Genomic DNA, 72,089 nt, shown 5'->3' on the forward strand with positions numbered 1-72,089 from the left:
CGAATCCTCTGTTTCAGATCCAGTCGTCGGATGCTTAATCCACTCCGGATCCAAGCATTCCGAACCCAACAATCCACAACATCCACTCCATAACTTCCGATTTCAATAGATCTGCCCCGATCAACACAAGTTTCCAATAATTCCACTCAAACTCAGTAAACCAATGCAAAAATCAAACATTCAACTTATCAACGACATCAAACTCCAAACAATTGAATCCATAATCAAAATCAACAGCAGCTCAAATACGGAAAAGAGAAATTGCATAAACCAACGGAAATTCAACAGAAAATAAGGCCGAGCTTCGAACAACGAAGTTTGGTGAAATTCACGACAGCAAATTAAAACGAAAGCGATTAAATTGTATCTTCGTCCTCCACAAGGACGGTGTTACCCAACTACTGACTACCAGTGAAATGAACCGAATCCCTACAAATTCCCGAACATTCCCCCCAAGTGTGTAAAAGTGAGCTACGAGCTATATTCTGGTCACAAGTCCTCTACCGCACCGTCTCCTTTAGATAGCATGCTCTCCTCTTTATATAGGCGCGGAGTTGATCTTCTAGAAGCCTTCGCAGAAATCTCCATTCTACCCTTCAACTTCGTTGTCTCCCCCGTCCAGTCATTTTCTCCAAATTGCTCACTTATTCGCCAGTTTCCTTGGACCATGCAAATGTCCTATTCTTTTCCTGGACCTGACGAAAATCTTCTACACATCTCGCTTAAAACATGTGTTAGACCCTGCAAATGCATGAATTTAACTCTTTAATCAATGCACGAAATTAGCCTTATCAACGGCCAAACTTAAATTCAACTGGTCAGTGAAAAGATGCATTACAGATCACAAATTATGCATTATAAAACCTACAAACAACCATTATATCGTAGAATATGTACAATACGTGTATCATTTAAGAACTACTACCTAGCCGATATGCTTTGTAAACCCTCGTTGAATGACTGATATGTTAGGGTTTTGTATACTAGAAATAATCTTTCGAGTGATTGGATACTGTAAAACTCTAATTGTTATTTTCCAATAAATGCAACAGATTATTTTTTGTCACAGTGTTGTTATGTTTTACATTTAATGGTTTTTTATTGCATATTTAAATGTATAAGCAAACGTAACAAAGTCTAAGTCTTTGTTTTAGTAGACCGGTTGTGAGCGTCGTCCAATTTAAGGTAACACGGTCAGTTCTAAACAAAGAAAAATAAGAATTTCACAATCTAGATAGCCCTAGACTACCTATCGCGAAAGGTTGCAATGTCAGTCCGATTATTTCTAAGCCTTATTGAAATATGATGACGTTGGTGTGGTATAGCACTGAATGGATCTAACAGCAAGACGAGTCTTTATGCTATCTACTGAAAGACGAGGTCTTGATAATTAATTTCTTAATCAATGTACGTTAGCATTGAGCATACGATATTGAGTATCTACTACTTTGACTTACCAAAGGTGCGGGTTTTTCGTCACCCAACGATCCAGGTATATTGGGTAGTGGTGATCATTATCTAGCGGTGCTAGGATCGCTAATACGTTGAATCGTGCGCGAGGAGAGTCTCGTTTGATAACGTCCACAAGAGGAGCTCGAAACAAGGTTTTATTATTCGGAACCTAGCTAGTTAGAGTTTAATTACTCTATGAATAATAAATAAGAGTTTCTTGCTAAGTCCACTCTTGGAGATTAAAATATGTTAATTAATTAAGTCCATAGCAGACAATAATTAATTAATGGATGTTTCTATCTTAAGCGCGGGAAATAAATTAAATGCAATTAAAGGAAACCCGAAATACTTGTAATTTTGGATTTGGAAGGCAGTGCAATATTACTTCTGTAGTGGCTGCTTGTAATATTCCAATATAAGCTTATATTAAATTGTGGGTTCAATTTAATTAGTAAAAAGCTAATTGGGTGAGGCCTGATCTAAATTCTTCCTTAGATCCCTGACTGGGCCCAATATGCGACTTATATAAATAGGAGAATAAAGGAGACAGAAAACACAATAATTTTTATCAAAATTTTCGTCCCCTCTAGAGAGAGAGTTCGAAATTTGTGCTTCCTCCGTGATCAGTTTCTGTCTTCGTTATTCAAGTCCTAGTACGTTGGTGAGATTTGCCCACACAAATATCAGCGTATAGTCCGGGACACCAGTCAGAAGGTCCGAGGTCGAGTACTGAAGATCTTCACGTGGAGAAGACGCAAGCTATCTTCGATTCTTGATCGAATCAACGAGGTAATTTGGCTAACTCCGTAGTATGCATGTTTTAGGGATTTTATATTCCAAAGCATGATTTTAATTCAAGTTATGAGCATGATACATGTGATAATTACGCGAATAGAATTTGTCTAAATAATCTGCTAAATAGATCAAATTTATGTGATCGGTGATTTATGCACGCTTCCGCTGCCAACCCCTTCATGATACCCATCTACTTAGACGCGGGTTTAAAAACTTATTACATACTACACCCTAGCCTCAAGGATTGCTAAACCCTTTGGTAAAACAAGAAACGTACGACGAACAATAACACACTCCCACAGTTAAATTAAACTGGTCAGTGAAAATATACATTATAGATCACAAATCATGCATTACATTATCTAAAACAACCATTACATACTTGTAACACCCGTACTTTTTAAAGTATTAATTTAATGTATATCACGAAATAATTAATAAGATTATTTCGAATTATGATGCTTCTCGATAAATGTGCTCTCGGAGAATTATGGTTATTGTGGTTAATGTGAAAAGAAGCGTGCATGTTTATATTTAATTGTGAACGTTGGAGACACGTTTAAGGTCTCGTTGAAAGATCGATGATGAAATTGCTATTCTTGAGCAAACGAAGGAATGTAGTGGGAAGGAATATATGTTTTTATGGATAACGATGCGCGTAAATCGAGGAATGGTTGAAGGAATATTATATTTGGAATAACACCAAATATAAGTTATGCCGGTAAACGTACATTAATTTTGGTTGTGAAGAACGAGATAACAAAATAAATAAAAACCCGTGAATTTTAATTAACGAGGGAAAATGCGAAAAAAATAAACTATGAATTTATTTTGGACTTTTCAAAATAAATTTGAAGTCCAATTAAAAATAAGATAATTTGGATTTTAATTACTCTTTAAAATCCATCAAGTAGTAGTTTTTTTTTTCTTGGGCTTGCAACTTATTTATTTCTTTAGCCCAATGGAAATTAAATCATGGAAGCCCAAGTAGATTTTAATTTTAGTGGATCAAGCCCAAGTCTTTTTCCTTTTCTTTTCCTTTTTCTTTCTTTTTCTTCTTCTTTCCTCCTCATGGCCGACGGCCCTATTCTTCATGGGAGACTCTCCAAGTTCTCACCCTTCCATCTCCCACCATCCCAAGAGTCACCACCACTCCTTCATTACCCTCCTCACTAACTCCTCTCATCATTCACACTTCAAGAAAAAAAAAGAGAGAGAGAGAAGGGCCGAGAGAAGTCGACGGGAAGGAGAGGGGAGAAGAAGGAGTTGGTTTCATTTTTTTGTTCAACCACATCAAGTTTAAGCTCTTGAGGTATACCATTTCTTCCATCCTCAAAGCATGAATTGTTTACTAACTTTGCATGCATATAGCCTTGATTTTATTTTCATAACCAAGCTATGAATAATCCGTAAGAATCAACCAAACGATCGCCGCGCGTAACCGAAACTAAGAAAGAACGTAACTTTATAAACATAACGTATGTTGCGGGATGTTTCGGAGTCGTTTCGGAAGAGGAGAAGCCGCCGCCGGCGACGGGCAGCGGCGGACAGCCGTTTGACGTCTTCCCGACGGCAGGCATCTCAAGTTGCGACGGGAGGCAGCAGCGGCAGTGGCGCGACGGCGAGACAGCAGCTCCCGGAGTGGCGAGGCAGCAGCTCCAGCCGCACGGCAGCGGCGACGTGGACTCTCCTCCGCGGCAGCAGCTCCCGCCGGCGAGCAGCGAAGACAGCAGCCTCCTCGGCGGCTCCAGCTGCGGCGGCAGGCGGCTCCAGCCGCGACGGTGGCGAGCCGGAGGGAGAACGACGGCGACGGCAGCTCCACGGCTGTTGTGTGATTGCCGAGAGAGAGAAAGAAGGAAGAGAGAGAGAGTATGTTGGAGAGGGAGATGAGTTTGGGCCAACATTTTTTTTAAGTTTGGGCCATATATTCTTTTAATTGTTGGGCCTTTTACTAATTAATTGGAACTTTAATTAAATTGATGTTGGGCTTTTCTTTTAATTGATGGGCTCACTAATTGTTTTTTTTTGAGGAATAAGGTGGGCTAAGTTTAGTCTCTTGGGCCGATAATTAAAATTTAATCGGGGAAAATTATTTAATTAATTCCCGGAAGACTTTTGAAGAATGAATAATTTACCTAAGTATGAATTAATACTTTTTCAACGGTAAATAAATACAGAAATTAAAGTATGCGCTTAAATAATTTTTTTTAGAAATTATTTTCGACGATTATGGAAAAAATATGAGGAGCCAACGAAGGAAAGAACGAGCGTAAGCGGCCGACCGGCGTCGCACGCGACGCCTTGGGCGGCCGCCGAATAACCGAAAATACACGGAAATCGAGAAAGAAGATTTAAAAGAATTTAATTAGAGTGCATGCATTCTAATTATCATCGTTACCGAATTTTGATATGAATTTTATGTAATTTGCGAAAAGGTGGTTCGCACGCACGCTAAAAGTCGGAACGAGGATTGTTACGGAAAACCTAAGCTTTTGAGGTGGGCTTTATTCTTTAAAAGTTTATTCTTAAATTGATGTATTTATGGTGTGATAAGGATGATTTTACAAGTATGTCATGCCGTGTTTATGTTTTGAAACTGCCTATCTGATTGTCTACTAGAATAACACTCTACTAGACTTTGATGGTTAACGAATTCGGGTCTGACTAGGGAGTGAGTCCCTACTCGGACTAGTGCACTGATGGGGATCGTGAGCCGTCCCCTAGGTCGGCCGGTCCAGTGATCGAGTTTGTGGCCACACTCTCGTTTCACATGATGGTTCAGATATGGTATATGATGGAGGATGATGTTAGTCTGCGCGGACACTATTTTATGGAAATGGATTTATGTGCTTCTCGGTCTCTTTTAAAGAAAAACCCGGGATTCACACGATGATGGCTTGACATAACTTAAATGATAAATGTATTTCGGGCATGAGTTCACTGGGTGCATCAAGTACTCAGCCCCTGCATATGTTTTCCCTATGTGCAGGTTGAGCGAGGTCGGAAGGCGGAGGATGTTGAGTGATGTTATCAAGAATTGGTCCGGTTACTATTACGTCTTCATACGTAGTACTAACTACACTCTCAAATTGCTTCCGCTATTCAATGTCTTAAGAAACTCTGTTATTTCCGTTATTGTTGAACTCTGTTATCTTTCATTATGAGACTTGGGTTTTGAAACGTTGATTGATTTAAATGGAATTTCCTCTTTGATTGTTAAGTTGTATTGCCTTGAATTGTTTTCCCCCTTCTTCCCCGCTTCTTAAATCCCCCACGAGTCACGATTTCCCGTGCCTCCTATCCTTAGGAAGTGCGGTCGTGACAATACTAGAATATGCACATTACGTTTATCAATTAAGAACTACTACCTTGCCGCTATGTTCCCTAAACCCGATATGAATGACTGAAACTCGTGGACTTCGATGACGTTTTTAATTTGTACATAGTAAACCCTAGCCTCGAAGATTGCTAACCCATTGGGGGAAACAAGAACGGTGCGTCGAACAGTGAAACTAGACGAATAATATATTACTCGTGACTTTGGGTAACAAAACAAAACATCACATACGATCGACTAATCCACCAAATCTGAATTTCTGATAACAAGTAGGAGTACAAATTGTTGCAGGGAAAAAATATGTACCTTCTTCCATTGTTCAGTAAAACAAAAGCAACGACCGAGCCCTCCGACAAATCGGCGATATTATCGACAAATAAACACACGGTTTTCTTCAATAAACAAAAACAGAAGTGATCTTCAGACCTTAATGAGATCAATGGAGTATAGACGCATAACTTTTTGGGAGAGAAGAGAGATTGAACGTGATATCATTGAGAATAACGCTGAGATTTTGGAAGAGAAAATCATGGAAGTTACCATAACAAACACATTTGCATATACCAAATTTAGCCTTTTCGAATTTTTAAATGATTTAATTTAAATTCATGTGGCATTATTTTGGGCCATTAGATCTTCAAATAGAATGGTCGAGATTAAAAAGAACAATAGAATAAAAAATAGAAAAAGGATAAGAATACATCCCTATATATATATATATTGGTATCATGAATAATAATATAATACTAGTCCACGAAGGTTCAATTTGATTTAGCATGAATTTTAAAAATATAATAGAAAGTTAATGGAAAATGATAGTAAAAGATAAATCTTACTTTTATAATGTATTTGCCAAAAATTATCTTATTTTAATTTTTTTGAGTGTTCATAAAAATACTCCTTCTCATACATTATCCATTTTTTTCCGGTTTTTCCCACCAATAATATCATGGGTTTGTTATTTCCCACCAATGAAAAATTATGGCTATATTAATGGATTAAAGAACAAATTTAGAGGGTGTGCTTCAAGAAAAATTATTCTCAAATATTGAAAAACTTGAAGCTCTTGAAGTTGTTGTCGAGAAATTACGAAAAAAAATTCGTAACATGATATTATTTTCCGGAATTTTTTTATTGGTGGGAAATAACAAACTCGGGGTAAAGTTCATGATATTATTTGTCAATTTCTAAGTTTGTGGGAAAAATCCAACTTTTTAAAAGTTCCATAGACTCCATAGGTAAAAAAAACTGTGTTAATTAATAAAATCGGAAATTGTATTATGAAGTTATTACCATAATGGTCCATAGTCCAAAGACTCCATCTTGTAATTTAGTTTATTTTTATTTTATTATCTTTTCTCTTATGTTTTCTAAATTACCATCCAATTTTATCAAATAGTATTATAAAGTTATTTTTGCTGCAAAATTTTGTCCCACATTATTGTTTCCACGGATATTACCAAATCCAAAAATGAAAGTTACTTATAAAAGTATAAAACTAAAAAACCGGATCATTCAACAATGTTTTATTTAATGGAGTATAGTTTTAATATAAGGATTAACTATGTTTAAATTTATCATTGCATTGGCGGTTCGGAACCGTGAAACCGACGGTTCGGTCGTGGTTTCGGTTCGAAAAATTTGGAACCTGAACCGAACCACGGTTCTAAAATTCACGGTTTTGGTTCGGGATATTTCTCGCCGTTTCGGTTCGGAATCGTAACCGGCGGTTACGGTTACGGTTACGGTTTTAATCGCTGGTTCGGTAAAACCTTGGGCTGCTCTAAGATAAGCTTCTGACAACCAGTGGGTGGTTAGGCCTCCCTGTTAACGGGCTACTGCATACCCTGATTGAACCCCCTTAAATGATATTGGACCGGAGTGGGGGCACCAAAGCGACAAAATCGTCTTTTTTGCTGCAATGAATATGATATTTATAATTGTATTAATTGAAGAATTAATAAAATAAATACCCTGAAATTTCATTTTTCAACTGCTCACATCCCATATGATATTTATAATTGTATTAATTGAAGAATTAATAAAATAAATACCCTGAAATTTCATTTTTCAACTGCTCACATCCCAATTTTCTATCTGCTATTGTTTATTCAGTTACACAATCTTCAACTTCTGTATAGTTTAACCAGTTCACGAAATTTAAGTTAGTGTCGGATTCTGAATCTTCAGAAAAATTCACCCTGGATTTCAGATTCAAAATACAAATGAAGAAAAATTAACTCAAATTATAAAATAATCATAATTTAATCCACATAGAAATACACGTCATATACACACACCTCTGATCTGATCTGATCTGATCTACTCTCTGGTTTCGAGTAAACCATTGACCTCCGCATCTCCGCCACCACCGCCACCACCGGCACTGCTAATTCACCCCTCATTCTTCCAAGGATATGATGGGCTCTGACAATCAGGGCTACGAAGAAGCCCGTCTCTACCCAACCAAAGACCAAATCTCCGCTACCTTGCTCCATCACGAACCCTCGCCCTCCGACGGCTCCAATTCCTTCCACGATCCTCTCTCTTCCTCCTCCCACTTCGTCGACATCCCCACCTCCGATCACCTCCACTCAACCGAAACCCCCAATCCCACCCACAGCTCAATCAATTCCATCCTCGAGCCTCCCTCCTACGCCGATGCCGTCTTCCAATCCTTCGACCTAGACTCCGTCGATTCCCCCGCCACCACTGCTCCCGACCACTCCGCATCCGCCTCCCCCAAATCCTTCTCCACGATCCTCAAAATCTCCGTTTCCGATCCCAAAAAGGAGCCCGGAGCCACTACCTACTTCTCCTACTTAATCACCACTTTCACGAATATGCCTGAGTTCAGCGGCACCGAATTCAACGTCAGGAGAAGGTTTAGGGATGTTGTTGCGTTGTCCGATAGGTTGGGGGAGAGCTACCGAGGGTTTTTCATCCCCCTGAGGCCTGACAAGAGTGTGGTGGAGAGCCAGGTGATGCAGAAGAATGAATTTCTAGAGCAAAGGCGCGCGGCGTTGGAGAAGTACCTGAGGCGGCTTGCAGCGCACCCGGTGTTGAGGAACAGTGAGGAATTGAGGGTGTTTTTGGAGCCTTCGGAGGGATTGCAGCTGTCGAGGATCTCTGATTCGGCTTCGAGGATGATTGAAGGAGCGGATTCGAGCGAGGTGTCGCAGCCGGCCAAGGGTGGGAGGGATTTTTTGTGGATGTTTAAAGAGTTGAAGCAGTCTGTGGCAAATGACTGGAGTGGAGCAAAGCCGCCGTTGGTTGAGGACGATAAGGAATTTCTGGATAAGAAAGAGAAGATGCAGGATTTTGAACAGCAGCTCATAAATGTGTCTCAGCAGGTATATCTCTCTCAAGATAAGTTTTTTATTTTTCACTTCTATCCTGCTTTGCATGTTTATTATTCCTAATCTGAAAATTCCTATGAATTTATGGCGCTGATTGAGGATCGTTGACATTTCTAAGTAATTACTCCCATTAACCCGAGTAGTAATGGTCTTGAGCTTTGTTAGTAAACAATCGACACCTCTTTGGCTAGCAATGATATTCACTGGTAGCTTGAGATGCTATGAACTTTATCAAGAATTGTTTGTAAAAGCAACCTTTTCCTTTATCAGCTCTACAAATGGTTGAGTCCATTGTGTTAATTACCTACATCTGGAGTTTCCAATGAAAATCTGGTATTGCGGTTTAGAAGGGTGCAGCTGGTTGTACTTCCAGCATTTAGTATTTGATGTTACTGCTATTCATTTTTAGTATGGGTTCTCAGGAAGAAAGATCCTCTTCCCGTGGCACACTGTCAGTTTGTCTGTCCTATTATTGATTCGATTGAGTCTGGGGCAATCTTCCGGTCATAGAGGGGTTGAGAGAGAGAAAATGGTTGTGAAAAAGAAAGACTATACATCCTCAATGGTCAACTTTCACTAGATCTTGCTAGAATCCGTGATCAACTTCCTTTTGTAGTACCCTACCTCCACAATTGGCACATCTTTAGTTTTAGTGACCTGCGTTGGAATTAGAATGGTAAAGTAAACATGGCCCTCATGGCCTATTCCCGTGAGGAACCTTTCTCTTGGGTCACAAACTGATTGTTATCTGGCTCCTGCCTGCAGCCTGCCATACCAGAATGCCTGTTATCTAGTGCTCTGCTTCGTAGACGAGGCTCATTATCCATCTCTTGATCCCTCATTCCACCAATCTTCTGTCACTGATTCATTCAAGGAGTAGACTCTCAATTTCATTGTGTTATCTTATTAGCGCATGCATTAGCCCACTGTTCCTCCAAAAGAATGCACAATTTTGTAAATCTTCGTATTTTGTGGACAGAATAATGAATGATTCTAGAATCCAAACAACTCACTTAGTGCTAATAACTTTCACAATTCAGATGTAAATTTGCAGGACTCATCTTTGAGGATCTATACGAGTTTGTTGGCCTTGCCTTCATTGTGGCTTTGATATGATTTAAGTTTAGCTCTGGAATTTTCTTATAATCAAATGGAGTATTTTATTTTTCAAAAAGCTTCCTTTTAAACAACAAGATACTACTACTATTTTATCTATAAAATTTTTGAGTTCTCTGTTTTAATGTTAGTCGGGAAACTCTGACTAACTAACTACACCTTGTGGCTTCTATTCTATGTTTAGGCTGAATCACTTGTGAAAGCACAGCAAGACATTGGGGAGACCATGGGCCAACTAGGGTTAGCTTTTGTCAAATTAACCAAGTTTGAAACAGAGGAAGTTGCTCAGGATTCCCAAAGAGCCCATGCTGCAGACATGAAAAATGTGGCAACAGCTGCAGTAAAAGCAAGTAGATTATATCGAGAATTGAATGCCCAGACAGTTAAACATTTGGTAAGGGTATTATTTTACTTGGAAGTTGGAACTAAGAACAGTCTAACTCTTGTTCTTTCTGCATTTGCACTTTATGCTGCTGGTTAATACTAACATTAGTCGTACTAACATTTTGTTAATACAATTAAAGGCTACAGTAGTTTCTCTCTTATTGATGTATAGCCTATCTTAATTTATCGTAGGATAAACTTCATGAGTATCTTGGGGTGATGCTTGCTGTCAACAATGCATTTTCAGACAGAGCAAATGCTTTCTTGACCGTACAAACACTTTTATCAGAATTATCATCATTACATTCAAGAATTGAAAAGCTTGAAGCAGCTTCGTCGAAGATATTTGGTGGTGATAGATCGAGAATTAGGAAAATCGACGAGCTACGAGAAAACATAAGAATAACTGAGAATGCCAAAAGCAGTGCAGCCAGAGAATACGAACGAATAAAGGTAGGATATCTAGCTTTCTAGTCAAAAGAAATAAAATTTTTTCTTGAATATAACTATCCCACAGTGCTTCAATTTTCATGGTGGTTTTGTGTTTGCAATGTTCTGTTGTCACTTGTCTCATAATTTGCTTGTTTAAATTTGTCATTAATGTACATCTCTGAATCAAGTTGATACTCCTTTCCTTTTGGAAACCAGAACTTTGGTAGAAAATAGATTATTCCCCTTTCCATTGAGTCCATTGATAAAAACTGTTCTCTCTTTACACTTGTGCAGCTCTTTGGGTGCTTAGAAATTAAGTGGACCAAGTTTTCTTTCTGTGATTTTTTCTACACCAACCTGGTTTAAAATGCATTTTAATAGTTCCCCCATTGCTTATTATTTTTCAATCAATATATCATGTTCTGGTTTTAGTAACATAGGATACCAAAACAAACATTAACTGCTGAGGGTGTACACTTATCTCATTGCAGCATTTTTTATTGATAAGTTCCTAGACCAGAGTAGAGAATGTTGTACTGAGCTATCACGTAAAGCATCATTTATATATTTATGAAAAGATCATATAATTCGATACTTAATGAAGTTGGGGAAGAAGTCATGAACTCTCCTAGATTGCTGAAGCTGGTCTTTGAATAAATGAAGCTAAGGTGTGTTTCTTTGATAGGAGCTGATGTGTGTTTCTTAGCATAGATAATTGAAAAAACAAGTCATTTTTTCAGGCTGCAATATCCTCTCAACCTCTCTCATCACAACAAAAAAATGAATAAGAAGCATGTTTTTTCCTGCTATCAAATACTTCACTATAATGGTTCTTCAGGAAAATAATGCTGCGATTGGAACCACATTTTTATTTTATCATTTGTCAGTATCTGTAGTGATCGGTTCTCTGTCCGGATAAAAAAGGCTTGCAACATTTATATATGACCTTTAATCCTTGAACCCGTTGACTCTTTTTTCGTTCTGTGAGAATGTTCTGGTCCATCATATCACTTTCCCCTTTCGGAAGTCTACCAGATCAATTTCCTTCGTTATGCTCGTCTTATTTTTAGCATTTCTCTTCATGCTAATACTTGCAGAGTTACAAATGCATTGCAAAAATTATGTTGAGTGTAAAAATTTGATGTTTACAGTAGGAACTTCCTAGAACAACCAAACTATTAATCTATTTTTTATTAATTGTTAAATTAAGCCAAATGTGTTTTTCTAAACCCAGACCCAATGACATGTGTATTGGAGTTTTTGGTCTTTAAAATAAAGTATTGTTGAGGAAGATTGGTGCTTTACAACTGAAAAGAATTCTTTTTGATGAAGATTTTCTAAAATCAAATATGGTCTATAGGACAATTTGTTGTCTGCAGGTATAGTTGAAATACCTCCAGCAGCCCCTGGGGAGCTACTTCTAGATTTTATGCAGATTTCCATCAATCAGTAAAGTTCATTGTGAGGGGGTGAGGTTTTGGGAAGATGTATGCATGAGCGGCAGACTATTCTTTAGGCTATTCTATTGTGTTCATTATACTGTATCTCATCTTCCCCATAACAAACACATTCCTCTTTTGTATCCACAATCACTAACTCTTTTTTTCATTTTAAAATCTTTAAAAGATTGAATGAAATAAGTGTGTTCATTGCTGGTGGCCATTTGGAAGGAGGTAATCTTTTTGAGATGGAAGTGTTGGGCACAACTGGAAAATTCACTTGCAAATCCTTTCTAATTTTTTTTTTCATAATCACTTTTCCCTTTCCTTTGCATCCAAGGTTCAATTCTCTTGAGGCGTTTGGTTTTGGTGGGTGGGATAGATATGATTGATAGGATAGAGTAGGATTAAATTATTTGGATAACTTAATTTTGTGATTTTGATTGAGTGATTGTGTTGCAGGATAAATTGAAGGATTGTGACTAAACTGCAAAAATTAGAAAAATAAGATTCTTATTTTATAATTTATAGTCATGCAAAAATGCATAAGTTGAGGACAAAAAAAATCAATAATAATTTTCGTTATGATATTTTGAGAATTTTGTATTATAGACTGGAGAATGATTAAATAATCAACCCAACTTTGGGGTGATTAACCATCCAATTGAATGATTTGCTGTGTGCTGAGTTATCTATCACTAGCCTAATCAGGCAAACCAAACATTTGATTAGAATGCATTATTTTGTCAATCATGCCTTATCACTCAAACCAAACGTCCACATAATGACTGTTGTTGTTTGGTTATAAGCTGTTCAGTTATGATGTGCTATAGGGTTGCTTTCCAGTCAGTATTTTATCATCCAACTCATGTGGCTAGTGCATAAGTTATTGTGACAACCTTGATCACATATTAAGGCACAAGTCTTGAGTCAGGTGATTTCTGTCAATTTTGCGGTCTTCATTAGCAAAAGGGGTCAAGTTTTATTGTACCAACTGTATCAATCACTTTGGGTAGAGAGATACAGAAGAATATTTTAGGATAATGAAGATCCTTGGGAGATGCATGGTATAGCAGTATAGGGTTAAGATCCAACCTTGCCCCACCTTAGTTCAGAAAGTTAGTATACCTCTTACCCATTGAAACCCTGTAACTTCTGCATTCCTTTCCAAATCGGTTGTGTCTGGGTTGGGGTTCCGATTTGTTTGGACTTATTTTTATGTACTCTGTCTGAAACCATCATGTTAATTTGGGCATTATGTTTCATCATGTTCTTTCTTGTGCGCTCTAATCGATTCTAGATTTCCTTGTATTCATGTATTTCAAATGTTGCAAATGCCCCAAAACGGGAAAATGGAATTTAACAATAACTCATTTGTGACCATTCTGCTACTACAGATTCTGTGATCTATCTTCGCTTTTCTTCGATGATCTATCTCTCAACTCGTTATTCTCGGATGCAGGAAAATAATAAAACTGAGCTGGAGAGACTTGAGAAAGAGAAGCATGATGATTTTGTGAACATGCTGAAAGGATTCATTGTTAATCAGGTATTGAACAGCCTCCTTCACAATATTCTCTTGATCATCTTTCTTTTAGCAAAAAGATGTGGTAATTCTTTTGTGTACTTGTGAAATTGAGTAGCTGAATAGCTGGTGTCTTTTACACTAGAACTCAACTCATAGCAGTGCATGTGATCTGAAAAGAGAATCTGATAGCAAGTCTTGTCATCTCACTACTGTTATAAAGTTCCTTCTGTTATTATTCCCTTATTCAGTATGGAGATATCTTCTTCCCACATGAAAATGAACCCAGTAGAAAAGAGTTTTTGGTTGTTACACTGAAAAAAGAAGTGCTATTTGATTTCATTTATGGTATAACAGGCTGGATATGCGGAGAAGATGGCTAATGTTTGGGAGACAGTTGCTGAAGAAACAAGTGCATACATCAGAAAATCATAGAGCTCTTGTTAGTGTAAATATCAATCACCCACCTCTTTCTTTAATTTCCTTTCTTATATATTTCTTACTTTTAGTTTTTTTTTTCTTCCATTTCTTGTATCTTCTAGATTTTTCTGGAGAAAAGAAACAAATTCTACTTAACCATGTACCCATTGATCATCGCAGTATTTGCTGGATTTAGAACTTGATGTTGACATTTCATTAGTTAACCAATAAATCCTTGGCTGTTTTGTGATAAAATGCAAATCATATATATATATATATATATATATATATATATATATATATATATATATATATATATATTGTACAAAGTACAAACTCCAAACTTCTCGATGCCTATTGTAAAATTTCTAGATTTTGATGTCATTACAATGACACTGTGTTGACATTTTCTGTTACTGTTATTTTGTCATTCGTTGACCTTTTTTAATGGTCCAGATGATAGTTTAGAGTTGGTAGAATATTTAGAGTTTGTATTTTGATTTACTCCCTTTGTCCGCATTAAGACTTTAAGAGTCTTTATTTTATGTGCTCATTCATTTGTAAGTTTATCCTAAATATACTAAAATATCTACAAAACTATATTTTTCAAAAAGAACTGAAGAATATCTATAAAAACGAAACTGCAATCTAATTTAAAATTTGCTACTGCATGATATTGATAGGGGATGGAATTAAGATGGATTCACATCCAATCATGCCAAATCATTCCAAATCCATGAAAATATAGAGCAAAAACATCAAACTAAACTGAGAAGAATGAAAGAATAGTGGAAGAAGAAGTTTGTACTATCCTAATCCTGAGCAGGTGATGCCATTGCGCCACCATCATCCCCGGAGCTCGTCGTCCCCGTCTCCGGTCTAATCTCCTCCAGTTGCTAGAGGATCTGGTGCGCCTCCGGCCTCGTGGAGGGCGTGGGGTCGACGCAATGCAACGCCAGCTTGAGCGTGTTGAGCAGCTCGTCCCCAATGACTGACGCGTCCCTCATCAGCTCCAAGTCAAAAACCTCGTTGGTCCACTCCACGATGGACGCCACCCACTGCGGCAAGTCCACCCCCTCCCCGGACCCTGGCGACTTCCCCGTGAGGAGCTCCAGCACGATCACGCCAAGGCTGTACACGTCGCTCTTGGTGCTCGCCTTCTTCAGCTTTGAAAGCTCGGGCGCCCCGTACCCGAGCGCCCCTGCTGTCGCGATCACGTTTGCGTTCGCAGCTGCTGTCATCAGCCGGGCGAGGCTGTAGTCCGCGATCTTCGCGTTCGCGTGCTCGTCCAGTAGGACGTTGCTCGACGTCAGGTTCCCGTGGTTGATGCCGACGTTCGTGTGGAGGTACAGCAAGCCCCTCGTCATCCCCTTCGCGATATTCATCCTCGTGTCCGGTGCACGTGCTGCAAATTAATAAGATTATATGCTCAGCAAATTAATTAATTCGGATGTGCATCGACGAACCCGAGCGGTAGAATTTACCGTGGAGGAAAGTAGCAAGGCTGCCCTTAGGCATGTAGTAAAAAACAAGCAATTTCTCCCCCTTTGGGCCTAAGTAGTAAGCTCTGAGAGCTAATAAATTTGGGTGCCGAATCTTCACCAAAGCATTCACCTCAATTTCAAATTCCCTTTGCCCCTTTGTGATCTTCTGCCTGAGCCTCTTGACAGCGACTTGAATGCCATCTTCCATGGTAGCTTTGTATACTGTTCCGTAGGTGCTCTTGCCCATGATCTCCGCCGTGGCGCAGAGCAGATCATTGGCGCCGAACACCATCGGGCCGTCGAAGTGGACGAGCTTCCCTCCCGTCTCTCCGCCGCCGAAGACTCTTGTGTGGTCCTGAGGACCCCTCCGTATTATATCTGCAGGGACAACACGTCTCTAATAACATATGGGCAGAGTGCCATCAGAAGACGTACGCTGCAGAAGATACGAAGGAATCATATGGGATGTTCCCATACATCCTCGTGTTTTGGCGGTTATAGACGGGATGGGGTTCGGCGGAATGTTAAGGTGTGGTAAACCGAAAGACATTGACCACCATCTTATCACCGCATTGATTGAACGTTGGAGGCCAGAGACTCATACGTTTCACTTTCCAGTCGGTGAAGCGACTGTGACCTTAGAAGACGTGGAGGTCTTATAGGGCCTCAAAGCTGACGGTGATGCTCTGACGGGTTACATCCCCACTAAGGATGTCAACTATTGGAAGGACGTTTGACATGGAAGCAAACAAGCTTATCTAATCAACTGAGGATTGAGTTGGGTGGTGATGAACAAGACCATTACATATACAATCAACGTGCTCGTGTGTATTGTCTGTGTTACTTGGTGGTCTGTTGATCCCGAATGCCTCCGGTAATAAAATTCCATTCTTCTACCTTCAATTTTTGATGGATGTAGAACAATGTGGTAGATATAGCTGGGGTGGTGCGGCTGTTGTATGCTTGTACCACAATCTATGTGAAGCTGCACTTGGTATGAGTACTGATGTCGGGGGAGCTCTTACTTTGTTACAGTTGTGGGCTTGAGAGAGAATCCCAATTATTAGACCGAAGATGCTAAATCCCGTGCTCATAGACTACGTACCACGTGCAGTCGCGTAAGTTGATCACTAATTACTTTTTTTAACCATATTTTTTTATTAATTTCCGTGTTATTCGCTCATAATTTAATTTTTGTAGATGGACTGGTCCGGCCACTTATGTAAGAGCACCCGGACATTGCATTGAAACTTTTAGAGATCAGTTCTCCAGAATGCACGCCAATCAAGTAATTTACGTAACCTAAATTGTTGTTTGTTTGCTGTTTTGACTAAATTTGTTTCATATGTAGTTTATTTGGATGCCGTATGACACGCGAAATCTGCCGGATGTTTGTGTTGCCGGTCGTCCTATATGGACGTCGATCACAACACTTATTTGCTGGAATATGGTTGAGCCACATTGTCCACAGCGAGTGTTGCGACAATTTGGGATTGTCCAACCGTATATCCCGCTTGTCGACCGGTTCCATGGAACTGATTTTGTGAAACAGGATCGACGTGGCAAATCTGACTGGAATTGGGCATAGTGGCACGCCAATCATATACAGGCTTGGGATAATATGGAGAACATGGTGTGGAGTGATTTGGAGTACTCAATGGAGCCTACTGCAACCGATGAATATATGAATTGGTTTCGCCAAATAACTGTGGTGTATTTAACCAAACCTGGCGTCCATGCTGAAGAGGGCTTCCACGAAACGACATCTTCTCATAACTTCGCGGTAAGTTGCAAAAACTATTAATTATTTCAATTCATATTATGACATGTAATTAACTTTGAAAATTGTAGGTGGAGACGCTTCACAACATACGCCACTTTCTAAGTGGCCAAGATATGTCAGAACATCCGGCTTTGGAAACCATTTCGAGGATGGTTGAAGATGGACTGCAGATATCCGGTGAGGCTGAGCTGATGGACTACCGTCCTTCACAGCGCTCTGCAATGGACATGGACGTCCCCGTGAGGCAAAAGGGAAAACGACGAACCAAGAAGAAAACTGCCTGCAGAGAGTCGTCATCTCAGTTAGTACATGACTCCGATGACGATTTTGTGGATCCACCTCCACCTAAATCTGCAGTTCGAGGCCGACATTCTGTCAGCCACACCGGTGGTACAGGAGAAGATATTGGCCTCAGTGATGTCCACGCTTCTCCACCGCGGTCGTCTGTGCGAGATGATTTTTTTGGGGTGGATCTAGAGAACGTTGTTGTTCAAGATACTCCTCCCTCTAGGATCCCAAGATCTACATCCAGAATTGGGAAGGGGATACGGGGCGTGTTTATGCGGAAACGGCGAGATGATTAAACTAAACCTCAACTATTTGTATTTGATGATGCAATTGATATTCGTGTTTTTTCATTGAGTTGAACTCTTTATATTAGTAATTTGATACATCCTCTTTTTAAACTTATTTATGTTGATAATTTGATACATCCTCATACTTATTTATCGGGATGAAAAACGGAATCTTGCAATTTCATTGAACCAGTCTGACCAAAGACGCTGTCAAATTTGGCGTGTTATATAGTGTGACCAAAAAACGCCAATCTCAATGACGTGTATAACTTGGAGAATTCTTGTTCTTTTTTCCTGGAAGGCAACATTCTGTATAGACTCGCCGACGGAGTTGGCGTTTTATAAAACACGCCAAAATGGTTGGCGTTGTTTTGGAAAACACGCCAATCCCAATGGCGTGTATACCTTGGGAGAATTTTCCCACGACGGAATGCAACATTCTGTAAAGACTCGCCGGAGGAGTTGGCGTTTTATAAAACACGCCAACATGGTTGGCGTTTTTTAGGAAAACACGCCAATCGAAATGGCGTGTATACCTTGGAGAATTTTTGGCCTTTTTTCCCACGATGGAATGCAACATTCTGTAAAGACTCGCCGGCGGAGTTGGCGTTTTACAAAACACGCCAACATGGTTGGCGTTTTTAGGAAAACACGCCAATCGCAATGGCGTGTATAACTATTAAACACGCCAGCGCTGTTGGCGTTTTATCACGTAATACGCTAACCTAGTTGGCGTGTTTTAACTTAACTGTATTTGGAGAAAATACGAGCAAAATACGAAGGCAATGTAAAACGCCAACTGTGTTGGCGTCTTTACGTATAGACAAGCCAGTACCATTGGCGTTTTTAGTTATAGACACGCCAGTTTTATTGGTTTTTTTCCATATATGGAATAGATAACAAAATGGGTACATTTTGTCGCCTAGAAACCCGATTTTCTCTCCTTAACAAGCAACAGAGGAGAACGAAGCAGGTAATTTGCAGGATCACCAGCAACGCCCCTGCCGCGATCAGGATAATGTCTTTGTTACTTAACTTACGACGTCGTTTTTCAGAAGCAGGCGGCGGAGGAGCCTGGGAAGGCGGCGGCGCAACACAATCAGAGCCGGTGTAGCCGCAGAGCTCGAGATTGCCGACGAATGCAGATGAATTGAATTTCTGAGCGAGCTTCAGCGGAACGAAACCGGATAGATTGTTGTACGAGATATTGAAGGAATAAGGGATTTGGCCGGTGAAAGCGTTGTGAGACAAATCAAGCTCCTTCAACGAAGAGAGATTCCCAATCGCAGCCGGAATTTCTCCGGTGAATCGGTTGTAGCTCAAGCTCAGAACTGACAAGTTGCTGAAACGGAATAGATCGCTAGGCAAGGTGCCAGTGAAGAAATTGCGATCGAGCGTGAGCGATTGGAGCTGAAACGCAGAGAAATCGGGGATGGCTCCGGTGAGATTGTTGCCGTGGAGAGCGAGGAACACGAGCGATGGAGAGCGACTAAATGTGTTTGAGCCGAAAGAGCGGGATTGAGCCGAAAGAGCTTAGTTGAGTTGAGATTGTAGCTGAGATTGAGCCGAAAGAGCTTAGTTGAGTTGACGAGAGTTGGCGGCAAGGCGCCGGACAACGAATTGTTAGCTAAATCAATCGTCTGGAGAAGAGGGCAGAAGCCGAGGGAAGGCGGGATCGAGCCGGAGAATCTGTTGTTGAAGAGCTGGAGGCCTCTGAGATTGGGCAGGAAGCCGAGCGAGGGCGGGATCTGGCCGCCGATGAGGTTGTCGTGGAGGCTGAGCTTGCGGAGGGCTTGGAATTGGGAGATTTGGCCGAGCAGGCGCCGAAGGCGGGTAATACTCGAGTCATTTGTGATGAATCGAAAAGAATACGACTCTAGTAACTTGGAACAAATTACAGTTCAATTATCGGCTAAAGAGGTTTGGGCTGGGCCGACTATAGTTGATTTTTGAAAAAAAAAAATTTCTTTACATATTTAATATGCTTTCACGTGCTCCAAAGTAGGGTGATTATTCAATTTTATATCGGTTTTTTGCTTACGAAAAATTTGAATTTTGAGATAATATAAACATAATTTCTTTATATCGGCTCCGCCACTTTTCTACTCGGTGTTCTTCTTCTTATAATTATTAATATTTCATCATTAAATAATTGGTTGGGGACGAGGCCCCAACGGCTATCTTTTTCATGTGCCTGCTAACTTTAGCTCGATATGCTGACGTGGTTCTGTTATGAATGTGTGTATTCATCATAACTGTTAGTAATTGCGAAAAAATTAGTTAATATTAAATTTGGTGTTAGGGTAATTGTGTAAAAGTTAGTAAATATTAAATTTAGTTGTGTGACTGCTTATCTCTGTTTCATGTGTATACATTGTCATTACCGAATGAATCCATGGGAGTCTAGCTAAAATTGCGCTTTAAATTGTACTCCCTCCGTCCCCAAAGAATATGCACTTTGGGGACGACACGGGTTTTAATATAAATTTGATAAAGTAAGAGAGATGTAGAGAGAAAAAGTAATTAAAGTATTGTTAGCGGAGAATGAGTCTCACTTTATTAGAGAGAAAAGACTTTTCAAAATTAGAAAATGCAAATTCTTATAGGACGGACTAAAAATGAAATAGTGTATATTCTTTTGGGACAGAGAGAGTAACTTTAATTGACTTCTAATTTATCTCATAACTTGTAAAAGTAGCTAACTAAATCACAACTTATATATATTTCTCAATTATTTAAATTTGTTGTGATTTTTATATTTTTGGTCGTTATATCTTCACCAATTAGATAATAATCATCTAAAATCACCGAGGGAGTATAGTTCCTAGTATTCTTATTTGTCTCTAAGTTCGTACGTTACTAGTATATTTTATTTGAAAGGTTTTTGAACTGCTGTGGATTTTTTAATTCTAAAACATTCAAATTTATATGCCAGCTTGTTTTATTAAATTCTTCATTGGGTATTCTTTCGTGCATGTAGCATGGTGGTTCAAATTCTTGATATCACTAACGATAATATTTGGTGCAATTTTGATATTCTTTTTTCATTTCAGTTTCAAATTTTGTAGTATGGTTATTGAAGAAAATGAAGAAAAAATGGATGATCTAGTACTAGTATGTAACCCCGTTACGTTTCTATGGAGAATCATTCGACGTTGGTAAGACCTCACTATTTACATATTTGTAAAATTGATTTACTTTATTTGTGAATGAAAAACTATTAATGTATGCTAGATTATTATTGGAGTGGTGAATTTCATAGGTCTTGCAATTGAGCTTTAAAATTCATTTTAGGGCGAGAGTTTAAATTAAGTTACACTTTGCTTTGGGCGATATTAGTATTACTCCCTCCGTTAAAAAAATAGTCATATTTATGAACGACACGAGTTTTAATGAGAAATTGGTAAAATAAGAAAGATGTGAGAATAAGTAGATAAAGTAGGAGAGGAAAAGAGAAAGTAAGAGAGAAAGGAGAAAAGGTAAGAAAGAGAAAGAGTGAATAAAGTATGTGAGAAAATTTATCTAACGAGAAAGTATGTGAATAAGAAAGATGTGAGATTATTTTTCGTGGACATCCTAAAATGACAAAATGACACTATTTTTCGTGGATAGAGGACGAAATATTAAATAATGTGTGGACTGATTTGGGAGGACAACTTTACGGGTTTAGAGAAATGACAATTGTAGGGACCACCATGACACTAATTACTGAGACATCTTTTGATATTATACCGCGTACTGAGTTGGCTAAACTCAGAGTGACAAGCCAAATACAAAATAGATTACAAGATTACAGAGAAGCTAAGTACAAGAAACCCTAATCAGAACCCTAGCTATATTCAAGCATTCCACCAGACATGAATTCTCAAGCTCCACTGATTAGTACTTGCACACTAAGTAAACTAGTCAGCAACACAAGAAATGATCTTGGAGGATCTAAACCAGAACAGACTTAACACGGTCAGAAACAATAAGGATATGGCTCAGGTCATAATAGCGACTACACCAGGCCAAGAACCTCCTCACACGCTTCAACCAGTAAGTCACAAGGTGAGAAACCGTCGAACACAGGCGTCAAAAACCTCAGTCTCACCGACTACCACCAGTTCACAACCACGACCCTCAAACTTCACCAAAACTCACAGATCTTCCACGATCAACACAGGATCTCTCACACCGAACACCCAACCAAGTCAAATCTGAAACCCTAGGTCAGATCCAACACCAAAACTCTGAAGGACACCGAGAAAGTAACCTAACTCCAAATCTTCACCGAGATAGAATCAACTAAAACAGAGATTCATCGGAGGAAAAGAAGATCGGAGGAGAAGATCGACGTTAACCGCCGTGGATGTAGTGAGAGAAAGTAGAGAGAAGGAAGAGAGAAATCGCACTACAGAGTGAGAGAGAGAGAGAGGTGAATAGAATGAATGAGGAAAAGGAAGAGGCGCCTCACTTATCTCACAACACAAACACAGCTCTGGATCCAACGGCTGATGTTGGTGATCCGAGTGAGAGGAGACACGTGGCGGCCATCGAAGAGACAGGTAAGTAACAGGCTGGGCAAGCATTGGGCTGCCCACACTGATTTGTTGGGCTTCAACATTTAATACCACAGGGCCAGCCCAGTTCAAATAAATAATATATCAGCCCAAACCGTCCACAGATAATTCAACAGCAATAACAGACAATTTGTGAGTGAAATTGTAGAATTGATGTTCCTTTTTTATATTCATTGTCTACTGGAGTATTTTATTTGGTGTAAATGATATACAATTTGCCTAATGGTTAATGGGTTATGGAACTTTAAGACCATGTCCAACCATATATCAAAACTTATTTTTGATGTAGACAATCTCTCCAACCATACGTCAAACCCAAACTCATTTTTGGGTTTTCCAATGGAATAACACCATATTTGGTGTTACCGCAAAATTTGTGAGACAAATACCCAAAAACGATGTAAATTTTAACTATGGTGTAAATGATTGGAGTAAAACTACTTTTTGGTGTAATATATACAAAAATGAGTTTGAGTTTGACGTAAATGGTTAGAGATGGCCTTAATAGTGTTGCGTGAAGTACATAAGGCCACCCGCAACTCGTCACGCGGGTGGCCCGTATTCCGTCACTAAGGGACGGGACGGCGGTGTGACGCGTTGCAGCGCCCGGTCTCGTCCCCAGCTTGTTCCACGTTCCGTCCGCGAGACGTCTCGCCACGCGCCCAGGCGACGTGGCGCGCTCCGGCGCCATGCGTGACGCCCACTCGCCGGCCCACGAGTGGGCATCGTCACGCTGACGCAATAAGTCATTTTTTTAATTCGAATTAAATAAAAAAATTAAAAAATGAAAAATGGTAATATTACCGTTATATTACCATTTTTTCCTTTTTTTATTTTTTAAATTTTTTTTACTTTATAAATACTCCTAATTCATCCTCATTTCACACACAACTACACATCTATTCTTCCCAAATCATCTTCATTTCCTCTCTAATTTTCATCTAACCTCTCAAAACAAAATGTCCGGCGACGGAAACTCTGGCCGTGGCGGCTCCGGCGGGTTCGACATCAACGCGTTCGGCGACTGGGGGGGCATGTACAATGTCCTCGGTGGTGGTTTCGGTTCGTCGACGCCGGGGGGTACCAACCACCCCATTTTGATGTGGATGCATACGCCCATCCCTCCGCCCCGAGGTATTTGCAGGGATTATCCCAGATTCGAGAGGATTATTCCGTTGAACCCACTCCAGAAGAAGGTCGAGGCGGTGGAGGAGGCCGAGGCGGGGGAGGAGGCCAAGGAGGTGGAAGCTCCAGGGCGGAGGCGGATGAGGAGGAGGAGGAGGAGGAGGATATAGGCCGGCATCCGTACGGCCCCAAAGAAACGCTGGCGGTGTACAACGCCTGGATCAACATCTCGTACAATCCCATCGTCGGGAATCAACAACACCGGAAGTGCTTCTGGGAAAAGGTCACCGAGGCCTACCACGAGATTAAGCCGAAGGGCTCCCGCCGCCCCACATATAAGATACTCCGCGCTCACTTTGACCGAGTCGACAAAGAGGTAAAAAAATTATGCGCCATCTACAAGAATGAAGCGGCTCATTTTGCGAGTCTACTTCAACGACACCGGCAAACAATTCAAATATGTCGATGTTTGGGAGATCGTCAAAGACGAGGAAAGGTGGGCCGGCGGTGTGAGGTCCAGCTCGGGCTCAACCTCGAAGCGCACGAAGCACACGGCGGGTGGCCAATACTCGTCTAGTGAGGGCGGTTCGGGCAGCGCCGCAGGTGAGTTTGCCTCGCAGGAGGTTGAGGGCATGGCAGACGATGTCGGGGGGTCCTCCCATGGGCGCCGTCGGCCGCAAGGTGGCTAGAGGGAGGAGGCGGCGAAGGCGGCTAGAGGGAGAAATGCGCCGAATCAAGCCAGGCGGGCTCGGGCTCGGGCTCAGGGGGACCTCCTTTTGTCCATGTACATGACCGCCACAATGGCAGACACTTCCCGCATGACGCCTCCCCAATACCAAGCCTATCTTAACGGAATTGCGTTTATAGCAGCACAACTTGACATTCCGCCTCCTCACGACTTCAGTGTACCTCCACTGCCTTCGGGGGATGATTCGCCGACAGAGTAGTTTTTTTTTTATTTTCTATAAAATTATATTTTAAATTATGTCATTTTTATTTTTTAGGATTTTAATTATGTATTTTTTTTTATTTTTTGAATTTTAAGTTGTATTTTTATTTTATATTGTAATTTTATTTTATTATTAATGAAGTGTATTTTTTTAATTGAATTTGGTTGGGAATAAAAATAAAAAATGAAATTGAATGAATAGTAATTTAAGGGACGGTTAAGGGACGGAGGGTTGCAGGTTCCGTCCCTTAGTTAAGAGATGGAGTAAAAAAGTACAGTGAGACCCATGAATAGTAATTTAAGGGACGGTTAAGGGACGGTTAAGGAACGAATAAGTGACAGCGTATAGTCTAAATAGTACAGTGACGGATGGCCTAAATAGTCTCTATATTTTGATGTTGGCATATAGTCTAAAAAAATATTATGAAAAATCTCTAAATCTTGCCTTATTTATATATGAAGTGATATATTTACTTTTCAAACAATTTTAGGACAAAAATGACCTCAAACCTAGGATTTTTGTACATTCAAAATTCCCACAAACTACAACACTGCAACCTGCATTTGACATGAGTTGACTTGTTGAGTGAAGTACTCCATACATCCAATCATAAGTAATAGAGTAAATTTTTTAGGTACAGGATAAAAAAAATAATATTTATTGAGTTAATGTTAAGTGAATAAAGTAGGAGAAAATAAAAAAATAGAAGATATAAAAAAATAATAAAATAAGAAAGATGAAATTTTTATTTTTTGGTGAAAGAGGAAATTAGTCCCTTATAGTGAGACAACCCTAAATAGAAAGTTGATCACTTATAGTGGGACGGAGGGAGTATATAGTTTCCCTAGCCAAAGTTTATTATCTCTCCTCAATTGTATGGTTTCTCTAACCACAAATTAGTAAAAAATTGAGCCTTTAGAAATTCTCTGGTATTTTTATTTCTATTTTCACTTTTTTATCGCTATTTTCATTTCTTCCTCCTTTTTTTAACTTCTTTTTCCTTTGATTTCTTTCTCTTTTTTTTTTTTTTTTTTTTATTTTCCTCTTCTTTTCATCTTGCTTGTCTAAAGAGGAAACTAGACGTTCCTTCTAGCAAGGGAGGTTATTGACGTTGACACGGAGACATGGGATATCCGTTCACCATATATAGACTGTTCGACCATAACGTAAATATGGTAAGAATATGTAGTTTTGACTATTTAGGTTATTTTCAAAATATGTACACTTGAAAATAAAAATTCAAACACCAGCATTTTTGTAATGCAGATTCATTTGTAATCTATCAAAAAATTTAATTTGGGTCCAATTTAGTAGTAGTATTTTTGTTTTAATAATGGAGTTTGTGTGCTTTGTAATGTGTGATTCATCATGGTAGTATTTTAAAATGCAGTTTGTAATGAGCATTTTTTATAATATGTGATCCATCAATTTTAAATATGCAGTATGTGTATTTTTTTTCTTTAGTTAGTAAGAGTATTATGTTTGATTTGAAACATAGAATAAACACAAGAAGTTTAGAGATGTCTTGCATCATGATGGTAATTTTCACGATTGTTTATATGTGGGAGGAAAACTGACATACTTTGAAGAACAACTGTGATGGGGCCAGACGTCTTCCAACTCCATTTTCATATTCGACGATATTTTTTATTGCACGTAACAAATACAATGGTGGATCGTGATGAATTCTTCCAACAAAGAGCAGACGTTGTTCTTGATCGAGATCGGGGCTTACGAGTTACGACATTGTAGAAGTGTACGTCTGTACTCCGACAGCTTGCCACTAGGCTGACTTCGGACATCTTCGAAAGAGCATTTAGAGTTCGACAAGCACATTTCATTGTCGTCAAAGCCCGAGCCATCCTCGATTTCGAGAGGTGCTCGCGGACATCATGCCTGATGCATGTGTGTATTACATGCACAATATGATCATTGAAGACGAAGGACCAAATGCGGCAAATTGGTTAACCAAAGAAACCGATGTCGCATGTATGTAGCTCCTCCTATGCAACCAACCGGCCAACCCCACACACCAAGGTGTGACGCAACATTCCACGAGTTCTTATGATGTTGGGAATCATCTCGCAATTATTCCATCACCCACGACCAACTCCAACATGATTAAATTGAACACATTTGAGCGAAATTTACAACAACTAGTGATTCGAATTTAGATTATATATATATATAGAGAGTGAGGTTAGTGATCAAGATATAACTAATCTTAAGTGTATAACTAGAGAACAAATGTCAGTCACACATCTTATTAGAACAAATATTATTTATTTTAATAATATAAAATAGGCCAAGGGTATATTTGGCAATTACATTATGAAATTTAAATATGAAATTATGCAGTTTCAATTTCCAAATCTCGTTGGAAATTATAGTGATTATTGTCTTTCTGTTTCTCTTCCCCGTCGATCGCCGCCGCAAAATCACCCTGAGCCTTGTTCACCTCCGCGTCATTCTCCGATATCTTCTTTTCCACCACCTTCTTCAGCTCCGCCGTCACTTCAGTTTACCCGATCTCGCCGATAGCTCCACGAACTCGCCGATAGCTCCACGAACTCATCAGATTATGCCCGCTCTGCCGCGTCGAAAAAATTCTCCAGCCACTGCTCCTCGCGCCGGCGCTGTAGCCGAATTCCTCATTTATTCTGCTGAATCGAACGGTAGGATTTCTCGACATTGCAGAATTCATGGCTGCTGCCATCTAATTTTAGATCAAATCTAGAATTCAATACAAAAAATGTTAAGGAATTTATATAAATTGGGGGGTTTTGTTGACTTGTGTTTATTTTTTTCCAAGTTGGTGGGCGGAATGATAAATACTGTATTAAACTCGATTATGTCACTATAATTTGGTTTTACTAAAATTGGTCAACAAATGAACATTCCGAGAAGAAACTTTTTGATATATTCGTTAAAGTCTAGAAGGGTTTCCTTGTAAATTAATTTTATTCAATATTCACACTGTGTTAGTCTTAATCAGTTGATTTTAATCTTGTGTGTAATGATTGTATTTATATAATGAAGCAATATATTGACCATTAACAGTAATTAAAGGTAGTGCTTTTACTTTACTGTTGTTTACAAAACATATCACTCTTATTATGATTTTACTTCACTATTGTTTACAAAACAAATCACTCTTAGCATGATTTTACTTCACTGTTGTTTACAAAACACATCACTCTTAGCATAATTTTACTTCACTGTTGTTTAAAAAACACATCAATCTTAGCACGATTTTACTTCACTCTTGTTTACAAAACACATCACTCTTAGCATGATTTTACTTCACTCTTGTTTACAAAACAGATCACTCTTATTATGATTTTACCTCACTGTTGTTTACAAAACACATCACACTTAGCATGATTTTACTTCACTATTGTTTACAAAACACATCACTCTTAGCATGATTTTACTTCACTCTTGTTCACAAAACACATCACTCTTATTCTGATTTTACTTCACTCTTGTTCACAAAACACATCACTTTTAATCTGATTTTACTTCACTCTTGTTCACAAAACGCATCACTCTTATTCTAATTTTACGTCACTCTTGTTCACAAAACACATCACTCTTACTCTGATTTTACTTCACTCTTGTTCACAAAACACATCACTCTTACTCTGATTTTACTTCACTCTTGTTCACAAAACACATCACTCTTATTCTGATTTTACTTCACCCTTGTTCACAAAACACATCACTCTTATTTTGATTTTACTTCACTCTTGTTCACAAAACGCATCACTATTACTCTGATTTTACTTCACTCTTATTCACAAAACGCATCACTCTTAATCTGATTTTACTTCACTCTTGTTCACAAAACACATCACTCTTAATCTGATTTTACTTCACTCTTGTTCACAAAACACATCACTCTTATTCTGATTTTACTTCACTCTTGTTCACAAAACACATCACTCTTATTCTGATTTTACTTCACTCTTATTCACAAAACACATCACTCTTAGCATGATTTTACTTCACTCTTGTTCACAAAATACGTCACTCTTATTATGATTTTACTTCACTCTTGTTCACAAAACACATCACTCTTATTCTGATTTTACTTCACTCTTGTTCACAAAACACATCACTCTTATTCTGATTTTACTTCACTCTTAGCATGATTTTACTTCACTCTTGTTCACAAAACACATCACTCTTATTCTGATTTTACTTCACTCTTGTTCACAAAACACATCACTCTTAATCTGATTTTACTTCACTCTTGTTCACAAAACACATCACTCTTATTCTGATTTTACTTCACTCTTGTTCACAAAACACATCACTCTTAGCATGATTTTACTTCACTCTTGTTCACAAAACACATCACTCTTATTCTGATTTTACTTCACTCTTGTTCACAAAACACATCACTCTTAATCTGATTTTACTTCACTCTTGTACAAAAAACACATCACTCTTAATCTGATTTTACTTCACTCTTGTTCACAAAACACATCACTCTTATTCTGATTTTACTTCACTCTTGTTCACAAAACACATCACTCTTATTCTGATTTTACTTCACTCTTGTTCACAAAACACATCACTCTTAGCATGATTTTACATCACTCTTGTTCACAAAACGCATCACTCTTATTCTAATTTTACGTCACTCTTGTTCACAAAACACATCACTCTTACTCTGATTTTGCTTCACTCTTGTTCACAAAACACATCACTCTTACTCTGATTTTACTTCACTCTTGTTCACAAAACACATCACTCTTATTCTGATTTTACTTCACCCTTGTTCACAAAACACATCACTCTTATTTTGATTTTACTTCACTCTTGTTCACAAAACGCATCACTCTTACTCTGATTTTACTTCACTCTTATTCACAAAACGCATCACTCTTATTCTAATTTTACGTCACTCTTGTTCACAAAACACATCACTCTTATTCTGATTTTACTTCACTCTTGTTCACAAAACACATCACTCTTAGCATGATTTTACTTCACTCTTGTTCACAAAACACATCACTCTTATTCTGATTTTACTTCACTCTTGTTCACAAAACACATCACTCTTAATCTGATTTTATTTCACTCTTGTTCACAAAACACATCACTCTTATTCTGATTTTACTTCACTCTTGTTCACAAAACACATCACTCTTATTCTGATTTTACTTCACTCTTGTTCACTAAACACATCACTCTTAGCATGATTTTACTTCACTCTTGTTCACAAAACGCATCACTCTTATTCTAATTTTACGTCACTCTTGTTCACAAAACACATCACTCTTACTCTGATTTTACTTCACTCTTGTTCACAAAACACATCACTCTTACTCTGATTTTACTTCACTCTTGTTCACAAAACACATCACTCTTATTCTGATTTTACTTCACCCTTGTTCACAAAACACATCACTCTTATTTTGATTTTACTTCACTCTTGTTCACAAAACGCATCACTCTTACTCTGATTTTACTTCACTCTTATTCACAAAACGCATCACTCTTAATCTGATTTTACTTCACTCTTGTTCACAAAACACATCACTCTTAATTTGATTTTACTTCACTCTTGTTCACAAAACACATCACTCTTATTCTGATTTTACTTCACTCTTGTTCACAAAACACATCACTCTTATTCTGATTTTACTTCACTCTTATTCACAAAACACATCACTCTTAGCATGATTTTACTTCACTCTTGTTCACAAAATACGTCACTCTTATTATGATTTTACTTCACTCTTGTTCACAAAACACATCACTCTTATTCTGATTTTACTTCACTCTTGTTCACAAAACACATCACTCTTATTCTGATTTTACTTCACTCTTGTTCACAAAACACATCACTCTTAGCTTGATTTTACTTCACTCTTGTTCACAAAACACATCACTCTTATTCTGATTTTACTTCACTCTTGTTCACAAAACACATCACTCTTAATCTGATTTTACTTCACTCTTGTTCACAAAACGCATCACATTTTTTCTGATTTTACGTCTCTCTTGTTCACAAAACACATCACTCTTACTCTGATTTTACTTCACTCTTGTTCACAAAACACATCACTCTTACTCTGATTTTACTTCACTCTTGTTCACAAAACACATCACTCTTACTCTGATTTTACTTCACTCTTGTTCACAAAACACATCACTCTTATTCTGATTTTACTTAACTCTTGTTAACAAAACGCATCACTTTTACTCTGATTTTACTTCACTCTTGTTCACAAAACGCATCACTCTTAATCTGATTTTACTTCACTCTTGTTCACAAAACGCATCACTCTTATTCTGATTTTACTTCACTCTTGTTCACAAAACACATCACTCTTATTCTGATTTTACTTCACCCTTGTTCACAAAACACATCACTCTTACTCTGATTTTACTTCACTCTTGTTCACAAAACACATCACTCTTATTCTGATTTTACTTAACTCTTGTTAACAAAACGCATCACTTTTACTCTGATTTTACTTCACTCTTGTTCACAAAACGCATCACTCTTAATCTGATTTTACTTCACTCTTGTTCACAAAACGCATCACTCTTATTCTGATTTTACTTCACTCTTATTCACAAAACACATCACTCTTAGCATGATTTTACTTCACTCTTGTTCACAAAATACGTCACTCTTATTATGATTTTACTTCACTCTTGTTCACAAAACACATCACTCTTATTCTGATTTTACTTCACTCTTGTTCACAAAACACATCACTCTTATTCTGATTTTACTTCACTCTTGTTCACAAAACACATCACTCTTAGCTTGATTTTACTTCACTCTTGTTCACAAAACACATCACTCTTATTCTGATTTTACTTCACTCTTGTTCACAAAACACATCACTCTTAATCTGATTTTACTTCACTCTTGTTCACAAAACGCATCACATTTTTTCTGATTTTACGTCTCTCTTGTTCACAAAACACATCACTCTTACTCTGATTTTACTTCACTCTTGTTCACAAAACACATCACTCTTACTCTGATTTTACTTCACTCTTGTTCACAAAACACATCACTCTTACTCTGATTTTACTTCACTCTTGTTCACAAAACACATCACTCTTATTCTGATTTTACTTAACTCTTGTTAACAAAACGCATCACTTTTACTCTGATTTTACTTCACTCTTGTTCACAAAACGCATCACTCTTACTCTGATTTTACTTCACTCTTGTTCACAAAACGCATCACTCTTAATCTGATTTTACTTCACTCTTGTTCACAAAACGCATCACTCTTATTCTGATTTTACTTCACTCTTGTTCACAATACACATCACTCTTAATCTGATTTTACTTCACTCTTGTTCACAAAACGCATCACTCTTATTCTGATTTTACGTCACTCTTGTTCACAAAACACATCACTCTTATTCTGATTTTACTTCGCTCTTGTTCACAAAACACATCACTCTTACTGTGATTTTACTTCACTCTTGTTCACAAAACAGATCATTCTTATTCTGATTTTACTTCACTCTTGTTCACAAAACACATCACTGTTACTCTGATTTTACTTCACTTTTGTTCACAAAACACATCACTCTTAATCTGATTTTACTTCACTCTTGTTCACAAAACACATCACTCTTACTCTGATTTTACTTCACTCTTGTTCACAAAACACATCACTCTTACTCTGATTTTACTTCACTCTTGTTCACAAAACACATCACTCTTATTCTGATTTTACTTCGCTCTTGTTCACAAAACACATCACTCTTACTGTGATTTTACTTCACTCTTGTTCACAAAACAGATCATTCTTATTCTGATTTTACTTCACTCTTGTTCAGAAAACACATCACTCTTATTCTGATTTTACTTCACTTTTGTTCACAAAACACATCACTCTTAATCTGATTTTACTTCACTCTTGTTCATAAAACACATCACTCTTAGCATGATTTTACTTCACTCCTGTTCACAAAACACATCACTCTTATTCTGATTTTACTTCACTCTTGTTCACAAAACACATCACTCTTATTCTGATTTTACTTCACCCTTGTTCACAAAACACATCACTCTTACTCTGATTTTACTTCACTCTTGTTCACAAAACACATCACTCTTATTCTGATTTTACTTCACTCTTGTTCACAAAACACATCACTCTTATTCTGATTTTACTTCTCTCTTGTTCACAAAACACATCACTCTTATTCTGATTTTACTTAACTCTTGTTCACAAAACACATCACTCTTAACATGATTTTACTTCACTCTTGTTCACAAAACACATCACTCTTAATCTGATTTTACTTCACTCTTGTTCACAAAACGCATCACTTTTTTTCTGATTTTACGTCTCTCTTGTTCACAAAACACATCACTCTTACTCTGATTTTACTTCACTCTTGTTCACAAAACACATCACTCTTACTCTGATTTTACTTCACTCTTGTTCACAAAACACATCACTCTTATTCTGATTTTACTTCACCCTTGTTCACAAAATACATCACTCTTACTCTGATTTTACTTCACTCTTGTTCACAAAACACATCACTCTTATTCTGATTTTACTTCACTCTTGTTCACAAAACACATCACTCTTATTCTGATTTTACATCACTCTTGTTCACAAAACACATCACTCTTAGCATGATTTTACTTCACTCTTGTTCACAAAACACATCACTCTTATTCTGATTTTACTTCACTCTTGTTCACAAAACACATCACTCTTAATCTGATTTTACTTCACTCTTGTTCATAAAACACATCACTCTTAGCATGATTTTACTTCACTCTTGTTCACAAAACACATCACTCTTATTCTGATTTTACATCACTCTTGTTCACAAAACACATCACTCTTAGCATGATTTTACTTCACTCTTGTTCACAAAACACATCACTCTTAATCTGATTTTACTTCACTCTTGTTCACAAAACGCATCACTTTTTTTTTCTGATTTTACGTCTCTCTTGTTCACAAAACCCATCACTCTTACTCTGATTTTACTTCACTCTTGTTCACAAAACACATCACTCTTACTCTGATTTTACTTCACTCTTGTTCACAAAACACATCACTCTTACTCTGATTTTACTTCACTCTTGTTCACAAAACACATCACTCTTATTCTGATTTTACTTAACATCACTCTTACTCTGATTTTACTTCACTCTTGTTCACAAAACGCATCACTCTTAATCTGATTTTACTTCACTCTTGTTCACAAAACGCATCACTCTTATTCTGATTTTACTTAACATCACTCTTACTCTGATTTTACTTCACTCTTGTTCACAAAACGCATCACTCTTAATCTGATTTTACTTCACTCTTGTTCACAAAACGCATCACTCTTATTCTGGTTTTACTTCGCTCTTGTTCACTAAACACATCACTCTTACTGTGATTTTACTTCACTCTTGTTCACAAAACAGATCATTCTTATTCTGATTTTACTTCACTCTTGTTCACAAAACACATCACTCTTATTCTGATTTTACTTCACTCTTGTTCACAAAACACATCACTCTTAATCTGATTTTACTTCACTCTTGTTCATAAAACACATCACTCTTAGCATGATTTTACTTCACTCTTGTTAACAAAACACATCACTCTTATTCTGATTTTACTTCACTCTTGTTCACAAAACACATCACTCTTATTCTGATTTTACTTCACTCTTGTTCACAAAACACATCACTCTTAGCATGATTTTACTTCACTCTTGTTCACAAAACACATCACTCTTAATCTGATTTTACTTCACTCTTGTTCACAAAACGCATCACTTTTTTCTGATTTTACGTGTCTCTTGTTCACAAAACACATCACTCTTACTCTGATTTTACTTCACTCTTGTTCACAAAACACATCACTCTTACTCTGATTTTACTTCACTCTTGTTCACATAACACATCACTCTTACTCTGATTTTACTTCACTCTTGTTCACAAAACACATCACTATTATTCTGATTTTACTTCACTCTTGTTCACAAAACACATCACTCTTATTCTGATTTTACTTCTCTCTTGTTCACAAAACACATCACTCTTATTCTGATTTTAATTAACTCTTGTTCACAAAACACATCACTCTTAGCATGATTTTACTTCACTCTTGTTCACAAAACACATCACTCTTAATCTGATTTTACTTCACTCTTGTTCACAAAACGCATCACTTTTTTTCTGATTTTACGTCTCTCTTGTTCACAAAACACATCACTCTTACTCTGATTTTACTTCACCCTTGTTCACAAAATACATCACTCTTACTCTGATTTTACTTCACTCTTGTTCACAAAACGCATCACTCTTATTCTGATTTTACTTCACTCTTGTTCACAAAACACATCACTCTTATTCTGATTTTACATCACTCTTGTTCACAAAACACATCTCTCTTAATCTGATTTTACTTCACTCTTGTTCACAAAACGAATCACTTTTTTTCTGATTTTACTTCACTCTTGTTCACAAAACACATCACTCTTATTCTGATTTTACTTCACCCATGTTCACAAAATACATCACTCTTACTCTGATTTTACTTCACTCCTGTTCACAAAACACATCACTCTTATTCTGATTTTACTTCACTCTTGTTCACAAAACACATCACTCTTATTCTGATTTTACATCACTCTTGTTCACAAAACACATCACTCTTATTCTGATTTTACTTCACTCTTGTTCACAAAACACATCACTCTTATTCTGATTTTACTTCACTCTTGTTCACAAAACACATCACTCTTATTCTGATTTTACTTCACTCTTGTTCACAAAACACATCACTCTTAATCTGATTTTACTTCACTCTTGTTCATAAAACACATCACTCTTAGCATGATTTTACTTCACTCTTGTTCACAAAACAGATCATTCTTATTCTGATTTTACTTCACTCTTGTTCACAAAACCCATCACTCTTATTCTGATTTTACTTCACTCTTGTTCACAAAACACATCACTCTTAATCTGATTTTACTTCACTCTTGTTCACAAAACGCATCACTTTTTTTCTGATTTTACGTCTCTCTTGTTCACAAAACCCATCACTCTTACTCTGATTTTACTTCACTCTTGTTCACATAACACATCACTCTTACTCTGATTTTACTTCACTCTTGTTCACAAAACACATCACTATTATTCTGATTTTACTTCACTCTTGTTCACAAAACACATCACTCTTATTCTGATTTTACTTCTCTCTTGTTCACAAAACACATCACTCTTATTCTGATTTTAATTAACTCTTGTTCACAAAACACATCACTCTTAGCATGATTTTACTTCACTCTTGTTCACAAAACACATCACTCTTAATCTGATTTTACTTCACTCTTGTTCACAAAACGCATCACTTTTTTTCTGATTTTACGTCTCTCTTGTTCACAAAACACATCACTCTTACTCTGATTTTACTTCACTCTTGTTCACAAAACACATCACTCTTACTCTGATTTTACTTCACCCTTGTTCACAAAATACATCACTCTTACTCTGATTTTACTTCACTCTTGTTCACAAAACGCATCACTCTTATTCTGATTTTACTTCACTCTTGTTCACAAAACACATCACTCTTATTCTGATTTTACATCACTCTTGTTCACAAAACACATCTCTCTTAATCTGATTTTACTTCACTCTTGTTCACAAAACGAATCACTTTTTTCTGATTTTACTTCACTCTTGTTCACAAAACACATCACTCTTATTCTGATTTTACTTCACCCATGTTCACAAAATACATCACTCTTACTCTGATTTTACTTCACTCCTGTTCACAAAACACATCACTCTTATTCTGATTTTACTTCACTCTTGTTCACAAAACACATCACTCTTATTCTGATTTTACATCACTCTTGTTCACAAAACACATCACTCTTATTCTGATTTTACTTCACTCTTGTTCACAAAACACATCACTCTTATTCTGATTTTACTTCACTCTTGTTCACAAAACACATCACTCTTATTCTGATTTTACTTCACTCTTGTTCACAAAACACATCACTCTTAATCTGATTTTACTTCACTCTTGTTCATAAAACACATCACTCTTAGCATGATTTTACTTCACTCTTGTTCACAAAACAGATCATTCTTATTCTGATTTTACTTCACTCTTGTTCACAAAACCCATCACTCTTATTCTGATTTTACTTCACTCTTGTTCACAAAACACATCACTCTTAATCTGATTTTACTTCACTCTTGTTCACAAAACGCATCACTTTTTTTCTGATTTTACGTCTCTCTTGTTCACAAAACCCATCACTCTTACTCTGATTTTACTTCACTCTTGTTCACAAAACACATCACTCTTACTCTGATTTTACTTCACTCTTGTTCACAAAACACATCACTCTTTTTCTGATTTTACTTAACATCACTCTTACTCTGATTTTACTTCACTCTTGTTCACAAAACGCATAACTCTTAATCTGATTTTACTTCACTCTTGTTCACAAAACGCATCACTCTTATTCTGATTTTACTTCGCTCTTGTTCACTAAACACATCACTCTTACTGTGATTTTACTTCACTCTTGTTCACAAAACAGATCATTTTTATTCTGATTTTACTTCACTCTTGTTCACAAAACACATCACTCTTATTCTGATTTTACTTCACTCTTGTTCACAAAACACATCACTCTTAATCTGATTTTACTTCACTCTTGTTCATAAAACACATCACTCTTAGCATGATTTTACTTCACTCTTGTTCACAAAACACATCACTCTTATTCTGATTTTACTTCACTCTTGTTCACAAAACACATCACTCTTATTCTGATTTTACTTCACTCTTGTTCACAAAACACATCACTCTTAGCATGATTTTACTTCACTCTTGTTCACAAAACACATCACTCTTAATCTGATTTTACTTCACTCTTGTTCACAAAACGCATCACTTTTTTCTGATTTTACGTCTCTCTGGTTCACAAAACACATCACTCTTACTCTGATTTTACTTCACTCTTGTTCACAAAACACATCACTCTTACTCTGATTTTACTTCACTCTTGTTCACATAACACATCACTCTTACTCTGATTTTACTTCACTCTTGTTCACAAAACGCATCACTCTTAATCTGATTTTACTTCACTCTTGTTCACAAAACACATCACTCTTACTCTGATTTTACTTCACTCTTGTTCACAAAACACATCACTCTTATTTTGATTTTACTTCACCCATGTTCACAAAATACATCACTCTTACTCTGATTTTACTTCACTCCTGTTCACAAAACACATCACTCTTATTATGATTTTACTTCACTCTTGTTCACAAAACACATCACTCTTATTCTGATTTTACATCACTCTTGTTCACAAAACACATCACTCTTAGCATGATTTTACTTCACTCTTGTTCACAAAACACATCACTCTTATTCTGATTTTACTTCACTCTTGTTCACAAAACACATCACTCTTATTCTGATTTTACTTCACTCTTGTTCACAAAACACATCACTCTTAATCTGATTTTACTTCACTCTTGTTCATAAAACACATCACTCTTAGCATGATTTTACTTCACTCTTGTTCACAAAACACATCACTCTTATTCTGATTTTACTTCACTCTTGTTCACAAAACACATCACTCTTATTCTGATTTTACTTCACTCTTGTTCACAAAACACATCACTCTTAATCTGATTTTACTTCACTCTTGTTCACAAAACGCATCACTTTTTTTCTGATTTTACGTATCTCTTGTTCACAAAACCCATCACTCTTACTCTGATTTTACTTCACTCTTGTTCACAAAACACATCACTCTTACTCTGATTTTACTTCAGTCTTGTTCACAAAACACATCACTCTTATTCTGATTTTACTTAACATCACTCTTACTCTGATTTTACTTCACTCTTGTTCACAAAACGCATCACTCTTAATCTGATTTTACTTCACTCTTGTTCACAAAACGCATCACTCTTATTCTGATTTTACTTCGCTCTTGTTCACTAAACACATCACTCTTACTGTGATTTTACTTCACTCTTGTTCACAAAACAGATCATTCTTATTCTGATTTTACTTCACTCTTGTTCACAAAACACATCACTCTTATTCTGATTTTACTTCACTCTTGTTCACAAAACACATCACTCTTAATCTGATTTTACTTCACTCTTGTTCATAAAACACATCACTCTTAGCATGATTTTACTTCACTCTTGTTCACAAAACACATCACTCTTAATCTGATTTTACTTCACTCTTGTTCACAAAACGCATCACTTTTTTCTGATTTTACGTCTCTCTGGTTCACAAAACACATCACTCTTACTCTGATTTTACTTCACTCTTGTTCACAAAACACATCACTCTTATTCTGATTTTACTTCACCCATGTTCACAAAATACATCACTCTTACTCTGATTTTACTTCACTCCTGTTCACAAAACACATCACTCTTATTATGATTTTACTTCACTCTTGTTCACAAAACACATCACTCTTATTCTGATTTTACATCACTCTTGTTCACAAAACACATCACTCTTAGCATGATTTTACTTCACTCTTGTTCACAAAACACATCACTCTTATTCTGATTTTACTTCACTCTTGTTCACAAAACACATCACTCTTATTCTGATTTTACTTCACTCTTGTTCACAAAACACATCACTCTTAATCTGATTTTACTTCACTCTTGTTCATAAAACACATCACTCTTAGCATGATTTTACTTCACTCTTGTTCACAAAACACATCACTCTTATTCTGATTTTACTTCACTCTTGTTCACAAAACACATCACTCTTATTCTGATTTTACTTCACTCTTGTTCACAAAACACATCACTCTTAATCTGATTTTACTTCACTCTTGTTCACAAAACGCATCACTTTTTTTCTGATTTTACGTATCTCTTGTTCACAAAACCCATCACTCTTACTCTGATTTTACTTCACTCTTGTTCACAAAACACATCACTCTTACTCTGATTTTACTTCAGTCTTGTTCACAAAACACATCACTCTTATTCTGATTTTACTTAACATCACTCTTACTCTGATTTTACTTCACTCTTGTTCACAAAACGCATCACTCTTAATCTGATTTTACTTCACTCTTGTTCACAAAACGCATCACTCTTATTCTGATTTTACTTCGCTCTTGTTCACTAAACACATCACTCTTACTGTGATTTTACTTCACTCTTGTTCACAAAACAGATCATTCTTATTCTGATTTTACTTCACTCTTGTTCACAAAACACATCACTCTTATTCTGATTTTACTTCACTCTTGTTCACAAAACACATCACTCTTAATCTGATTTTACTTCACTCTTGTTCATAAAACACATCACTCTTAGCATGATTTTACTTCACTCTTGTTCACAAAACACATCACTCTTAATCTGATTTTACTTCACTCTTGTTCACAAAACGCATCACTTTTTTCTGATTTTACGTCTCTCTGGTTCACAAAACACATCACTCTTACTCTGATTTTACTTCACTCTTGTTCACAAAACACATCACTCTTACTCTGATTTTACTTCACTCTTGTTCACATAACACATCACTCTTACTCTGATTTTACTTCACTCTTGTTCACAAAACGCATCACTCTTAATCTGATTTTACTTCACTCTTGTTCACAAAACACATCACTCTTACTCTGATTTTACTTCACTCTTGTTCATAAAACACATCACTCTTAGCATGATTTTACTTCACTCTTGTTCACAAAACACATCACTCTTATTCTGATTTTACTTCACTCTTGTTCACAAAACACATCACTCTTATTCTGATTTTACTTCACTCTTGTTCACAAAACACATCACTCTTAGCATGATTTTACTTCACTCTTGTTCACAAAACACATCACTCTTAATCTGATTTTACTTCACTCTTGTTCACAAAACGCATCACTTTTTTCTGATTTTACGTCTCTCTGGTTCACAAAACACATCACTCTTACTCTGATTTTACTTCACTCTTGTTCACAAAACACATCACTCTTACTCTGATTTTACTTCACTCTTGTTCACATAACACATCACTCTTACTCTGATTTTACTTCACTCTTGTTCACAAAACGCATCACTCTTAATCTGATTTTACTTCACTCTTGTTCACAAAACACATCACTCTTACTCTGATTTTACTTCACTCTTGTTCACAAAACACATCACTCTTATTCTGATTTTACTTCACCCATGTTCACAAAATACATCACTCTTACTCTGATTTTACTTCACTCCTGTTCACAAAACACATCACTCTTATTATGATTTTACTTCACTCTTGTTCACAAAACACATCACTCTTATTCTGATTTTACATCACTCTTGTTCACAAAACACATCACTCTTAGCATGATTTTACTTCACTCTTGTTCACAAAACACATCACTCTTATTCTGATTTTACTTCACTCTTGTTCACAAAACACATCACTCTTATTCTGATTTTACTTCACTCTTGTTCACAAAACACATCACTCTTAATCTGATTTTACTTCACTCTTGTTCATAAAACACATCACTCTTAGCATGATTTTACTTCACTCTTGTTCACAAAACACATCACTCTTATTCTGATTTTACTTCACTCTTGTTCACAAAACACATCACTCTTATTCTGATTTTACTTCACTCTTGTTCACAAAACACATCACTCTTAATCTGATTTTACTTCACTCTTGTTCACAAAACGCATCACTTTTTTTCTGATTTTACGTATCTCTTGTTCACAAAACCCATCACTCTTACTCTGATTTTACTTCACTCTTGTTCACAAAACACATCACTCTTACTCTGATTTTACTTCAGTCTTGTTCACAAAACACATCACTCTTATTCTGATTTTACTTAACATCACTCTTACTCTGATTTTACTTCACTCTTGTTCACAAAACGCATCACTCTTAATCTGATTTTACTTCACTCTTGTTCACAAAACGCATCACTCTTATTCTGATTTTACTTCGCTCTTGTTCACTAAACACATCACTCTTACTGTGATTTTACTTCACTCTTGTTCACAAAACAGATCATTCTTATTCTGATTTTACTTCACTCTTGTTCACAAAACACATCACTCTTATTCTGATTTTACTTCACTCTTGTTCACAAAACACATCACTCTTAATCTGATTTTACTTCACTCTTGTTCATAAAACACATCACTCTTAGCATGATTTTACTTCACTCTTGTTCACAAAACAGATCATTCTTATTCTGATTTTACTTCACTCTTGTTCACAAAACCCATCACTCTTATTCTGATTTTACTTCACTCTTGTTCACAAAACACATCACTCTTAATCTGATTTTACTTCACTCTTGTTCACAAAACGCATCACTTTTTTTCTGATTTTACGTCTCTCTTGTTCACAAAACCCATCACTCTTACTCTGATTTTACTTCACTCTTGTTCACATAACACATCACTCTTACTCTGATTTTACTTCACTCTTGTTCACAAAACACATCACTATTATTCTGATTTTACTTCACTCTTGTTCACAAAACACATCACTCTTATTCTGATTTTACTTCTCTCTTGTTCACAAAACACATCACTCTTATTCTGATTTTAATTAACTCTTGTTCACAAAACACATCACTCTTAGCATGATTTTACTTCACTCTTGTTCACAAAACACATCACTCTTATTCTGATTTTACTTCACCCATGTTCACAAAATACATCACTCTTACTCTGATTTTACTTCACTCCTGTTCACAAAACACATCACTCTTATTATGATTTTACTTCACTCTTGTTCACAAAACACATCACTCTTATTCTGATTTTACATCACTCTTGTTCACAAAACACATCACTCTTAGCATGATTTTACTTCACTCTTGTTCACAAAACACATCACTCTTATTCTGATTTTACTTCACTCTTGTTCACAAAACACATCACTCTTATTCTGATTTTACTTCACTCTTGTTCACAAAACACATCACTCTTAATCTGATTTTACTTCACTCTTGTTCATAAAACACATCACTCTTAGCATGATTTTACTTCACTCTTGTTCACAAAACACATCACTCTTATTCTGATTTTACTTCACTCTTGTTCACAAAACACATCACTCTTATTCTGATTTTACTTCACTCTTGTTCACAAAACACATCACTCTTAATCTGATTTTACTTCACTCTTGTTCACAAAACGCATCACTTTTTTTCTGATTTTACGTATCTCTTGTTCACAAAACCCATCACTCTTACTCTGATTTTACTTCACTCTTGTTCACAAAACACATCACTCTTACTCTGATTTTACTTCAGTCTTGTTCACAAAACACATCACTCTTATTCTGATTTTACTTAACATCACTCTTACTCTGATTTTACTTCACTCTTGTTCACAAAACGCATCACTCTTAATCTGATTTTATTTCACTCTTGTTCACAAAACGCATCACTCTTATTCTGATTTTACTTCGCTCTTGTTCACTAAACACACCACTCTTACTGTGATTTTACTTCACTCTTGTTCACAAAACAGATCATTCTTATTCTGATTTTACTTCACTCTTGTTCACAAAACACATCACTCTTATTCTGATTTTACTTCACTCTTGTTCACAAAACACATCACTCTTAATCTGATTTTACTTCACTCTTGTTCATAAAACACATCACTCTTAGCATGATTTTACTTCACTCTTGTTCACAAAACAGATCATTCTTATTCTGATTTTACTTCACTCTTGTTCACAAAACCCATCACTCTTATTCTGATTTTACTTCACTCTTGTTCACAAAACACATCACTCTTAATCTGATTTTACTTCACTCTTGTTCACAAAACGCATCACTTTTTTTCTGATTTTACGTCTCTCTTGTTCACAAAACCCATCACTCTTACTCTGATTTTACTTCACTCTTGTTCACATAACACATCACTCTTACTCTGATTTTACTTCACTCTTGTTCACAAAACACATCACTATTATTCTGATTTTACTTCACTCTTGTTCACAAAACACATCACTCTTATTCTGATTTTACTTCTCTCTTGTTCACAAAACACATCACTCTTATTCTGATTTTAATTAACTCTTGTTCACAAAACACATCACTCTTAGCATGATTTTACTTCACTCTTGTTCACAAAACACATCACTCTTAATCTGATTTTACTTCACTCTTGTTCACAAAACGCATCACTTTTTTTCTGATTTTACGTCTCTCTTGTTCACAAAACACATCACTCTTACTCTGATTTTACTTCACTCTTGTTCACAAAACACATCACTCTTACTCTGATTTTACTTCACCCTTGTTCACAAAATACATCACTCTTACTCTGATTTTACTTCACTCTTGTTCACAAAACGCATCACTCTTATTCTGATTTTACTTCACTCTTGTTCACAAAACGCATCACTCTTATTCTGATTTTACTTCACTCTTGTTCACAAAACACATCACTCTTATTCTGATTTTACATCACTCTTGTTCACAAAACACATCTCTCTTAATCTGATTTTACTTCACTCTTGTTCACAAAACGAATCACTTTTTTTCTGATTTTACTTCACTCTTGTTCACAAAACACATCACTCTTATTCTGATTTTACTTCACCCATGTTCACAAAATACATCACTCTTACTCTGATTTTACTTCACTCCTGTTCACAAAACACATCACTCTTATTCTGATTTTACTTCACTCTTGTTCACAAAACACATCACTCTTATTCTGATTTTACATCACTCTTGTTCACAAAACACATCACTCTTATTCTGATTTTACTTCACTCTTGTTCACAAAACACATCACTCTTATTCTGATTTTACTTCACTCTTGTTCACAAAACACATCACTCTTATTCTGATTTTACTTCACTCTTGTTCACAAAACACATCACTCTTAATCTGATTTTACTTCACTCTTGTTCATAAAACACATCACTCTTAGCATGATTTTACTTCACTCTTGTTCACAAAACAGATCATTCTTATTCTGATTTTACTTCACTCTTGTTCACAAAACCCATCACTCTTATTCTGATTTTACTTCACTCTTGTTCACAAAACACATCACTCTTAATCTGATTTTACTTCACTCTTGTTCACAAAACGCATCACTTTTTTTCTGATTTTACGTCTCTCTTGTTCACAAAACCCATCACTCTTACTCTGATTTTACTTCACTCTTGTTCACAAAACACATCACTCTTACTCTGATTTTACTTCACTCTTGTTCACAAAACACATCACTCTTATTCTGATTTTACTTAACATCACTCTTACTCTGATTTTACTTCACTCTTGTTCACAAAACGCATAACTCTTAATCTGATTTTACTTCACTCTTGTTCACAAAACGCATCACTCTTATTCTGATTTTACTTCGCTCTTGTTCACTAAACACATCACTCTTACTGTGATTTTACTTCACTCTTGTTCACAAAACAGATCATTTTTATTCTGATTTTACTTCACTCTTGTTCACAAAACACATCACTCTTATTCTGATTTTACTTCACTCTTGTTCACAAAACACATCACTCTTAATCTGATTTTACTTCACTCTTGTTCATAAAACACATCACTCTTAGCATGATTTTACTTCACTCTTGTTCACAAAACACATCACTCTTATTCTGATTTTACTTCACTCTTGTTCACAAAACACATCACTCTTATTCTGATTTTACTTCACTCTTGTTCACAAAACACATCACTCTTAGCATGATTTTACTTCACTCTTGTTCACAAAACACATCACTCTTAATCTGATTTTACTTCACTCTTGTTCACAAAACGCATCACTTTTTTCTGATTTTACGTCTCTCTGGTTCACAAAACACATCACTCTTACTCTGATTTTACTTCACTCTTGTTCACAAAACACATCACTCTTACTCTGATTTTACTTCACTCTTGTTCACATAACACATCACTCTTACTCTGATTTTACTTCACTCTTGTTCACAAAACGCATCACTCTTAATCTGATTTTACTTCACTCTTGTTCACAAAACACATCACTCTTACTCTGATTTTACTTCACTCTTGTTCACAAAACACATCACTCTTATTCTGATTTTACTTCACCCATGTTCACAAAATACATCACTCTTACTCTGATTTTACTTCACTCCTGTTCACAAAACACATCACTCTTATTATGATTTTACTTCACTCTTGTTCACAAAACACATCACTCTTATTCTGATTTTACATCACTCTTGTTCACAAAACACATCACTCTTAGCATGATTTTACTTCACTCTTGTTCACAAAACACATCACTCTTATTCTGATTTTACTTCACTCTTGTTCACAAAACACATCACTCTTATTCTGATTTTACTTCACTCTTGTTCACAAAACACATTACTCTTAATCTGATTTTACTTCACTCTTGTTCATAAAACACATCACTCTTAGCATGATTTTACTTCACTCTTGTTCACAAAACACATCACTCTTATTCTGATTTTACTTCACTCTTGTTCACAAAACACATCACTCTTATTCTGATTTTACTTCACTCTTGTTCACAAAACACATCACTCTTAATCTGATTTTACTTCACTCTTGTTCACAAAACGCATCACTTTTTTTCTGATTTTACGTATCTCTTGTTCACAAAACCCATCACTCTTACTCTGATTTTACTTCACTCTTGTTCACAAAACACATCACTCTTACTCTGATTTTACTTCAGTCTTGTTCACAAAACACATCACTCTTATTCTGATTTTACTTAACATCACTCTTACTCTGATTTTACTTCACTCTTGTTCACAAAACGCATCACTCTTAATCTGATTTTACTTCACTCTTGTTCACAAAACGCATCACTCTTATTCTGATTTTACTTCGCTCTTGTTCACTAAACACATCACTCTTACTGTGATTTTACTTCACTCTTGTTCACAAAACAGATCATTCTTATTCTGATTTTACTTCACTCTTGTTCACAAAACACATCACTCTTATTCTGATTTTACTTCACTCTTGTTCACAAAACACATCACTCTTAATCTGATTTTACTTCACTCTTGTTCATAAAACACATCACTCTTAGCATGATTTTACTTCACTCTTGTTCACAAAACACATCACTCTTATTCTGATTTTACTTCACTCTTGTTCACAAAACACATCACTCTTATTCTGATTTTACTTCACTCTTGTTCACAAAACACATCACTCTTAGCATGATTTTACTTCACTCTTGTTCACAAAACACATCACTCTTAATCTGATTTTAGTTCACTCTTGTTCACAAAACGCATCACTTTTTTTCTGATTTTACGTCTCTCTTGTTCACAAAACACATCACTCTTACTCTGATTTTACTTCACTCTTGTTCACAAAACACATCACTCTTACTCTGATTTTACTTCACTCTTATTCACATAACACATCACTCTTACTCTGATTTTACTTCACTCTTGTTCACAAAACACATCACTCTTATTCTGATTTTACTTCACTCTTGTTCACAAAACACATCACTCTTATTCTGATTTTACTTCTCTCTTGTTCACAAAACACATCACTCTTATTCTGATTTTACTTAACTCTTGTTCACAAAAACACATCACTCTTAGCATGATTTTACTTCACTCTTGTTCACAAAACACATCACTCTTAATCTGATTTTACTTCACTCTTGTTCACAAAACGCATCACTTTTTTTCTGATTTTACGTCTCTCTTGTTCACAAAACACATCACTCTTACTCTGATTTTACTTCACTCTTGTTCACAAAACACATCACTCTTACTCTGATTTTACTTCACTCTTGTTCACAAAACACATCACTCTTATTCTGATTTTACTTCACCCTTGTTCACAAAATACATCACTCTTACTCTGATTTTACTTCACTCTTGTTCACAAAACACATCACTCTTATTCTGATTTTACTTCACTCTTGTTCACAAAACACATCACTCTTATTCTGATTTTACATCACTCTTGTTCACAAAACACATCACTCTTAATCTGATTTTACTTCACTCTTGTTCACAAAACGCATCACTTTTTTCTGATTTTACGTCTCTCTTGTTCACAAAACACATCACTCTTACTCTGATTTTACTTCACTCTTGTTCACAAAACACATCACTCTTACTCTGATTTTACTTCACCCTTGTTCACAAAATACATCACTCTTACTCTGATTTTACTTCACTCCTGTTCACAAAACACATCACTCTTATTCTGATTTTACTTCACTCTTGTTCACAAAACACATCACTCTTATTCTGATTTTACATCACTCTTGTTCACAAAACACATCACTCTTATTCTGATTTTACTTCACTTTTGTTCACAAAACACATCACTCTTATTCTGATTTTACTTCACTCTTGTTCACAAAACACGTCACTCTTAATCTGATTTTACTTCACTCTTGTTCATAAAACACATCACTCTTAGCATGATTTTACTTCACTCTTGTTCACAAAACACATCACTCTTATTCTGATTTTACTTCACTCTTGTTCACAAAACACATCACTCTTATTCTGATTTTACTTCACTCTTGTTCACAAAACACATCACTCTTATTCTGATTTTACTTCACTCTTGTTCACAAAACACATCACTCTTAATCTGATTTTACTTCACTCTTGTTCACAAAACGCATCACTTTTTTTTTCTGATTTTACGTCTCTTTTGTTCACAAAACCCATCACTCTTACTCTGATTTTACTTCACTCTTGTTCACAAAACACATCACTCTTACTCTGATTTTACTTCACTCTTGTTCACAAAACACATCACTCTTATTCTGATTTTACTTAACATCACTCTTACTCTGATTTTACTTCACTCTTGTTCACAAAACGCATCACTCTTAATCTGATTTTACTTCACTCTTGTTCACAAAACGCATCACTCTTATTCTGATTTTACTTCGCTCTTGTTCACTAAACACATCACTCTTACTGTGATTTTACTTCACTCTTGTTCACAAAACAGATCATTCTTATTCTGATTTTACTTCACTCTTGTTCACAAAACACATCACTCTTATTCTGATTTTACTTCACTCTTGTTCACAAAACACATCACTCTTATTCTGATTTTACTTCACTCTTGTTCACAAAACACATCACTCTTAATCTGATTTTACTTCACTCTTGTTCATAAAACACATCACTCTTAGCATGATTTTACTTCACTCTTGTTCACAAAACACATCACTCTTATTCTGATTTTACTTCACTCTTGTTCACAAAACACATCACTCTTAATCTGATTTTACTTCACTCTTGTTCACAAAACGCATCACTTTTTTCTGATTTTACGTCTCTCTTGTTCACAAAACACATCACTCTTACTCTGATTTTACTTCACTCTTGTTCACAAAACACATCACTCTTACTCTGATTTTACTTCACTCTTGTTCACAAAACACATCACTCTTACTCTGATTTTACTTCACTCTTGTTCACATAACACATCACTCTTACTCTGATTTTACTTCACTCTTGTTCACAAAACACATCACTCTTATTCTGATTTTACTTCACTCTTGTTCACAAAACACATCACTCTTATTCTGATTTTACTTCTCTCTTGTTCACAAAACACATCACTCTTATTCTGATTTTACTTAACTCTTGTTCACAAAACACATCACTCTTAGCATGATTTTACTTCACTCTTGTTCACAAAACACATCACTCTTAATCTGATTTTACTTCACTCTTGTTCACAAAACGCATCACTTTTTTTCTGATTTTACGTCTCTCTTGTTCACAAAACACATCACTCTTACTCTGATTTTACTTCACTCTTGTTCACAAAACACATCACTCTTACTCTGATTTTACTTCACTCTTGTTCACAAAACACATCACTCTTATTCTGATTTTACTTCACCCTTGTTCACAAAATACATCACTCTTACTCTGATTTTACTTCACTCTTGTTCACAAAACACATCACTCTTATTCTGATTTTACTTCACTCTTGTTCACAAAACACATCACTCTTATTCTGATTTTACATCACTCTTGTTCACAAAACACATCACTCTTAATCTGATTTTACTTCACTCTTGTTCACAAAACGCATCACTTTTTTTCTGATTTTACGTCTCTCTTGTTCACAAAACACATCACTCTTACTCTGATTTTACTTCACTCTTGTTCACAAAACACATCACTCTTACTCTGATTTTACTTCACCCTTGTTCACAAAATACATCACTCTTACTCTGATTTTACTTCACTCCTGTTCACAAAACACATCACTCTTATTCTGATTTTACTTCACTCTTGTTCACAAAACACATCACTCTTATTCTGATTTTACATCACTCTTGTTCACAAAACACATCACTCTTATTCTGATTTTACTTCACTTTTGTTCACAAAACACATCACTCTTATTCTGATTTTACTTCACTCTTGTTCACAAAACACGTCACTCTTAATCTGATTTTACTTCACTCTTGTTCATAAAACACATCACTCTTAGCATGATTTTACTTCACTCTTGTTCACAAAACACATCACTCTTATTCTGATTTTACTTCACTCTTGTTCACAAAACACATCACTCTTATTCTGATTTTACTTCACTCTTGTTCACAAAACACATCACTCTTATTCTGATTTTACTTCACTCTTGTTCACAAAACACATCACTCTTAATCTGATTTTACTTCACTCTTGTTCACAAAACGCATCACTTTTTTTTTCTGATTTTACGTCTCTTTTGTTCACAAAACCCATCACTCTTACTCTGATTTTACTTCACTCTTGTTCACAAAACACATCACTCTTACTCTGATTTTACTTCGCTCTTGTTCACTAAACACATCACTCTTATTCTGATTTTACTTCGCTCTTGTTCACTAAACACATCACTCTTACTCTGATTTTACTTCACTCTTGTTCACAAAACGCATAACTCTTAATCTGATTTTACTTCACTCTTGTTCACAAAACGCATCACTCTTATTCTGATTTTACTTCGCTCTTGTTCACTAAACACATCACTCTTACTGTGATTTTACTTCACTCTTGTTCACAAAACAGATCATTTTTATTCTGATTTTACTTCACTCTTGTTCACAAAACACATCACTCTTATTCTGATTTTACTTCACTCTTGTTCACAAAACACATCACTCTTAATCTGATTTTACTTCACTCTTGTTCATAAAACACATCACTCTTAGCATGATTTTACTTCACTCTTGTTCACAAAACACATCACTCTTATTCTGATTTTACTTCACTCTTGTTCACAAAACACATCACTCTTATTCTGATTTTACTTCACTCTTGTTCACAAAACACATCACTCTTAGCATGATTTTACTTCACTCTTGTTCACAAAACACATCACTCTTAATCTGATTTTACTTCACTCTTGTTCACAAAACGCATCACTTTTTTCTGATTTTACGTCTCTCTGGTTCACAAAACACATCACTCTTACTCTGATTTTACTTCACTCTTGTTCACAAAACACATCACTCTTACTCTGATTTTACTTCACTCTTGTTCACATAACACATCACTCTTACTCTGATTTTACTTCACTCTTGTTCACAAAACGCATCACTCTTAATCTGATTTTACTTCACTCTTGTTCACAAAACACATCACTCTTACTCTGATTTTACTTCACTCTTGTTCACAAAACACATCACTCTTATTCTGATTTTACTTCACCCATGTTCACAAAATACATCACTCTTACTCTGATTTTACTTCACTCCTGTTCACAAAACACATCACTCTTATTATGATTTTACTTCACTCTTGTTCACAAAACACATCACTCTTATTCTGATTTTACATCACTCTTGTTCACAAAACACATCACTCTTAGCATGATTTTACTTCACTCTTGTTCACAAAACACATCACTCTTATTCTGATTTTACTTCACTCTTGTTCACAAAACACATCACTCTTATTCTGATTTTACTTCACTCTTGTTCACAAAACACATTACTCTTAATCTGATTTTACTTCACTCTTGTTCATAAAACACATCACTCTTAGCATGATTTTACTTCACTCTTGTTCACAAAACACATCACTCTTATTCTGATTTTACTTCACTCTTGTTCACAAAACACATCACTCTTATTCTGATTTTACTTCACTCTTGTTCACAAAACACATCACTCTTAATCTGATTTTACTTCACTCTTGTTCACAAAACGCATCACTTTTTTTCTGATTTTACGTATCTCTTGTTCACAAAACCCATCACTCTTACTCTGATTTTACTTCACTCTTGTTCACAAAACACATCACTCTTACTCTGATTTTACTTCAGTCTTGTTCACAAAACACATCACTCTTATTCTGATTTTACTTAACATCACTCTTACTCTGATTTTACTTCACTCTTGTTCACAAAACGCATCACTCTTAATCTGATTTTACTTCACTCTTGTTCACAAAACGCATCACTCTTATTCTGATTTTACTTCGCTCTTGTTCACTAAACACATCACTTTTACTGTGATTTTACTTCACTCTTGTTCACAAAACAGATCATTCTTATTCTGATTTTACTTCACTCTTGTTCACAAAACACATCACTCTTATTCTGATTTTACTTCACTCTTGTTCACAAAACACATCACTCTTAATCTGATTTTACTTCACTCTTGTTCATAAAACACATCACTCTTAGCATGATTTTACTTCACTCTTGTTCACAAAACACATCACTCTTATTCTGATTTTACTTCACTCTTGTTCACAAAACACATCACTCTTATTCTGATTTTACTTCACTCTTGTTCACAAAACACATCACTCTTAGCATGATTTTACTTCACTCTTGTTCACAAAACACATCACTCTTAATCTGATTTTAGTTCACTCTTGTTCACAAAACGCATCACTTTTTTTCTGATTTTACGTCTCTCTTGTTCACAAAACACATCACTCTTACTCTGATTTTACTTCACTCTTGTTCACAAAACACATCACTCTTACTCTGATTTTACTTCACTCTTATTCACATAACACATCACTCTTACTCTGATTTTACTTCACTCTTGTTCACAAAACACATCACTCTTATTCTGATTTTACTTCACTCTTGTTCACAAAACACATCACTCTTATTCTGATTTTACTTCTCTCTTGTTCACAAAACACATCACTCTTATTCTGATTTTACTTAACTCTTGTTCACAAAACACATCACTCTTAGCATGATTTTACTTCACTCTTGTTCACAAAACACATCACTCTTAATCTGATTTTACTTCACTCTTGTTCACAAAACGCATCACTTTTTTTCTGATTTTACGTCTCTCTTGTTCACAAAACACATCACTCTTACTCTGATTTTACTTCACTCTTGTTCACAAAACACATCACTCTTACTCTGATTTTACTTCACTCTTGTTCACAAAACACATCACTCTTATTCTGATTTTACTTCACCCTTGTTCACAAAATACATCACTCTTACTCTGATTTTACTTCACTCTTGTTCACAAAACACATCACTCTTATTCTGATTTTACTTCACTCTTGTTCACAAAACACATCACTCTTATTCTGATTTTACATCACTCTTGTTCACAAAACACATCACTCTTAATCTGATTTTACTTCACTCTTGTTCACAAAACGCATCACTTTTTTTCTGATTTTACGTCTCTCTTGTTCACAAAACACATCACTCTTACTCTGATTTTACTTCACTCTTGTTCACAAAACACATCACTCTTACTCTGATTTTACTTCACCCTTGTTCACAAAATACATCACTCTTACTCTGATTTTACTTCACTCCTGTTCACAAAACACATCACTCTTATTCTGATTTTACTTCACTCTTGTTCACAAAACACATCACTCTTATTCTGATTTTACATCACTCTTGTTCACAAAACACATCACTCTTATTCTGATTTTACTTCACTTTTGTTCACAAAACACATCACTCTTATTCTGATTTTACTTCACTCTTGTTCACAAAACACGTCACTCTTAATCTGATTTTACTTCACTCTTGTTCATAAAACACATCACTCTTAGCATGATTTTACTTCACTCTTGTTCACAAAACACATCACTCTTATTCTGATTTTACTTCACTCTTGTTCACAAAACACATCACTCTTATTCTGATTTTACTTCACTCTTGTTCACAAAACACATCACTCTTATTCTGATTTTACTTCACTCTTGTTCACAAAACACATCACTCTTAATCTGATTTTACTTCACTCTTGTTCACAAAACGCATCACTTTTTTTTTCTGATTTTACGTCTCTTTTGTTCACAAAACCCATCACTCTTACTCTGATTTTACTTCACTCTTGTTCACAAAACACATCACTCTTACTCTGATTTTACTTCACTCTTGTTCACAAAACACATCACTCTTATTCTGATTTTACTTAACATCACTCTTACTCTGATTTTACTTCACTCTTGTTCACAAAACGCATCACTCTTAATCTGATTTTACTTCACTCTTGTTCACAAAACGCATCACTCTTATTCTGATTTTACTTCGCTCTTGTTCACTAAACACATCACTCTTACTGTGATTTTACTTCACTCTTGTTCACAAAACAGATCATTCTTATTCTGATTTTACTTCACTCTTGTTCACAAAACACATCACTCTTATTCTGATTTTACTTCACTCTTGTTCACAAAACACATCACTCTTATTCTGATTTTACTTCACTCTTGTTCACAAAACACATCACTCTTAATCTGATTTTACTTCACTCTTGTTCATAAAACACATCACTCTTAGCATGATTTTACTTCACTCTTGTTCACAAAACACATCACTCTTATTCTGATTTTACTTCACTCTTGTTCACAAAACACATCACTCTTAATCTGATTTTACTTCACTCTTGTTCACAAAACGCATCACTTTTTTCTGATTTTACGTCTCTCTTGTTCACAAAACACATCACTCTTACTCTGATTTTACTTCACTCTTGTTCACAAAACACATCACTCTTACTCTGATTTTACTTCACTCTTGTTCACAAAACACATCACTCTTACTCTGATTTTACTTCACTCTTGTTCACATAACACATCACTCTTACTCTGATTTTACTTCACTCTTGTTCACAAAACACATCACTCTTATTCTGATTTTACTTCACTCTTGTTCACAAAACACATCACTCTTATTCTGATTTTACTTCTCTCTTGTTCACAAAACACATCACTCTTATTCTGATTTTACTTAACTCTTGTTCACAAAACACATCACTCTTAGCATGATTTTACTTCACTCTTGTTCACAAAACACATCACTCTTAATCTGATTTTACTTCACTCTTGTTCACAAAACGCATCACTTTTTTTCTGATTTTACGTCTCTCTTGTTCACAAAACACATCACTCTTACTCTGATTTTACTTCACTCTTGTTCACAAAACACATCACTCTTACTCTGATTTTACTTCACTCTTGTTCACAAAACACATCACTCTTATTCTGATTTTACTTCACCCTTGTTCACAAAATACATCACTCTTACTCTGATTTTACTTCACTCTTGTTCACAAAACACATCACTCTTATTCTGATTTTACTTCACTCTTGTTCACAAAACACATCACTCTTATTCTGATTTTACATCACTCTTGTTCACAAAACACATCACTCTTAATCTGATTTTACTTCACTCTTGTTCACAAAACGCATCACTTTTTTTCTGATTTTACGTCTCTCTTGTTCACAAAACACATCACTCTTACTCTGATTTTACTTCACTCTTGTTCACAAAACACATCACTCTTACTCTGATTTTACTTCACCCTTGTTCACAAAATACATCACTCTTACTCTGATTTTACTTCACTCCTGTTCACAAAACACATCACTCTTATTCTGATTTTACTTCACTCTTGTTCACAAAACACATCACTCTTATTCTGATTTTACATCACTCTTGTTCACAAAACACATCACTCTTATTCTGATTTTACTTCACTTTTGTTCACAAAACACATCACTCTTATTCTGATTTTACTTCACTCTTGTTCACAAAACACGTCACTCTTAATCTGATTTTACTTCACTCTTGTTCATAAAACACATCACTCTTAGCATGATTTTACTTCACTCTTGTTCACAAAACACATCACTCTTATTCTGATTTTACTTCACTCTTGTTCACAAAACACATCACTCTTATTCTGATTTTACTTCACTCTTGTTCACAAAACACATCACTCTTATTCTGATTTTACTTCACTCTTGTTCACAAAACACATCACTCTTAATCTGATTTTACTTCACTCTTGTTCACAAAACGCATCACTTTTTTTTTCTGATTTTACGTCTCTTTTGTTCACAAAACCCATCACTCTTACTCTGATTTTACTTCACTCTTGTTCACAAAACACATCACTCTTACTCTGATTTTACTTCACTCTTGTTCACAAAACACATCACTCTTATTCTGATTTTACTTAACATCACTCTTACTCTGATTTTACTTCACTCTTGTTCACAAAACGCATCACTCTTAATCTGATTTTACTTCACTCTTGTTCACAAAACGCATCACTCTTATTCTGATTTTACTTCGCTCTTGTTCACCAAACACATCACTCTTACTGTGATTTTACTTCACTCTTGTTCACAAAACAGATCATTCTTATTCTGATTTTACTTCACTCTTGTTCACAAAACACATCACTCTTATTCTGATTTTACTTCACTCTTGTTCACAAAACACATCACTCTTATTCTGATTTTACTTCACTCTTGTTCACAAAACACATCACTCTTAATCTGATTTTACTTCACTCTTGTTCATAAAACACATCACTCTTAGCATGATTTTACTTCACTCTTGTTCACAAAACACATCACTCTTATTCTGATTTTACTTCACTCTTGTTCACAAAACACATCACTCTTAATCTGATTTTACTTCACTCTTGTTCACAAAACGCATCACTTTTTTCTGATTTTACGTCTCTCTTGTTCACAAAACACATCACTCTTACTCTGATTTTACTTCACTCTTGTTCACAAAACACATCACTCTTACTCTGATTTTACTTCACTCTTGTTCACATAACACATCACTCTTACTCTGATTTTACTTCACTCTTGTTCACAAAACGCATCACTCTTAATCTGATTTTACTTCACTCTTGTTCACAAAACACATCACTCTTACTCTGATTTTACTTCACTCTTGTTCACAAAACACATCACTCTTATTCTGATTTTACTTCACCCATGTTCACAAAATACATCACTCTTACTCTGATTTTACTTCACTCCTGTTCACAAAACACATCACTCTTATTCTGATTTTACTTCACTCTTGTTCACAAAACAAATCACTCTTATTCTGATTTTACATCACACTTGTTCACAAAACACATCACTCTTAGCATGATTTTACTTCACTCTTGTTCACAAAACACATCACTCTTATTCTGATTTTACTTCACTCTTGTTCACAAAACACATCACTCTTATTCTGATTTTACTTCACTCTTGTTCACAAAACACATCACTCTTAATCTGATTTTACTTCACTCTTGTTCATAAAACACATCACTCTTAGCATGATTTTACTTCACTCTTGTTCACAAAACACATCACTCTTATTCTGATTTTACTTCACTCTTGTTCACAAAACACATCACTCTTATTCTGATTTTACTTCACTCTTGTTCACAAAACACATCACTCTTAATCTGATTTTACTTCACTCTTGTTCACAAAACGCATCACTTTTTTTCTGATTTTACGTATCTCTTGTTCACAAAACCCATCACTCTTACTCTGATTTTACTTCACTCTTGTTCACAAAACACATCACTCTTACTCTGATTTTACTTCAGTCTTGTTCACAAAACACATCACTCTTATTCTGATTTTACTTAACATCACTCTTACTCTGATTTTACTTCACTCTTGTTCACAAAACGCATCACTCTTAATCTGATTTTACTTCACTCTTGTTCACAAAACGCATCACTCTTATTCTGATTTTACTTCGCTCTTGTTCACTAAACACATCACTCTTACTGTTATTTTACTTCACTCTTGTTCACAAAACAGATCATTCTTATTCTGATTTTACTTCACTCTTGTTTACAAAACACATCACTCTTATTCTGATTTTACTTCACTCTTGTTCACAAAACACATCACTCTTAATCTGATTTTACTTCACTCTTGTTCATAAAACACATCACTCTTAGCATGATTTTACTTCACTCTTGTTCACAAAACACATCACTCTTATTCTGATTTTACTTCACTCTTGTTCACAAAACACATCACTCTTATTCTGATTTTACTTCACTCTTGTTCACAAAACACATCACTCTTAGCATGATTTTACTTCACTCTTGTTCACAAAACACATCACTCTTAATCTGATTTTAGTTCACTCTTGTTCACAAAACGCATCACTTTTTTTCTGATTTTACGTCTCTCTTGTTCACAAAACACATCACTCTTACTCTGATTTTACTTCACTCTTGTTCACAAAACACATCACTCTTACTCTGATTTTACTTCACTCTTGTTCACATAACACATCACTCTTACTCTGATTTTACTTCACTCTTGTTCACAAAACACATCACTCTTATTCTGATTTTACTTCACTCTTGTTCACAAAACACATCACTCTTATTCTGATTTTACTTCTCTCTTGTTCACAAAACACATCACTCTTATTCGGATTTTACTTAACTCTTGTTCACAAAACACATCACTCTTAGCATGATTTTACTTCACTCTTGTTCACAAAACACATCACTCTTAATCTGATTTTACTTCACTCTTGTTCACAAAACGCATCACTTTTTTTCTGATTTTACGTCTCTCTTGTTCACAAAACACATCACTCTTACTCTGATTTTACTTCACTCTTGTTCACAAAACACATCACTCTTACTCTGATTTTACTTCACTCTTGTTCACAAAACACATCACTCTTATTCTGATTTTACTTCACCCTTGTTCACAAAATACATCACTCTTACTCTGATTTTACTTCACTCTTGTTCACAAAACACATCACTCTTATTCTGATTTTACTTCACTCTTGTTCACAAAACACATCACTCTTATTCTGATTTTACATCACTCTTGTTCACAAAACACATCACTCTTAATCTGATTTTACTTCACTCTTGTTCACAAAACGCATCACTTTTTTTCTGATTTTACGTCTCTCTTGTTCACAAAACACATCACTCTTACTCTGATTTTACTTCACTCTTGTTCACAAAACACATCACTCTTACTCTGATTTTACTTCACCCTTGTTCACAAAATACATCACTCTTACTCTGATTTTACTTCACTCCTGTTCACAAAACACATCACTCTTATTCTGATTTTACTTCACTCTTGTTCACAAAACACATCACTCTTATTCTGATTTTACATCACTCTTGTTCACAAAACACATCACTCTTATTCTGATTTTACTTCACTTTTGTTCACAAAACACATCACTCTTATTCTGATTTTACTTCACTCTTGTTCACAAAACACGTCACTCTTAATCTGATTTTACTTCACTCTTGTTCATAAAACACATCACTCTTAGCATGATTTTACTTCACTCTTGTTCACAAAACACATCACTCTTATTCTGATTTTACTTCACTCTTGTTCACAAAACACATCACTCTTATTCTGATTTTACTTCACTCTTGTTCACAAAACACATCACTCTTATTCTGATTTTACTTCACTCTTGTTCACAAAACACATCACTCTTAATCTGATTTTACTTCACTCTTGTTCACAAAACGCATCACTTTTTTTTTCTGATTTTACGTCTCTTTTGTTCACAAAACCCATCACTCTTGCTCTGATTTTACTTCACTCTTGTTCACAAAACACATCACTCTTATTCTGATTTTACTTAACATCACTCTTACTCTGATTTTACTTCACTCTTGTTCACAAAACGCATCACTCTTAATCTGATTTTACTTCACTCTTGTTCACAAAACGCATCACTCTTATTCTGATTTTACTTCGCTCTTGTTCACTAAACACATCACTCTTACTGTGATTTTACTTCACTCTTGTTCACAAAACAGATCATTCTTATTCTGATTTTACTTCACTCTTGTTCACAAAACACATCACTCTTATTCTGATTTTACTTCACTCTTGTTCACAAAACACATCACTCTTATTCTGATTTTACTTCACTCTTGTTCACAAAACACATCACTCTTAATCTGATTTTACTTCACTCTTGTTCATAAAACACATCACTCTTAGCATGATTTTACTTCACTCTTGTTCACAAAACACATCACTCTTATTCTGATTTTACTTCACTCTTGTTCACAAAACACATCACTCTTATTCTGATTTTACTTCACTCTTGTTCACAAAACACATCACACTTAATCTGATTTTACTTCACTCTTGTTCATAAAACACATCACTCTTAGCATGATTTTACTTCACTCTTGTTCACAAAACACATCACTCTTATTCTGATTTTACTTCACCCTTGTTCACAAAATACATCACTCTTACTCTGATTTTACTTCACTCCTGTTCACAAAACACATCACTCTTATTCTGATTTTACTTCACTCTTGTTCACAAAACACATCACTCTTATTCTGATTTTACATCACTCTTGTTCACAAAACACATCACTCTTAGCATGATTTTACTTCACTCTTGTTCACAAAACACATCACTCTTATTCTGATTTTACTTCACTCTTGTTCACAAAACACATCACTCTTACTCTGATTTTACTTCACTCTTGTTCACATAACACATCACTCTTACTCTGATTTTACTTCACTCTTGTTCACATAACACATCACTCTTACTCTGATTTTACTTCACTCTTGTTCACAAAACGCATCACTCTTAATCTGATTTTACTTCACTCTTGTTCACAAAACACATCACTCTTACTCTGATTTTACTTCACTCTTGTTCACAAAACACATCACTCTTATTCTGATTTTACTTCACCCTTGTTCACAAAATACATCACTCTTACTCTGATTTTACTTCACTCCTGTTCACAAAACACATCACTCTTATTCTGATTTTACTTCACTCTTGTTCACAAAACACATCACTCTTATTCTGATTTTACATCACTCTTGTTCACAAAACACATCACTCTTAGCATGATTTTACTTCACTCTTGTTCACAAAACACATCACTCTTATTCTGATTTTACTTCACTCTTGTTCACAAAACACATCACTCTTATTCTGATTTTACTTCACTCTTGTTCACAAAACACATCACTCTTAATCTGATTTTACTTCACTCTTGTTCACAAAACGCATCACTTTTTTTCTGATTTTACGTATCTCTTGTTCACAAAACCCATCACTCTTACTCTGATTTTACTTCACTCTTGTTCACAAAACACATCACTCTTACTCTGATTTTACTTCAGTCTTGTTCACAAAACACATCACTCTTATTCTGATTTTACTTAACATCACTCTTACTCTGATTTTACTTCACTCTTGTTCACAAAATGCATCACTCTTAATCTGATTTTACTTCACTCTTGTTCACAAAACGCATCACTCTTATTCTGATTTTACTTCGCTCTTGTTCACTAAACACATCACTCTTACTGTGATTTTACTTCACTCTTGTTCACAAAACAGATCATTCTTATTCTGATTTTACTTCACTCTTGTTCACAAAACACATCACTCTTATTCTGATTTTACTTCACTCTTGTTCACAAAACACATCACTCTTAATCTGATTTTACTTCACTCTTGTTCATAAAACACATCACTCTTAGCATGATTTTACTTCACTCTTGTTCACAAAACACATCACTCTTATTCTGATTTTACTTCACTCTTGTTCACAAAATACATCACTCTTATTCTGATTTTACTTCACTCTTGTTCACAAAACACATCACTCTTAACATGATTTTACTTCACTCTTGTTCACAAAACACATCACTCTTAATCTGATTTTAGTTCACTCTTGTTCACAAAACGCATCACTTTTTTTCTGATTTTACGTCTCTCTTGTTCACAAAACACATCACTCTTACTCTGATTTTACTTCACTCTTGTTCACAAAACACATCACTCTTACTCTGATTTTACTTCACTCTTGTTCACATAACACATCACTCTTACTCTGATTTTACTTCACTCTTGTTCACAAAACACATCACTCTTATTCTGATTTTACTTCACTCTTGTTCACAAAACACATCACTCTTATTCTGATTTTACTTCTCTCTTGTTCACAAAACACATCACTCTTATTCTGATTTTACTTAACTCTTGTTCACAAAACACATCACTCTTAGCATGATTTTACTTCACTCTTGTTCACAAAACACATCACTCTTAATCTGATTTTACTTCACTCTTGTTCACAAAACGCATCACTTTTTTTCTGATTTTACGTCTCTCTTGTTCACAAAACACATCACTCTTACTCTGATTTTACTTCACTCTTGTTCACAAAACACATCACTCTTACTCTGATTTTACTTCACTCTTGTTCACAAAACACATCACTCTTATTCTGATTTTACTTCACCCTTGTTCACAAAATACATCACTCTTACTCTGATTTTACTTCACTCTTGTTCACAAAACACATCACTCTTATTCTGATTTTACTTCACTCTTGTTCACAAAACACATCACTCTTATTCTGATTTTACATCACTCTTGTTCACAAAACACATCACTCTTAATCTGATTTTACTTCACTCTTGTTCACAAAACGCATCACTTTTTTTCTGATTTTACGTCTCTCTTGTTCACAAAACACATCACTCTTACTCTGATTTTACTTCACTCTTGTTCACAAAACACATCACTCTTACTCTGATTTTACTTCACCCTTGTTCACAAAATACATCACTCTTACTCTGATTTTACTTCACTCCTGTTCACAAAACACATCACTCTTATTCTGATTTTACTTCACTCTTGTTCACAAAACACATCACTCTTATTCTGATTTTACATCACTCTTGTTCACAAAACACATCACTCTTATTCTGATTTTACTTCACTTTTGTTCACAAAACACATCACTCTTATTCTGATTTTACTTCACTCTTGTTCACAAAACACGTCACTCTTAATCTGATTTTACTTCACTCTTGTTCATAAAACACATCACTCTTAGCATGATTTTACTTCACTCTTGTTCACAAAACACATCACTCTTATTCTGATTTTACTTCACTCTTGTTCACAAAACACATCACTCTTATTCTGATTTTACTTCACTCTTGTTCACAAAACACATCACTCTTATTCTGATTTTACTTCACTCTTGTTCACAAAACACATCACTCTTAATCTGATTTTACTTCACTCTTGTTCACAAAACGCATCACTTTTTTTTTTCTGATTTTACGTCTCTTTTGTTCACAAAACCCATCACTCTTACTCTGATTTTACTTCACTCTTGTTCACAAAACACATCACTCTTACTCTGATTTTACTTCACTCTTGTTCACAAAACACATCACTCTTATTCTGATTTTACTTAACATCACTCTTACTCTGATTTTACTTCACTCTTGTTCACAAAACGCATCACTCTTAATCTGATTTTACTTCACTCTTGTTCACAAAACGCATCACTCTTATTCTGATTTTACTTCGCTCTTGTTCACTAAACACATCACTCTTACTGTGATTTTACTTCACTCTTGTTCACAAAACAGATCATTCTTATTCTGATTTTACTTCACTCTTGTTCACAAAACACATCACTCTTATTCTGATTTTACTTCACTCTTGTTCACAAAACACATCACTCTTATTCTGATTTTACTTCACTCTTGTTCACAAAACACATCACTCTTAATCTGATTTTACTTCACTCTTGTTCATAAAACACATCACTCTTAGCATGATTTTACTTCACTCTTGTTCACAAAACACATCACTCTTATTCTGATTTTACTTCACTCTTGTTCACAAAACACATCACTCTTATTCTGATTTTACTTCACTCTTGTTCACAAAACACATCACTCTTAATCTGATTTTACTTCACTCTTGTTCATAAAACACATCACTCTTAGCATGATTTTACTTCACTCTTGTTCACAAAACACATCACTCTTATTCTGATTTTACTTCACCCTTGTTCACAAAATACATCACTCTTACTCTGATTTTACTTCACTCCTGTTCACAAAACACATCACTCTTATTCTGATTTTACTTCACTCTTGTTCACAAAACACATCACTCTTATTCTGATTTTACATCACTCTTGTTCACAAAACACATCACTCTTAGCATGATTTTACTTCACTCTTGTTCACAAAACACATCACTCTTATTCTGATTTTACTTCACTCTTGTTCACAAAACACATCAATCTTACTCTGATTTTACTTCACTCTTGTTCACATAACACATCACTCTTACTCTGATTTTACTTCACTCTTGTTCACATAACACATCACTCTTACTCTGATTTTACTTCACTCTTGTTCACAAAACGCATCACTCTTAATCTGATTTTACTTCACTCTTGTTCACAAAACACATCACTCTTACTCTGATTTTACTTCACTCTTGTTCACAAAACACATCACTCTTATTCTGATTTTACTTCACCCTTGTTCACAAAATACATCACTCTTACTCTGATTTTACTTCACTCCTGTTCACAAAACACATCACTCTTATTCTGATTTTACTTCACTCTTGTTCACAAAACACATCACTCTTATTCTGATTTTACATCACTCTTGTTCACAAAACACATCACTCTTAGCATGATTTTACTTCACTCTTGTTCACAAAACACATCACTCTTATTCTGATTTTACTTCACTCTTGTTCACAAAACACATCACTCTTATTCTGATTTTACTTCACTCTTGTTCACAAAACACATCACTCTTAATCTGATTTTACTTCACTCTTGTTCATAAAACACATCACTCTTAGCATGATGTTACTTCACTCTTGTTCACAAAACACATCACTCTTATTCTGATTTTACTTCACTCTTGTTCACAAAACACATCACTCTTATTCTGATTTTACTTCACTCTTGTTCACAAAACACATCACTCTTAATCTGATTTTACTTCACTCTTGTTCACAAAACGCATCACTTTTTTTCTGATTTTACGTCTCTCTTGTTCACAAAACCCATCACTCTTACTCTGATTTTACTTCACTCTTGTTCACAAAACACATCACTCTTACTCTGATTTTACTTCAGTCTTGTTCACAAAACACATCACTCTTATTCTGATTTTACTTAACATCACTCTTACTCTGATTTTACTTCACTCTTGTTCACAAAACGCATCACTCTTAATCTGATTTTACTTCACTCTTGTTCACAAAACGCATCACTCTTATTCTGATTTTACTTCGCTCTTGTTCACTAAACACATCACTCTTACTGTGATTTTACTTCACTCTTGTTCACAAAACAGATCATTCTTATTCTGATTTTACTTCACTCTTGTTCACAAAACACATCACTCTTATTCTGATTTTACTTCACTCTTGTTCACAAAACACATCACTCTTAATCTGATTTTACTTCACTCTTGTTCATAAAACACATCACTCTTAGCATGATTTTACTTCACTCTTGTTCACAAAACACATCACTCTTATTCTGATTTTACTTCACTCTTGTTCACAAAACACATCACTCTTATTCTGATTTTACTTCACTCTTGTTCACAAAACACATCACTCTTAGCATGATTTTACTTCACTCTTGTTCACAAAACACATCACTCTTAATCTGATTTTACTTCACTCTTGTTCACAAAACGCATCACTTTTTTTCTGATTTTACGTCTCTCTTGTTCACATCACTCTTACTCTGATTTTACTTCACTCTTGTTCACAAAACACATCACTCTTACTCTGATTTTACTTCACTCTTGTTCACAAAACGCATCACTCTTAATCTGATTTTACTTCACTCTTGTTCACAAAACACATCACTCTTACTCTGATTTTACTTCATTCTTGTTCACAAAACACATCACTCTTACTCTGATTTTACTTCACTCTTGTTCACAAAACACATCACTCTTATTCTGATTTTACTTCACTCATGTTCACAAAACACATCACTCTTATTCTGATTTTACTTCACTTTTGTTCACAAAACACGTCACTCTTATTATGATTTTACTTCACTCTTGTTTACAAAACACTAGTTCCTTATTCAGTGAAGTAAATAGATACAACACTACAGTGATTTAAATAGTAAACAAGATATTAATGTAAAATAAATACTTGCTATTGAATTTAAATGAAGTTTTCTACAATAGTTCTTGAACGCTTGAAGTTTACAACAACAAATTTGTTCTTCTTAGCCTTTACAATTATTACGATGGGCATGATTAAACACGTAATCGGCGACGGCTTGTAGCACGACGTGCTATCAGAGTCTCCCAGCCAGGAACATGCATTCCTCTGCTATGTCATGGCTGATGTGGACGATCCTGCAATGGGAATCTCAGTAAGTTCGTCCAATTTGGCGGAGGAACCGCCGCGGATTTCGATTTTAGCGGCGGCTTTGGTGTGATGGATCATGGGTTCGGCGGGGAGCAATTTGGGGGAAGCAGCTTCATGCCCTCGCTCCCAATTTTCCCAAACACCAACAGATCCAGCGTTGAGAAGATTGGTTTGGTTCCCTATCCTATTTCTTCAAACACTAATTTTAAATTTCTCCCAAATTTGATGAATTCATCTTCGGTTTCAAACAATTTGGGTGCAACATGTAATATAGGCGACGGCTTGAATGCGGTTTAATCGACGATTTTACGATGGTGAACAGAGAAGAGGAGAAGAGAGAAGAAGACGCAGTTTCAAATGAATTCAATTTTCGAATCTAACCTGATTTTGGAGTTAATTCGTTGTGCAATGACCATAATACCCCTAACTTGTTATTATGGAGTAAATTTGTGATTGAGAGAGCTAATATCGCATTAAATTCGAAAATTAATACTAGCCCTTGATTTTTTTGATCCTGTGGCTATTATTTGTTCTCTAGTTATATAGTTAAGGGGTATTTGTCATAGATCACTACTCTATATATATATATATATATTACCGCTCCTATTAAAAATGTGATTGTAGGATTTCAATTATTAATTTTCAATTATCAGTTTTCAATAAAATGTAATTTTAGAATTTTTTTTAGTGAATTTCATATTTTAATTAAATTAGAATAAATTAGTTCTAATTTAAAAGAAATGAAAAAAGATAAAATAAGTGGACGTATAAATAGGGAACAAAAGAAATACAACATTGTGGATGTTGCTTCTCAAGTAAAGAATGTGGTAAAATTTGGGGTGAGTCTTATGAATAATGTAATAAATGATGAATATAAAGAATGAGTTGTGTATGATCTGATATTTTAATTCATTTGAAGTACTTTTTCATCTTTTACAAATATTTTTTTTTTCTATTTTTATCCTTTTCAACCTCAATGACAACTTTGACCATTTGTAACATTTTTTATCTCTCATCTCACGTCATCTCATCTCATCTCTTTCTTAATCAACAACTGTATTCTAGCTTAAGGTCAACTTATATTTATTAATAGGGGCACACTATAGTGCCACCGTGGATAGGATAATAACATAACACCAATATATACCGTTAGATCTGGAAATCCAAAGAACATAATTGAGATTGTTGTCTAGTGTATTAGGATTTGTTGTCGGTGGCATTTTAGTCATTTCATATAAAATCAAATTGGGGATATCCCCCAAAAATAGCGCCACTATCCAAATCCCCCCCCCCCCTCTATCCCACTTTCTCTCCCATACAGCGATTACTCTCATTTCGCCGCCCATATTCATAAATCGAAACCCTAGGATTAAATTTCGTGAACAGAACACAGATTGCAGTCTAATGTATTAGAAATTGCTGGCATGGTAAACTGCAATATTGTTGTGGTAAGACTGCAATATTCAATGAATAACACTGCAATCTAGTAATGTAAAAATTAGAGATTTCTTATTTTATCCCTCCGCGTTTTTAATTGATTCAGCATAATTAAAATGTGGCAGCTTAACAAGCACACGATTTTCAGATTCAATGGCCTAAAATGGTAGTATGGTGTCACAATAAAGAGTGTTGTCATTTTAATACATCCATATATATATATATATACATATATATATATATATATATAGGGTCATGATCTATGGAAAACACCTCTTAACCATATAACTAGAGAACAAATAATAGCCACAAGATCAAAAAAATCAAGGGCTAGTATTAATTTTTGAATTTAATGAGATATTAGTTCCCTCAATCACAAATTTACTCCACAATAATAAGGCGGGGGTATAATGGTCATTGCACATCCAAAATTAGGTTACATCATTGGCATTTGAAAAAGAAACCGATTTCTTCTCTTCACCTCCTCTTCCTTCTTCTGCAAAATAGTTCTCAGCTCTCCTACCGCCGATTCGTCCGATTGAAGAGGAATTCGATTGGAAATTATCAATATTTTCGCGATTCAAGTGACTCTCTTTCCCCGACGAAGGAATCTGCATCGGTGTCTCCAATCATCACTCTTCCAGCGGCCAACAACACCGCCACCGTCAACAAGGCGGCGGCGGCGCTCCAGAAGGAGCTCATCGCGGTGATCAAGGAGAAGAAGGAGGCGATGGCCAAGGGCGGGCCGCTCTACGACATCTTGTCGCACATGATCGTGGCATCTGACCCCGAGCGGGAACACACAGATCTATGATATGATTTAGCCTGCATTTCCCAATTTATCTTCTGTTTTTCTTAGTTTTGATTTCCTTTAATTAGGGAATTAACATTAGGTGATAAGCTATCGTTGCAATTTTTATGATGGGATGTAGTGTAGTATTTGAATTTTGTGAGATTTTAGCAATGCATTTCAGATTTAGCCCCTTTCTGTTTCTTCTTGCTCTGATCTAATTATAATATCAATGTTGAATTGTCCCAAAAATAATCATGCTAAGAGTGAAGAGTGAAGTAAAATCATGCTAAGAGTGATGTGTTTTGTAAACAAGAGTGAAGTAAAATAGTGATGTGTTTTGTAAACAAGAGTGAAGCATTATCATGCTAAGAATGATGTGTTTTGTAAACAAGAGTGAAGTAAAATCATGCTAAGAGTGATGTATTTTGCGAATAAGAGTGAAGTAAAATAGGGATGTGTTTTGCAAACAAGAGTGTAGTAAAATCATGCTAAGAGTGATGTGTTTTGTAAATAACAGTGAAGTAAAAAATCATAATAAGAGTGACGTGTTTTGTGAACAAGAGTGAAGTAAAATCATAATAAGAGTGATGTGTTTTGTAAATAAGAGTGAAGTAAAATCATAATAAGAGTGATGTGTTTTGTAAACAAGAGTGAAGTAAAATCGGAGTAAGAGTGATGCGTTTTGTAAACAAGAGTGAAGTAAAATCAGAATAAAAGTGGTGTGTTTTGTAAACAAGAGTGAAGTAAAATCAGAGTAAGAGTGATGTGTTTTGTAAACAAGAGTGAAGTAAAATCATGCTAAGAGTGATGTGTTTTGTAAACAAGAGTGAAGTAAAATCAGAATAAAAGTGATGTGTGTTGGTAGATTGTGATGGCTCAAGCACCAAGTTTGGCAAGCTCGCCAAGCTCGGCAAGTTCGGCAAGTTCGGCAAGCTCGTCAAGATCGGCAAGCTCGTCAAGCTCGTCAAGTTCGGCAGCTCGGCAGCTCGGCTGTTATGACAACTCGTTTCCGGCAGCCGTTAGATCTGTTTGTTAGTCAAGTTTTAATCCTAGCCGTAGGATTGAAACTAGCCGTTAGTTTTAGTTTCTGTTAAATAGCTTTTTTCAGTAGTTAGTTTTACATACTGTAGCTCATCTTCTCGCTCTCGTTTTTTCTCATTCCAGTGAATAAAATTTCCTTTACAATTTCATTCCAATCTTCAACCGATTGATCTTGCTACTCAAATCGTTCCTCAATTGTTTACAAATTGGCGCCGTCTGTGGGAATCGGGAGGCGCGATTGATTTCTGATTTGTTCTTTCGGTGGTGAGATTGGAGGGTGTTATGGCTTCTAGGTTTGAGGCCGAGAAATTCACGGGTAGGAATGATTTCGGCTTATGGCGGATGAAAATGCGGGCTATGCTGATTCATCAAGGCCTTGCTTCGGCGTTGGAGGCGGGCGGAAAGGAGGACAAGTCGGAGAAAGGGGAGAAGATGGATCTTGACGAAAAGGAGATCCTTAAACGAGCTGAGATCGAGGCGAAAGCTCATAGTGCAATTGTGCTATGCCTCGGGGATAAAGTTCTTCGAGAGGTTGCAAAAGAAAAGACTGCAGCCGGAATAATCGCGAAGCTCGAAGACTTGTACATGGCTAAGTCCTTGGCCAATAGGCTGCTCATGAAGCAGCGGTTATACTCCTATCGATTCTTGGATGATAAAGGGATATTGGAGCAACTTGAAGACTTCAATAAGGCGGTCGATGATCTTGAAAATATCGACGCCTCGATAGGGGATGAAGATAAGGCAATATTACTTTTGAATGCTCTGCCGAAGTCATTTGATCAGCTACGAGATGCCATATTGTATGGCCGAGAGGGTACTATCACCCTTGTTGAAGTTCAGTCGGCCATAAGAGCAAAAGAAATTCAGAAGTCAGGCTCTAAGAATCCAGAGGCTATGGCTGAGAGCCTAAATGTCAAGAAGTTCAAGGGAGTCAAGAGGTTTCAGAAGCCGAGCCAAGAAAATCAGAAAACTCCATCAAATAATCAAAAGGAAACCCGCTCATGTCATTGGTGCAAGAAGCCGGGTCACCTAAAAAAGGATTGCTTCGCATGGAAAAGAAGGCAAGCAAATGGTGATGGAAACCGTGTTCCATCCACTGACTGTGTTGAGGAAACTGATGTGCCAGAAATTCTGAATGTGATGGAGGGTGGTCTGGGAGGATCTTGGATCATGGACTCGGGGTGTAGTCTGCATATGAGTCCGAATCTTGGCTGGTTTGAGGAGATCCAAGAGATGACTGGATCGGTTATATTGGGCAACAACCAAGTTTGTACCATCCAAGGTATAGGCAAGATCAGGCTGAGAATGCAAGATGGATCTGTGAAGATTATAAGTGAAGTGAGATATATACCTGATATCAAGAGGAATCTCATTTCACTTGGGCTTCTTGAACGCAAGGGATATACATTCTGCTCTACTGGGGGAAAAATGACAGTTTCCAAGGATCAAAGAGTGGTGATGGAAGCTGAAAGGAGGGGAAGCTTGTACTATCTACTGGCTAGTGTTGAGATCCCTACTGCACAGGCAAATATTGTGAAGGCTGATGACTTCAAAATCTGGCATATGCGGCTTGCTCATGCAGCTGAGGGAAGCATTAAGGAGCTGGCCAAGAAGGGGATTATACAAAGTTCTGGGCAGATGGACACTACTCCATGTGAGGAATGCATTTTGGGTAAGTCCAAGAAACAGCCCTATCCCAAAGGCAAGCACACTTCCACATCCACTCTTGATTATGCCCATAGTGACTTGTGGGGTCCTGCATCTGTGGTGTCAGTAGGTGGAGGGAAGTATTATATGAGTATCATAGATGACTACTCTAGAAAAATGTGGATATACATTTTGAGAGAGAAATCAGAGGCTTTTAGTAAGTTCAAGCAATGGTGCCTGGAAGTGGAGAAGGAGAAGTCAGTGGTTCTTAAATGTTTGAGGACTGATAACGGCTTGGAGTATCTCTCCAAAGAGTTTGATAACTTTTGTAAGGAGAGGGGAATTAAAAGGCACCGGACTGTACCTCTGAATCCTCAGCAGAATGGCATAGCAGAAAGGGCAAATAGAACCATATTAGAGAGGGTGAGGTGTATGCTCCTCTCATCTGGACTTGAGAAGAAGTTTTGGGCTGAGGCTGCATCCACGGCTGTGAAACTTATCAACAAATGTCCCTCATCAAGTATAGAGGGAGACACACCTGATTTTAGATGGTATGGCAGCCATGGAGATTACACCACATTGAGAGTGTTTGGCTGCAAGGCATATGCTCATCTCAAACAAGGGAAGTTGGATGCTCGGGCTATTAGGTGTGTGATGTTGGGATATCAACCTGGGGTGAAGGGATATCGTTTGTGGTGTGTAGAGCCAGGGAATCACAAGATTGTGATTAGTAGAGATGTTGTATTCTCTGAAACTGAAATGCCTTTTCTGGATAAGAACAAAGTGATAGTTGAGAAGCCTGATTCTGTGACTGATTCTGTTGATAAAGCTGACTTTGAGGTGGAGCATGGGAGGCATGAGAAACGTGGGGAGAGTGAAGAAGTCACTGAGCCTCAGAGTGCTCAGAATGAGACACAAACACAGCCTCAAGATAATCTGGAAAA

The 72,089-nt window shown here is 35.9% G+C and overlaps 1 protein-coding gene and 1 pseudogene across 1 annotated transcript; one reads left to right on the top strand and one right to left on the bottom strand.

The window, feature by feature from the left end:
- Positions 1–7,855: 7,855 nt before the first annotated feature.
- On the top strand, positions 7,856–14,514 carry LOC121743960 (sorting nexin 2B-like). Its single transcript, XM_042137374.1, has 5 exons — positions 7,856–8,937; positions 10,244–10,453; positions 10,636–10,896; positions 13,777–13,863; positions 14,197–14,514. The coding sequence occupies exons 1-5, from the start codon at positions 8,002–8,004 to the stop codon at positions 14,272–14,274; spliced, it is 1,572 nt and encodes a 523-aa protein (XP_041993308.1). The 5' UTR covers positions 7,856–8,001; the 3' UTR covers positions 14,275–14,514.
- Positions 14,515–15,071: 557 nt separating this feature from the next.
- Positions 15,072–20,498, bottom strand: LOC121745816 (annotated as a pseudogene).
- Between the last annotated feature and the right edge of the window lie 51,591 nt (positions 20,499–72,089).

This window comes from Salvia splendens, chromosome 8, assembly GCF_004379255.2.
Source record: "Salvia splendens isolate huo1 chromosome 8, SspV2, whole genome shotgun sequence".
Lineage (NCBI taxonomy): Eukaryota > Viridiplantae > Streptophyta > Magnoliopsida > Lamiales > Lamiaceae > Salvia > Salvia splendens.

Bases quoted from the DNA above. Each gene is read 5' to 3' on its own strand.
- LOC121743960 (XM_042137374.1), top strand. From the start codon at position 8,002: ATGATGGGCTCTGACAATCAGGGCTACGAAGAAGCCCGTCTCTACCCA. The intron at 8,938-10,243 runs GTATATCTCTCT...TTCTATGTTTAG, and splicing joins TCATAAATGTGTCTCAGCAG to GCTGAATCACTTGTGAAAGC. The intron at 10,454-10,635 runs GTAAGGGTATTA...AATTTATCGTAG, and splicing joins CCCAGACAGTTAAACATTTG to GATAAACTTCATGAGTATCT.